A 70,339-nucleotide genomic window follows, 5' to 3' on the forward strand; every position below is an offset into this window, starting at 1 on the left:
ACATTTGAGAGCGCGTGCGTGGAAGTTGACGCTCACTTTCTTCAAACACGTACGTCATCCAAAATGCCCGAGTAGACGAGCTTTGTAGTGCCAAGATGCTCAGCGCGGTTATTTTATTACAAATACTCACACACACACACACATATAAAATCCTCTTTGGCGTAATTATGACTCACTATATCTTCGCAAGTATTTAGCATTTTCTTAAAGCGCCTTAAATAGTGTGGTTCTGCTTCGTAAAAAGTAAACAACACCAGTAACGACGTGTTATTAGAATAGACTCACCCCCTCCCCCCTGTCCTGCCATATAATGGTACAGTCTGTTGACGTCCTGCGCGGGAGCGGAAAACGTGCATCTGACTGTGGGGCGAAAGGAGTGTTGTGTTTTCCTGGTAAGAAATCGTGCTGCAATAACACTTTTCTGAAACATTATAATATAATATGCACCTTTATAGACGCCCGCACGAACTAGAGGTCGGTGAAGGGGGTTGTTGCACTGAATGGGTGTGTACACGTGTTACATGCCTGAGTAGATGCTATTGAATCAAGTGAATTGCATAGCAAACGTGTGTATTGACTTCATTTTGTCCTCTTTTTGCAGCTCGGCAATACGTCCAGCATGACTCGAGATTGGAACTCTGGCGATCTGATCTTTGCCAAGATGAAGGGCTATCCACACTGGCCTGCCAGGGTACGTCTGGATCTTAGGCAAATGTATTCGTGTGTAAAAAAACATTTGATTACAATTAAACTTCTCACTAAAAACTCACGCGCAAACACGTCCCAACCCATCCAATACGACTTTAGAGGCACACAGACAGCAGCTAAGCACACACACACACACACACACACACACACACACCTGAGAAACCAGAAACGTTCTCCGTTTGCTTTCCTGCGTGTTTCTTTGTGTCGCTCGTGGCAGTGAGTAACTTTAAGCTGTGATCCTCGTCCCTCTGCCAGATTGATGAAGTCCCAGACGGTGCTGTGAAGCCTTCCAATATCAAGTTCCCCATCTTCTTCTTTGGCACCCATGAAACGTCAGTAACCGACAGCCAACGACCTTTGTTTCCTTTTTAGTTTGATGGGCTCACAAAGGGAAAGTATTGCAGGAAATTTAAGGCAAACTTGAATCCATTGTTTATATGTATTGTATACTGTTATTGTCATTATAACACATTTTTTTAAATGATGTACTAAATTTGTGTTGCACACGATCCTCCGATACATGTGAACACTTCATCGTGGTTCTGATTCCTCACGGGCTTGGCAGGAAGTGGTGAATGAAGCCGTTTGTTTCATTAGTTCAAGTGTAATTCTGTTGTATTATTTTAGAGTTTTTAGATCGTATGCACTCCCATACAGTGAGTTCATAGCATTACAATTATTTAGAAAATAGTAAATGGCTGATTATACGTATACATGTTTCCCTATTGAGTTGTCACTGTGCTCTGTCGAAGGTGTTTCTCTAAATACATAAATGTCTGATGTGCTGCTGCTCCATCTGTACACAGTAAACACGCGCTACTGTACACGTTTAATGATTCCACCATTCTGGATTATCTTCTTTCAAACAGAGCATTTCTTGGCCCAAAAGATATCTTTCCGTACCAGCTCAACAAAGAGAAGTATGCCAAGCCCAACAAGAGGAAAGGCTTCAATGAAGGATTGTGGGAGGTTGAGAACAACCCAAACGTTGAGCTCACTGCACCCAAGGTACGTCTCCTCCATCTGTACCGCTTATTTATCCTCCAGATGTTGCCGTCAGCTTGGAGTGACTGAACCTCCGATCCTGATATACCCGAGTTTGACCGTTTTATTGCGAGCGCGCTTGTTTTTACTTTGATCACTCGTGTTGTAGCCCAGGGCCTTCAACATGTGTTATATGTTTATTACTTTTAGCTACCTGAGAGAAGTTGGGGTGAAATAATAAAAAAAAACTGGTTTGGCACTTCCAGTTATTGTGTTTTTGTGAATTGGTTTCATTTAATCAATTGTTTGTTTTTGTTTTGAAGCCGGTCATCTGTCAATCTTTCACTGAAAAGGGTTCGGACAGCAGCCCAGAGGGAGAAGAGGAATCGGACGACAAGGGGATGAAACCCAAAGTAAGCTGCTCTTCTTCTAATCTGTCATTCAACAGTAAATATATTTACACAGTGGCTCCACTGCATTGACGTGCTACTGGTGTGTTGCTGTGCTGTCAGCTTCGTTCTTCTTTTGCTGTTTTACCTCTTTCTCACAACGTGTGTCTGCTTCATACTGAGTTACATATCACTGCAGGCAATCGCTCACTTGATTACAAGTGTTCGTTGTGTGTTAATACGTTGTTAAAGGCTTGTGCGCTAAGAGTAGTGTGTGGAAGAGAAGGATACTCGCTAACTTTTCTCCCTTTCAAGACTTGTTTACACCACCACACTGCGTCCTATGCTGTGTCTTGGGTGCATTCAGGTTCCAGGAAGTGAGGCTGAGCAGGAGAATGAGAATGATGATGATGAGGAGGAGGAGGAGGAGGAGGAGGAGGAGGAAGGGTCTCTGATCTCTGAGCAGGGTCCTCAGAACCAGGATGTACGTACTTTGCATGCTGGGAAAGCGGCGCAGGTCGCCTCCCCCTCTCCCTGTGGGAAAGCATGCGACACTTGGTTGTTTGTTTCTGTTTGACTTCTTGTCGGCGGCCACAAACCTTAATGGGCGCTTGATGTTTTGATTCGAGTGCCTGGTCTGGGTTTTCTGTGTTAACGTCACTGAGGTGATTATTTCTGTCCGTCCCTGTGTTTCTTCTAAACATTATTTATGAATAACGTCCGGTAGGCACAGCTTTGTCTTGATCAAATTGATTTAGGTTTGGGACATGAACTCTTTGTGTGACGATGACAAAAAAATATTTGGGGGCGTGGGGTTTCTTCTTCTTCTGTTTTTATCTCTCCGAGACCACCCTGAAAACTTGTGTTATTGCTTTCCATCTCCAGCCTTTGCCTGTCCACACACTCACAAAGCTACTGTTTGCAGTTGGTGGTTGTTGTTTTATTTTTGCATGGCTTTCTGTGTGCTTTGGAGAAAGGTAAGTTGTGACTCGGTGTGTATTTTGCTCAGGATGAGACGGACTCTTTTTTCTTTTCTTTTTACATTTCCCCCTTTTGTCTCTGCAATATTTGATTATTTCTTAAGTCATAAGCAGTGTCTCACTTCCTAACAATATACACAAAACTCAAGTATGAATTATAAAAAGTGTGCCTTTTAGTTAATGCAATTTCCTAAACTAAAGCTCACAGCTGCAAAAAAATTAAATAAATTCTCAAAGTATTATTACATTTTTGTTAGTATATAGACGGTTAAGTATACAGATTTTTATTTTTTTTTGTCAAATAACTTCATACCCTGTATACTATAAATAGTATTATATATTATGTACCATGTTTGTGTGTTTGGTCACAGCCATTGTTAATGAAACACTGGCACATTTAATAATTCAGAGTGTAATATCACAGTTATACACTAGATGGTGCTATTGAACCAGACATTTAAATTCAGCTTGTTACGCTGGAAGGTAAGAACGCAGATCAAATCGTCCCAACAAGGACTGAATTTATGCAAAGCTGACTGCTTTAATTTGATCAGATGTTGAACCGAAGAGAACTATAAAGACAGAAGTCGAGATCGTAGTGTGATGACGTTAACAAAAGGTGTCTCATTTTAGGGCTCGGCACAGACAGAATCTACCGATGTTCCTAAACCCAAGAGAGGGAGAAAGAAAAAGGTTGGTAGTATGTATTTATGTGTTTACTTTCAGTGAGTATTCAAGCTATGAAAATGCATTTTATAAGATGGTATGTTATCTTTTTTTCAGAGTGATGTTGAGCAGGAGACTGAAAAACACGATGCTCCCGCTAGTCCCGTTAGTCCCTCAGGTAGGCCGTATTTGCACTGTATCTGATTTAGTTTCTACTGTAAGTAGAATTTTTATCATTCAGCTCTGCATTTGCATAAGCTGGATTTAGAATGTGTGTGTGCGTGTGTGTGTTTTTTGTGACCAGGTGCAGAAGGTCCTAAACGAAGAGGCAGGAAACCCAAAAGTGAGAAGTTACTTCTGCTCCAGCAGCAGCAGCAGCAGCAGCAGCAGCAGGACCAGCAAGGCTCAGGAAGTGAAATGTAACTACATGAAAATGAACATAAAACGTACACACACTGAAAAATGCTCACATACGTGTGTTTCTTGTACACCACCTTTGCTCGGGTGGCGGGCCTTGAATTATCTGATCCTACAAGGAAGAATGAATGCTTATATTCTTTAGTTTTGATCACAAGTTCGTCAAATTGGCGCTGTAGAGGGAGCTGACCCTTAGCCCGTAGCCTCTTATCAGACCTTTTCGCTCACATTTAGGGACACTGCCGAGTCAGAGAGAAAGAGAAAGAGGGCTGCGGAGGACAAGTCCAAGAGTGGAGACGAGGAGAAGAGAAAGAAGGAGGACAGCAAAGGAAAGGAAGCAGAGGTGAAGGAGCCTGAAGCCAAGAAGAAGAAGAAGGACGACAGCTCCTCGGGCTCTGACGATGAAGAGGCAGGCGTCAAGTCCAGCACGATTCCTCCTTTTTCAGAAATTTGTGTGAACAGTCGGTATGATGCTTTCATGCGCATGATTTTAATTTCTTTTAATCTCAGAAAAACAAAGGCAGAAAGAAACACCAAAACTCCGAGATGGACAAAGATGTGCGGCGACGGAAAGCCGATGAATTGAGAGAGTACGTATTCATACGAAGCCCAATATAGAAATAACAAAGTACAATTATCAGCTTATCATGTTGACTCTATTTATAACACTATTTAAGGCGTAAACGTAGCATTAGCAGAGACATGGATACATTTCTGACATGGTTTGGTTATTCTGTCTTGCAGGCCAAACAAAGATGATGGGAAGAAAAATGACGAGAGGACAGGAGTCAAGAAAAAGGGTTAGTGTTGTAGTTCAAACATCAAAATGCAATCCTGAAATAACAGATATTCAGATTACAGTCGTCTGTACAGCTGACAACCGGGGAAAAGGCTGAGCTTTATTCACAATACAAAGCTGTAGCCCAAAAACCCAAATTAAAAAAGCTGTTGCATTTCCCGAATCGTTCCTAAATCCACACTTACGTTGGATTAAGAACGTTTAGTTAAGCGAAACCATTTCCATCATAATGTTTTCTTTTCCACAGAAATGTCAACTGAGTTGAAGCTCCAGAGACTCCACAGTGAAATCAAGATTTCCCTGAAAATAGAGAATCCTGTAAGTCGGATCGTAAACACCTCGCGTCAACTTTCTCCGCAAATCAATGTTTTGTTCACATTCCCCTTCATGCACGACACTAACAAAACCGTCTTTGCATTTTGCTTCGGATTGCTTCATCCAAGTTGTCCGTCCATCTAAATGTACACTTGTAAATGCCTTCACGTCTAATTTTATGTTTTCGGCCCTCCCGCTCCCGCCTCACCAGGACGTGAAGAAGTGCTTGGAGGCATTAGACGACATCGGTGCCCTCCAAGTGACGACCCAGCACCTGCAGAAGCACAGTGAACTCATTGCCACCCTCAAGAAGGTACGCCGTCCACAATCCAGTTAAAGTACGACAGGTTTGAACAATCAAACCCACGCTAGTTGTTTCATCCGTCTTCTAGATCCGCAGATTCAAGGCCAGCCAGGACATCATGGACAAGGCCACCATGTTGTACAACAAGTTCAAGAGCATGTTTCTGGTTGGAGAAGGCGACTGTGTGCTCAGCCAGGTGCTCAACAAGTCTTTAGCTGAACAACGGCAGCACGAGGAGGCCAAGAAAGGAGCGCTGAAGAGAGTGGAACAAGCCAAGGAAAACAACTCGGGTACTTTTTTTTTTTTTTTTTTTTACTGTCACGCGGCAAGTACTTTTGGTGTACAAATACCATTTGTTGAGTAAGTTTAAGACCAAAGTAGAAATTTCAGACGCAATAGTTTTCTCCGTGAAGAAATGACTGCAGGCACATACGATACACTTAAGACCTCTTTATCACCTAACATAATGACACACTGATGTCAGATGTTCTGGATTTTATTTTTATGCCAATGCAACAAGCTATTAGTAATGATGCTTAAACTCGGTAATTTAAGGGACCTTTTCTATTTTACTGGAGCTGATTGTTTCTAGTTTTGGTCACATGGATGAATGGTTCAACAAAATAAGGGTGTTGCTGATGACTCGCATGAGAACGAGTAAAGAGTTTCATCACGTGAAGTATTTGTGAATCCTCGAGACTTCGGCTCCCTCTGTATGTGTTGTTCACTGCTGTTGCAGAGTATATATATAGATATATATATTTAGTATTTTTCTGGTCATAGTTTTGAGTTTTTTCTCTCAGTCCCTACAGCTATTTACCCAGTTGTTCATGTTTTCATTTTGTTTGACTATCAAACACGGTTCTTGCGAGGTTGTCAGAAATCGGAGAAAAGTTTTGAATAATTGAAGTAAACAGATTTTTTATTTATATATATATATATATATATATATCTCAAAACACTCTCTAATCCGAGTCTCGAGTACTTCTCTCAAACCTTCCTATTAAAAACACGTCTCTCACGCGTGCTGGGTATCATTATCTATGATGTTGATGATGCTCGTATGTAAAGAAAGAGGTTTTTCTTGTAGAGCTGGCAGCACATGGCAGTCGGTACAGTGAGCGATGGCTCGGTCAGGTGATGGACGTTATGTCATAATGCGTGTCTGCTGATTATTGGTTGTGTTACCAACTGAGTCAAATATGAAAATCCAACCAGACAACAGAGACATTGAAGCTTTTAGTTTCCTCTTTCCCTCCCAGGAGGACATCATAGGATCACTGTGGTTAACATTCTCAGTAGAAACCCATCCATGCTCTATTGACTCACTTTATCTGTGTACGTGCTACACTTCCACTTAAAATAAATCGTCTCTTTCTACAGCAAGGCATGCCAAATGGATGGAAAATCATGTTTATCTCTTAATGTCCGGAGCTCAGCGTGTGCCATCACATGCTCCTGCGAGTTCTCCTCTCTGCGGTGTTTTAGGTCTGGGGTGATGTTCTGTCTGACTGAGCCTTTGTGTCTCTCTCTCTCTCTGTGTGTGTGTGTGTGTGTTTGCGCCGCCTAAAGACAAGATGACAAATGGTGATATCCGCCCCGAAGAGAACAGGCAGGAAGCGGAGAGAGAGAGACCTCTTGAGGACCCCTCTGTGGGAGAAAATCACAGGTAGCTCACCCCACATGTGCACGCCGCGACATCGGTGCAGATCTATTTTGTGCCATCTCTGTTTTTATGCCTCTGCGCCTGCGACCGCATTGTAGTCCGTCCCATTCTGGTGAACGCGATATCTCAGGAACGCCTGAGGGGAAAAGTTCCACTTCGACTCACTGATGAACTGATTGCAAGTTGGAGGTCGACGTGTTTTTCATTCATCAATCTGCTAATCATGACAATTTTATACAAATGTCTAAAAGGATAAAATGATGGATATAAACTACAACTGTGAAGCTATAATTCCAGTTTTAATGTATGAAGAAACATACAAGAAAATAACAGTTACAGTATAAAAGCAAGAAGAAACAATATCTTTAAGTATAATGCTGGCTTTATGCTGTTTTTCTTATTGTTTGCAAATCCCATATTAGTCTGTCACTAAGTACAAGCCCAGCATAAATCTTTTTTTTAAAGATTTTAATTTAAACTTTTTCAAAGAGTCAGTCATTTTCTAAAACCGCTGGGTATTGTAGTCTTCAGCCAATGTTACTCAAACTGCAGTAAACAGTGCTTTTGTTAGGGACTATTTTAAGGTGTGGATTAATACACATCTGGTGCTCTAGTGAGTAGTGAAGTGTCAGGACACAATGTATGTGGCCATGTGGGATTGACTCAAGATAAACTACAGCAACCCATGTTCATTGAACTGAAAGTGTGGCTCATAATTCATATTTTTTTTGAAGCTGCTACACCACACTGCTGATACTTGTCTTAACCCGTTTCTTCATCTTCTGACCGTAGTGCCCCAAAAGCTCAGGAAGAGTCTGCTTGAGTGTCCTTCGTGCCCGTAGGAAAGAGAAGACGTTTGCTGCTTTGTTCAAACTGACCAACTGGCCTCTCCTGTCCAGCTCCTTTTGATGACTGATACTGATCACTGGTTTCCAGTTTACCGACCCCTCCACTCCCCAGATAGACTGACTGCCTTTTTACTTTGTGTAATATTTACCTTTTTAAGACACAACCTGTCACACACCTGTTGAATTTGAGTAATGACTGTGTAAAGAGTTAGAAATAGTAGATCTGCAGCACCTTGACCGTAGAGACATGATTAGTACCAACTGGTGGAGTGGATGGCTTTTCGTGTACTCAATCATTGCATACGCATTTAAATAGTTTGACATTAAGAGAATCTACAGTTCGATCTTAACTTCACTTAGTGTATTGAAGTACAGATGTTTAGTTGTAGTTAGAAGTGCCATTACTGTGCTCAATATCTGCTACGTTAACATTTTAAAGATTTCCAGTTTGCCAAAGTTTTCTCAAACATGTTCATGTGTCTTGTTTTAAAAGTTTAATTTTTAACGTAGATGTAAATAAGAGTATTTTTGTGCCTGTTTGTTTCAGCATCCAATAAAAAAAGTAGTGCATATAATAATCCTTTTTGTCTTTTTAATCTTATATTCTCAATGATTGCATGAAGATCATGTGGCAATCTTAAACATTGCTGTTCAGAGCAACTCAAAGATCTTCCTCCATTGATTCTCTATTGATGAAGTTTGTCTGTTTTATTGCTGTTAAGTTGCTATTTGCTACAAAGTTGCATTTGTTCCTTTAGGTTACTAGAAATGGATTTCCTCAAGCTTCTTGGGATGATCGGTTCACAAGTCTTCTGTATGTTTGTGCTATTCTCACAGGTTTGAAGTGAGTGGTAATCAATTGGAAAAAGGCAATGTCATATAAATGTGCTTCTATTCATATTTGAATCAAAATCTTTGTTTTGGTGCCAGGTTGCTATCAAACCATACCGAAACAGTATACAAGCTGAATATTTGACGGTTAAACAAAATTTAAGTAAGTTAACGTTAAACACATTTTCCAATAAATGTTACTGTGGATTTCAAACAGTCGGTAAAAATGTAAACCTTATCGTACAAAAACCTGTTTATTTTGAAACAAAATATACATTTCCCAAATGTCCAAACATTTCTCTTTGAGATAAACATTGCAGGCTATTACGCAGCATAAATAAGTGATCTGATCCAAAGAAAATAAATTAGTTGAATGCACCACGGTCCACATAGGGATAGGCCATGAAATCTCCCATCTTGTTGCCTTGAGCGTCGTAGTGCAGCATCCGGAAGCACTTGTCACAGAAGAGACACGGGTCACTCGCAGCAAACTGGTCGTTGGTTGTGAGCCACCTGGAAAGAGTCGGGGATGGTGAACTCGTGTTCACAGTTTGAGAATACCAGAGCACTATTTTATTTTTTTTACCCACCTTACGATGAAGACGTGGCACACGGCACACTTCTGGGTGGTGACCCTGTGCTTGTGTGTGAGAAGTGGGTACAGCTTCTTGTCCAGGCAGTCGTTGGCATGGGTCAGTCTGCAACGTGTACAAAAACAGGGAACATTTGCTTCGAGCCTGAGATGTGACACATGAAAACGGTAAATCACCTCGGGAGAATTACGATCTCTCGGAGCTAGAAAGTCTTGTGAGAGCAGTCGAATCCTGTCTGACAACGAAGGGCTTTATTTCAAAAGGTTGCAGTAATAAAAGACATTCAGAGAGCGTCGTGTTGCAGGCTGTGTGTCGACATACCAGACCACCATGTATAATTGTTGTGGTGGTGAAGTTTATTTAGGTTGAGGGCATGTTCTTTGGCTTGATCATGCCATTTCACAAACCAGCATGTGCTTCCAACGCAAAACAAGCAGCCAATTCATAGTGGCAGCAAGAAGGAAAAAAAGGACCTTTGACTGCAGCTGGCTGTCAGTGAAGAGGTTCATGAACTTTCTGAGCCTGACTACAAATACTTGTACAAGTGTCTAATTGTCTAGGCGTTACTCATATTGGCAGTATGGCAGCAGAAGTCAATTTTGACATTGTTGTGATGAGCAAGCAGCACAAGTTAATCAAGGTGCACAGAAGAACGCGTTAAGTTTGACTCGTGAACATTTTTACTGATGTCGATATTCCCATGAGACCGATGAGAGAGAGAGCGTGTCATCATCTGAAAATAAGAATAGTTATGTTTTCATTACATCAGAATGATGTGATGGCGTTTGAATCTACATACAGAGCAGGTCCCCCTTCACAGAGCCGGCCGCCATGTTTCTACAGTAGCCCAGAACGGACAAACCAAACAGTGGCTCTAGAAAAGACCCATTCGCGTTTTCGTGTCTGCCAACCGTAGTTCTGCTACACGTTTTGGCACAAGGGGAGAAGTTTCAGTTGGATGCAATTTGCAGCCTCACTGCTAGATTCCGCCAAATCCTACACACTACACCATCAAGACTAACTTCATCACCAAAATTGAAGAAAAAAAAACACATCAATTCCATAGCGTGGTGGAGACGAGGGCACAGAAACTGGGAAATATCGGGCGTCGGTTGGAGGGTTGTGTTTCTTAGGCTGTGTGTCCATATAGCGTTTTTCCTGCTATACATTTTAGACGACCACATAAACTCTCTCCACATTGTGATGGAATGCTCAGACTCAGCCTCCCTCTGCATGTAGGATTCCACTGCCTGGATTGTCATCGTGCAGCGTCTCAAACACTTCCTGCTCAAAATGCACCGAGACTTTTTCACAGTGTTGTTGGTTCCGCTATCCTGATCTGCGTGACGTTATTGCAAGAGGCATTCAGTAAATTATTTTAACAAATAGATGTTACTAATCATTTACAGATTTTAAATTGATTTGAAAAGATTCATAACATCCTACTTCCCATGTCTTAGCATTTGTAAGACTTCTGAACGATTGATTTGAGACATTTTAATACCAATTGAGGCCTTTTTATTTGTAGATGAACGTATTCAATGCCTTTTTAAGGATCCACGGGAATCGTGAAAAAATCCAGAAAGCACAGCACTGACCTGACGTCTGTGATGATGACGAGATGTTCGCAGTCTCCCTGATGACAGTACAGGTACGGGAAGCCCACCTTCACTTTCATATCCACAAATCTGGTGTCTTCCATCGTGGCTTGGCTGTAGGGTGGGAAGCTGTGGGCCTTTGCCCATTCAATGGTAGTCCTGGAGTCCAGAAGGGACATCACGAGGTTATCAAAGACAGGTCTGTTTATTTTAAAGTTACATAAAAATTTCCAGTATCTGGTATAATTTGAGCTGTTCATTCTGAGGATTTGTTGTTGTTTTATAATCACACCATTTCTCCAACAATGCTTTCCCTAGTGTGGATGGCAGTGCAATGTTCTGCCCCAGATATTACTGACCACTCCCTTTGATCTACTCATGAGCATGATTCATAATTTTAGTAAATGTGGCTGTAACTCCGGTAAACAAGGGGCCATGGCTTCAATAAAAAGAACTCTAAATCAAGATGTCCGTGTTCAATCAGAAGCTGATCGCATGAGCTGCAGTGTTAACAACAGCGCCACAGTGTTATTTACAAAGAACATATTTTTGTCGACGTCACTCATGCCCTGCAGGTAGACATCGTATTATTTGCACACGGGCTATTGACTAAAGCGCGGCAGGACCTTTTGATGAGGATTCACAGGTTCTAGAATCACTAAACGGAGAAGTTTAACAGAAAGACACATTCCTATTGCACGTTAAGGTCGCCACAAAACAATACAATTAAATGAATCAAATATTATGCTGTTACATACTGGCCCTATAATGTAGACACCAAAATACGATAATACTCCATTCACTGGAAATTGATTTTGGGAAGAAACTCTGCACTTTGGAGAGAGTCAGGCTAGCTCCAGTCTTTATGCTAAGCTAGCCAATCACTGTAACGCCTGCTTAAACCGCAAGTATGAGAGTAGGATCAATCTACTCCTCTCGGAAATAAAGTGATTCTCAAGATGAACCATTTCTTTAAAAAGGACCAGTGTGTTTAATTTAGTGGCATCTAGGAGTGAGGTTGCATTATCTTGGATTTCTTTATTGGATGATGACATTAGGCTCGTTTGAGATGAACTTTATTCTCATTAAACTGCGACTTTATTCAAGTAGTATTACAACTTTTCTCTCTCAAAATATCACGATTTAATCTTCGACATCTTGAGAAAACAATGTGCGGGCAGTTTTAAACATGAGCAGAAATCTTGCTGAAACAATATTAAAGTCCAGGGGTTTATAAATCAATAAGCTCATTGACACGAATAGGTGCCACATGCATATCTAAAAGAGGTTAAAGACACAAAAAGAAGACGGAAGAGAAAAATCACATTTCCACCATAAATTGGCGGAAAAACTTACATGCTGATGTCCTGACACTCGGGGTATCGCATGTCGTTGTAGAAAACTCCTTCGAAGAAAAAGAAAGCCGACTTGTAATGATCCTGAAATAGAAAACATGAAAGCAGATACGCTTACTGTAAAGTTCTTATACAGAGAGGTTCAGATCTTGCTTGTGATTTCAGGTGAACTGCACCACGTGCTCACTTTGCTGATGAACTCTGGAGCCATGTCCGGCGTGTTGCTGAACTCTCCGCACACTTGCAAGTCGCTGACACAGCAGATGGCATCCCTGAGCTCCGCCAAGCTGTGGGAGCCCGTCATCAGCAGAGTTATGTGGGGTCTGACGGCGCTAAACTGAGGGGGGTTGTGGGGGTGGAAGGAAAATATCAGTACCACGGAGAATAACAGTGTCATATTTGGAGGTGAGAGCGGGAAAAGCTCACTTTCTCAAAAGTAAGCGGGTAGTAGACGTTGATGGTTAGAATGACTTCTCCTTCAGGCACCAGGTCAACCACGGCCTCTGGTTTCCTACTGACAGTTAAACGCTCCTGTAAGACACAAAAGAGTTTATTACATGACGATGAGACGTGTCAGCGCGGTACAATATCTCGTCTCCTCCAGTGGACCAACCAGTTCATCCGCGTAGAGGTCATGTCTGTTCTTGACGACTTTTAGAGAAGCTCTGTGATCTTGTCTTTTTTTTCTTTGCCTGTTAAAAACAAAATCACAGCGCACCCCATTATTATGTATTTTGTAACTGCTCGTTGGTTTATCCGAGACACAATATAAAATAGTGACAGTTGAGGGAGAATCATACTCGAGTGTTCTCAGCGTTGAGTCCGAAGGAACAACTTCTGTGTCCGGCTGCTGATCCTCGGGATGGCAGCGAAGTGAATTGGGACTTGAAAGGAAAAACATAAAAGAACGTCATGTAAATGAAATACTGACAGTCGACACACAAACGTTAACTGTCTCATTGCTTCTGTCTTCTCTGTTAAAGGAGCAAAGCTATGGAAGGTCTACCAACTATATTGTTTTTAGTAGACGTACTAAATAGTTAAAAGAGAAACCGCAATGTTCTCACACCTAACACAATGGAAGCTCATTAGCATCAGCAAAAAAAAAAAGAAAAAGGTAACCAATAAAACAAAACAAAAAATCCACCCAAAAAATCAAAATAAAAAAAAAATCCACCCCCCCGAAAAAGAAAATGTTTGCTGGCGGAAAAAATAAAATAAAAAAACAGTTGCTGTTTATTGAAGGTCGCCACCTCAGCCACATTGGTTTAATTATTTATACTCCAGAGCTGCTTCTTGCTTAAAATTCTATTGAAGGGTGCGTTTGCTCAGTGCAATCCATGTGAAACATCAAGCAATTTAGGTATTTCATCTGTTGTAAAGCCACGTTTAAAGAAGTCTTCAATGTACTCACAACCCATGCATATGTCAAATGTAGGGTAACCTATGAAGAGCTGCTTCTATGACTCATTATTTCGACTTTCTATCTCATTATTTCGACTTTCTATAGCAACTGGGAGCATCTGGTCAGTGTTATGGTTACAGATGGATGCACCAAAATGCTGGTGGAAAAAAAAAGTTAAAAAAATACAAATAAATTAGAAATATTCTTTTTACTTTTTTTCCGCCAGCAAAAATATTTTTTGGTTTTTGGGTGGATTTTATTTTATATATATATATAACACCTCTGTAGACACACCTGTATTTTGTATGTCTGTGTCCTCTTTCAACTATTTTCTAAGTTCGCAACAAGCATGAAACAAAGTGCAGCTGGTCCTGAGTAAGTTACCATTCTAATTTATATTTGATACATTTATTTGATGTCCACATCAAATAAACCCATTACTCTGAAATGGAACATTGTGCGTACATGTTTAAACATTGTGCTTTTGTTTTTGATACTTTTAATATGTGGGTCATTTTACAAAAAACGGTGTAAGTGCTGTCACTTACTTTTGCAGACAGTAAATTCCTTTAAGTTAACTAAATAATTATACATATTCAATAATTAAAGACTGTCTTTGCAATGATAAAACAAAATGTATTCATCTAATGTACAATGTTTAATTTTGGCAATGTTTTTAAAATCCTAAAGTCTAGGAATTGTCTTGTCACTTTTGTGATACATGAAAGTGGAGCCTTTACTTTTTATTCAAAACCTTTTTTTTCATGAATTAAATCTCATTCACATTGAACATTACATAATAAATAGAACATTGAAATAGCTTATTATTATCACCAATATCAAATAAATACCAGTCACACAGAATTACGTCATTGGTGTTACTGCAACACAAAACACTCTTATTTTGAAATACTACACTGACCATGTGAGGTTGTGCCTGGATCAAGAGGTCCTTGGGAGGAAGTGCAGTGGGAAAAGGCCTTTCATAAGTCAGATGTCTTACTTCATTTGCTTAAAATATCATGATATATGTGAGAATTTTGAGCGAAGCTTTTAAGTCTGTCATTTGTGTTACTCATGTATTGGCCGTAGGGGTAAGAGGCTGAACTTTATAACTGGTTATATTGAACAGTTTAATGATTTTGATTTGCCTGAAAACATGTGGTCTGACACATGGCAGCCATTTTGTTAGAATTGTAGGTTTTTTCCTCTATATTGTCATTGGATTTACAGTCACTGGTGTTACTCCTCCTCCTCCAGGTAACACCAGTGACATTCCTGTATAAATGAGCCACGTAAAAGCTGCAAAAAGACATGAAAAATAAAAAGACATTAAGCTCAATATGTTGTGGAATCATTAAGTTTAGATGTCAGTTGATGTTGTGCAACACATTTTTGGTATGTAAGGCGAAATACATTTCAGCAGATCTGTACTACCTAGAGTCCACCGTCTCTGTAGAATGACCCATACGTTGATGGTAATACTGTGGTATTTGTACGTGTACAGAGACAGGAAAAGGGAAGAGCCGCTGGTAGAAACATGTTCATGAGACACAACACGTGCTCTCTTTTTGTAGACTGTCGCTAAATGTGGGCTAATGAGGCTCACCGTGGAGCTTACGTTGGTGTGACTACCTGCAGATGGACTTGAGGTCGCTCAGAGTCTCCGCACTGATCCCCATCTCTGCGGTGAAGTCAGCGTCAAACGTGTCCTCGTCTTCCTGCTGATAGGAGTAGTTACTCGGATTCAGTCTGTTCAGCCACGCGTTTCTGAAAGAACCGATGTGAAATATTTTGGTGTTAATGTCAGTGTATTCGTATTCTGGGATGTTTGTGTTCGGGTCTGTCGATGGATCCGTCGCCGCCATTTTTTCCTTGAATGACTAGATTGTGAGCGTTGAGGATTATGGGTAATGTAGTTTTTACGAGAAGCGGCATCAGAGCAGTGTGGAGGCTTCAAAAATAAAAACTAATTAAAAAAAGAAGAGAATTAAATACATTTCCTTTGGCCCTTCTTGTGCTAATTTTACACAATACACTTCTATACTCACTCAGAACAAGAGCAGCAAGTAATTAGAATTAAATATATTATAATATGACTTTAAAGTCACAACCACGTGCACATCCTATTAATTGTTTGAGTGATATAAATATCCTCCATTTGCTGGTGCAAACTTGTTAAAACTCATTCAGATCCTTTTTATGGCATTCAATAAAAGTAATCACATCATAAAGAAGCTTCATAGACACGCAAGAGTGCAGAGCAGCTACGGAAACAACCAAACCACCGGAATTAAATAGTTAGACAGGGACATCACATGCACGCAAATAACCAGAAATGTTAACCAAATCTACGTAAAACACCCCTTGTGCTGTCTGAATGAAGTTAACCCAGTATGCAAATAGAGCAGCTCGAGGAATTTATCCCAGAAGGCATCTGGTCATTTGTGATGGTAACGCCTTTCCTCTGCCTCCGCTCTCAGTTGTTCCTACAAGTGGTGTAAAGTAACTTTTTAGTGACGAACTTAAGTAGCTGCATTTATTTATCTTAAATGCAGTTTTGACAAACTTACTTGATTATTTCCATTTACTGATTACTTTTTTATTCTACTCCACTTCGCTTCAAAGGAAAATATTGTACCTTCACACCAGTACATTTATCTGACAGCTGAAATTAGTTAGTCTTCAGATTACAGATACTTTCTTACAAAATAGGAGCTAATAAAATACAATTAATTAATGAACACACACACAAATGCTGTCAGTTGGGACCCATTGTTACATTTTAGATGTGAAAAAAGAAGTGAGATTTATTTTTTTGAAGTTTTAAATAAAAACAGACAGCGAGCTCATCTCGTTGTTGTTTGAGAAATGTCTTCCATTTTCAATTCAACGTGATTATTTTTAAACCTAACAATCCAAAAGGCTATTTAACAACAATCATTTCACATATCCAGTTCATCAACAAAAAAAACTGTGCACTCTTGACGCACAATTTGGTTTCTTATGTGCACCATCGTTTGATCATTGAACTAGAGTATCTCATAAAATATGGATTAAAAATAGTCGTTATTAATTAAGATCATAAAGGGACTGTCAACTTCCGACAGATTTGTGGGCTGGTCTTGCATATCTAGGCCAGTCCTGACTATATAAATATCGCAGGAGGCCAAATTATCGCTTTATGTGCAAGTGAAGAGAGGGCTTTCATCGCAGAGGGAAAAAAGACACCCGACGTTTATCGTAACTTCTTCTTATCTGACTTAAATTCCAGCATCAAATGGAGACGAAAAAACACAATTCACTGCAACAGGTAAATTACATTGTAATGCAACGTATACGAGTGTTTAATGACCAGAGTTTGTTTACTTTTATTTATTTATTATAAAGCTGTTTTTGTCAAGACAGGTGAGGAGGGAAGTTGAGTTGTCAAAAGTTATTATTCCTTTAATGCATCATGTTCAAAGGGTCTGAAGGGAGCATGTTGACTGACATATCACATTTTACTGTAATAAATATAATAAACGCAAAATGACCTGTTGATTAAACGTCTCTCTCATCACACTGTTTCAATTTAAAAACGGATTTAAAATTTGAATTTTCTTTTTTTCAGGTGGACCTGAACCAAATCAGTGAGGATTCAACGTAAGTGAAATTATGCTTTTATTGAATACGTTTTACAGGATTGTGTGATTGTTTTTCTAAGATTGGCACATGTTGAAAATAATTATCCTATAGAAAATATAATTTATCCTTGCAAATGGGTTTGCTATTTAATTAAATCTATTTGTTGTAATGCCCAACTCACAACCACTAGATGTCACTATATAGCTTATAGCTTAACTTAGTGATACTTTATCATTTATTCATTCTTCAAACTGTGCATACATATACTTTAAACCCCTTTGTTCCACACACTCAAATTGCCAACATGATATACATAACGCATCTTATCTCGCAAGACTACGAGTAAAGCCTGAAGTTTACCAAAGTGCCACTTGTCCGGGCTCCCAGATACTTATGCAAGACTTGTTTTCAGACGTATGTCTGTTGAGATTTAGAAGCCTAAATTAATTTGTCATTCTTTCATTTAGATCACCTGAAATGGATTTAGAGGCCACACTGAAGGAATGCTCCAATGCCCTCAACCTTTTTCTGAACAACAGGTTTTCTGATGCTTTGGCTCTCTTAAAACCCCGGTTAGTCGCTGACTCTTAAACTACAGTCTCCAGCTGACTCTGCATCTTTGTGTACAGCTGTTACACACTGCTGGTTGCACGATAAAATGTAGTCATAGGCATTTGATTACTTTTTAAATTATTCTAATTTCACACTTAGAATATGTTTTTAGTAATCACTGCATTTGTCCCCTTCAGGAAGAGTCAGAGCATGTACCACGCAATGGGCTACAGCAGCATTTTGGTGATGCAGGCAGGCATGACCTTTGACCCAAAGGACATGAATGCTGCCATGGCGTCACTGGGTGAATCCCTGCAGACATGCCAAAGGTACGGCTGAACACTTTCATAAAAGTTTAGGATTTAAGTTGAACGGTGGGTACAAAATGTGGTGCATTTCTGAGTAAAAAAAGTAGTCATATAGGGAAGAATTCATTCATCACCTTGTCTTAAAAGTGTTGAGACACCGTCCTGCTGAAATTGTCTTTATTCATTTGTCACCATACTGTGTATCCTTAACTTAGATTTCGGAAGAAAACTGGAATAATGGAGACTTTAACCAGCCTGTGGAATAGGCAACCAGCTGACAACCTGACAGAAGGTGAGTGATACGCTTACATACTCATTGGATCTGTGATCAGGAGGTGAAATGAGCCATGTTTAAGTACTCTTTTAGTGTTTTTATTAGAAATAAATAAAACGTAATTGTATACATGGGGTGTGGAGGGTAATTGTAGCAGTAGCGGGTGGGGGGGAAATTCAAAACGTGGAGGATGTGGAGTTTAGAGACAATGAGAATCTAAACATTTAAGAAGGATAAGAATCTGTTTAGTGCAATTTATAAACAAAAAGACAATGTGTATTGCGTTTTTAACATTTTTGCAGGTGTGGAAAGTTGTTTTCACCCATCATGTGACGTTTGATTCTTGTTAACAGAGGAGATGCATGCAGAGCTGTGCTATGCTGAAGTTCTGCTGCAGAAAGCATCTCTCACATTCCTGGATGAGACTATAATCGCCTTCATCAAAGGAGGGATGAGAATCCGAAACAGTTATCAGATTTTCAAGTAAGAAGCGTGAAGGCCGGGGGGGGCGGGGTTGTTGGGGGCGGGGTTGTTGGGGGCATAATGCCATAACCAGACATTGTAGAAAAGGAAAATAATGTATATCATCATATTTGAGTATATTTTTTAATTATATTTTGTCTCCCAAACCAGGGATTGCCAGGCCTTGGCCAATGTCACAACAGACATGGAAAAACAGAAGAGCACCTACATACATTTTACGGGCGGTGTCAACATGGGCATTGGATCCTTTAATCTGGTGAGTCATGCAGTAGAACAAAGTGTTTTTGCCACATTTTATAGCTACATCTTTGCTAAACGAACAAAGTGTTGTTGTTAAGTTGTATCAAGCCTAACCAACATTGAACCTATTTTTTTTGGTAGATGTTGTCTCTGCTCCCATCCAAAGTCCTCAGACTGATGGAGTTTTTGGGCTTCTCAGGAGACCGGGTAAGTACCCTCAGTCCTTTCCTTTTTTCTTTTTTTTTTCTCCAGCAAAATATACAGATAGTGTCATTTGCCAATTTTCTTACAGGAAGCGGGTTTGTTACAGTTAAGGGAGGGAGCAGCCGGCAACAGCCTGCGCTCCATCCTCAGCACCCTGACGCTGCTGATGTTTCATCTCTACATTACTGTGATTCTGGGTAATTTTCTTCCAGGAATAAGCAGCATTCTGTCATTATATTATGATTTGTGATGGTCAGAAAGTTCTTATTCTACTCATGTTCTTTCCCCAGGTACTGGTGAAGCAAACCTCACTGAGGCTGAAGCTCTGCTGGAGCCCTACATTGAAAAGTTCCCCAATGTGAGCAGTGATTATTGCTGATTCTAACTCATGGCAGATGTCACTACTGTCATTCAAGGGAAATGGCATCATTTTTATTTAATTTGTCTGTGTGTCGTCCACAGGGAGCTCTCATTCTTTTCTACACTGCAAGAATTGCTTTGCTCAAAGGAAACTTCACTTTTGTGAGTACTGGTAATAACTGGTCTAACAGTTAAACAGTTAAATGCAGCTCATGTTGTTGTTGTTGAAGAAAACTGAAAGCCCATGTGTCTGGGTCTTTCTGCAGGCCCAGGAAAAGTTCCTGGCGTGTATTGCAGCACAGGAAGAGTGGCGTCAGATTCACCACCTGTGTTACTGGGAGCTGATGTGGGCTTACTCATTCGAACAAAACTGGAGGGAGGCGCATCGCTACGCTGACCTGCTCTGCAAAGAGAGCAAGTGGTCCCAGGTGATGAATACAACTTATTCTCCCTTTTGACCCGGTGCAAAACTGCTCATGTATTGACATTGTATTTATCTCTTGCTATAAGCTGATTGCTCTTCTCTTGCAGGCCACCTATAAATTCCAGAAAGCTGCCATCTTGAGCATGCTGCCAGAGGAAGAAGTGACTGAACTTGGAGAAAATGTGACAGAGTTATACAGGTGTGTGATAGAGACAACTATTATTTCTGTATAGGATTCTGTTATACGTTCTGTAATAGTTATCGTAACTGTGAAACATGGTTTTGGTGGTTTTGTTTGTAGGCAGGTGGAGGGTCTCAGACTGAGGATTGCTGGGAAGTCGATCCCAACAGAGAAGTTTGCAGCAAGCAAGGCACAGCGATACTCTTCTTCTGCGCCTGTGAAACTAGTCGTGCCTGCTTTGGTGAGGATGCATGTGCACTCCTACTTTCAGTGACTCAAAACTAAAACTGAGAACTGGATTGACAACGCGTCTTTTCCCACAGGAAATGATGTACGTGTGGAATGGTTTCACAGTGGTGGGCAAAAGACCAGAGTTGACTAAAAGCATCTTGACCACCTTAGAGAAAGCAGAGGAGCAGCTCAAAGATGATCCAAGTGAGGGGAACAGCAGAACTTTAAACCACATAAACCACACTAATAGATTTCAACGGGACACTAATAGCATTTTATCTCATGTGTAGACCCATCGGTGTATCACCTGGATGACCAGTGTGTTGTTCAGCTGCTGAAGGGCCTGTGTCTAAGACAGCTGGGGCATCTGGTCCAGGCTGAGCTCTGCTTCAATCAAGTCATTTCCAGGTGAGGCCATCTTAATGTCATTGCGACACACTCTCTCAGGAAAAATAGGTTGGAAAATAAACTGAAATATAGTCACAAATCATACTCAACACACTGACCACTGGTGTTACTCTTTTGTCTCTTACTTGCTGATTCTCATTTGCTTCACTTTCGATAGACTAACGTGTTCATTTTTCTGTCCGTTTCACTTCATGAAAGGAGTTTTATTAATCTTCCTTTACTGTCCTCTGGCTTCAGTTTGCATCTGAACAGACTCCATAATGATGTGTATGTAAATCCTACATAAGTAACGTCTTGTCAGGATGTATTTCAGTTCCATGATTTGAATTGCATTAGCTGTATTTTGTATTTATTCATATATACCTTGTCTGTCTTGAAGAACATGGTGCATACAATATTCGACCTCTCAGTGTGGTTTTGAGACTTCACAACTAAAATGTGGCCACTGTTGAATAGACCCACTGAACTGACTTTATAATTTTCTTTCGGGCAGTGAAAAGGACATCAAGCACGACAACTATCTGGTGCCATTTACCATGTATGAGCTCGGCCTGTTGCACAAGCAGAAAGGTGACATCAACACAGCCATCACAATGATGGAAAATGTCAAGTAAGTGTTTTTAAACTCCTCCACAGTCGTGGGTTACAGTTAGTTCTATGTGTGCATTTATAAAAACGCATCTGGATGTTGTTTTCCCTTAAAGTCAGAATGGCAATTCCCCAAATGCCTTGACGAAATATGTCTGCCCAATAAAGTGAGATTTCATACTGCCATATTATACAAAAAAAGCTTATGAGTGATCTTATTTGCAGGACGAACTACAAAGACTACAACATGGAGTCGAGGTTACACTTCCGCATCCACGCATCACTCAACACCATGGGCTCTTTCGCCGCCAAACTTCCCCCTTCACGCACGCCAGCTTAAGAGACTCAACAAAAAAACATAGACCAACACACGTCTGACTCAAAGTCTCAACCCTGGGTGCTGCCCTCAGCTCTGTGACTCTGTGACATTAAATGCGTCAGTATTTTATGAATGTTGATGTTTTGGTACAATATGTTACAATAATCGTCTTGTAAATAACAGTTCAGTCTTTTTTTCTGTGCAGTATGAATAAGTCTGCTGTTAAGTTAGCCAAATAAAACGTATGAATTCAATTATGTCCTATATTTAATGCTGGCACAAAATGTAAGACACATACCAAATGTTGATACATTTGATCACTGAACTCTGAATAAATACATTGCCAAATACAAAATTCACTGTGTGTGTGTTTGTACGTGTGTATAAGGTGAAATGTGCTGGTAACTGCATGTTATATTTGCCATAGCACCCTGGAAAATTGTGTCATTCTGATCACCTCTACTGTATTTTGAGTGATGGTGGACATCTTTTATATGATTTTCGTCCTGCCCAGTGTCCATTACATTCCATTACAGTCATTTAGCAGACGCTTTTATCCAAAGCGACTCACAATTCAGATTCTATCACATACACCGTAGACACAGCTACGGGATCAATTTTGGGGTCTTGCTCAAGGACACATCGACATGCGACTAGCGGAGCCGGGGATCGAACCGCTCTGATTGAAGGATGGCCCTGCTCTCCACTTAGCCACAGTCGCCCACCACATCACTGTATCGGCTTGCTCGTGAGAATATTTAAGTAGGCAATCAGGCATATATGCAGTGGTTGGCTGCTATGGAGGTTTTGCCAGTTTCACTTGTTAGTTCATAGTACTTTAGATTTTGAGTACATTTAAATTATACTTCTGTGTGTTTACTTAAGGATTTTGAATGAATAACTTAAATTAAATAATGTAAGACTAACTATTTGGCCTTTGGAGATATTGGCCATTTAAAATATTTAAAAAACGTATTTGTGATTACATTATTACCTCTTATTCTAATATTTCTGTCTCTTGCATAATCTGTTACTATCATACCAATTTTGATTCAACAAGTGTTTTCCTAGTAATTGTAATAGTTCTGTTGTTCCACAAGGTGGAGTCATGCGGAGTCAAATTATGAGTAATCATCATCTTCCAGTATTACAGTATTAGTCTATGAAATGCTGATCTACAAAGACAATTTTGTAATTTCAAAATAACATTTTAGCAAAATTCCAAACCTACAATAAAAAGAAAACATGTTTGAGGATGTGAAACCATATTTAAAAAAAATGTTTTAACACTTCTACCATTGATTAAAATGTTTTCATCCTCCCTCATTACATTATTTGACCAGTTGTTATGAAGATAATGTGGCATGTAACGTTACATCTGGACTCCGCTGTCAGTGCACCACGTGGTGAGTGAGGCGATCAGCTGACTCGGTCGGAGGAGGAAGAGGGATGAAGATGGAAGGGAACAGAGACGAAGCTGAAAAATGTATTAATATAGCGACGAAAGCCCTCACAGCCGGAGATAAAGAGAAAGCGTCCAAGTATCTCCTCAAAGCAGAGAAGCTGTACCCGACGGACAGAGCCAAAGGTAGGGCTGCTGGTGAACCGGTCAAAGGCTAACCTAGCGAAGGAACAACTACACTGACAACCACCGAGTGTTAGCTAGCATAGCTGACGTTTGTTAACGTCTGAAGCTCACAACAACTCACTCCTGTACTATTGTTCAACGCGCGTGTGCGTGACTAGTCAACGTTAGTCAAGAATAAACGGTTTATTTCAGACAGGACATAAAGCAACACATATCCGAGTTAGCGTTAGCTAACGAAGTTGTGGGCCTAGCATTGGGTTAGCTAAACTAGCCACCGCTTCGCTATAGCGGACCTCTCGGTTAATGTGGATTATATATGGTGACGGTACGTGGATAGGTGTTAGCCTGTAACGTTAGCAGCTATCAGTGGAGCAATGGTAGCGAGTCGTGTAACACCGATCCACGACCAAGCCGTCGTGGGCTCAGTGGTTGAACGTTAATGCTAGCTGTCATTCATTGCAACATCTTGAAGACTAGCTGACCTTTTAGAGCATTTGTGTTAAATGTTAGCTGTCAGTTCACATACACTTCAAGCGATAGACTCTGGCCTAACCTACGTTAACCTAACAGTATTACTGCTGTGTGCGTAAAGGCCGTGGGTTCGTTTGGGATGTCGATGAACAAGCAAGTGGAGACTGGAGAGGGAGGATGGAGTCACGGTTACGACTGCAGGCTGGCCAGCCCGACTGCCAATCCTTTAATTGAATGATTGAGTCTAGGCTCATCCGGGACACACACGCACACACGCACACGCACACGCGCACACGCACACGCGCACACACACACACACACACACACACACACACACACACACACACACACACACACACACACACACACCTGTCTGTGAGAGGAAACAGGTGTTAGGATAAGTCTGGATGGGGCTGACAGAAGTCTACGTTAGATCTAAAAAGGCTCTTTTATATGCAGTATTGTGCGTGTCAGTTGTTAAATTGTAACTTGGTCAGTTAAAAGTAACTAATGTCTTTGTTTGCACTATGATGTGCCTGCACCCTCAGGTGTGTGTGTTTTTAAAGCAGCAATAACAGTACAGGATGTGCAAAGGAGAATGTGTAATGACGAGGCTTTAGAAAATGTGCCAAAGATGATGTGGAAGGAGCTGAAATATATATATTATATAGAAAAGGTATATGTGTATTGAAAGGAGTAAGGGGACTGTGTGGGCTCCCTAGAGTTCACAATCCTGATCGCTTGGGGGAAAGAAGCTCTTTCCGTGTGTTTTGTGTAAGTGACCAGGGAGTGTGTTTCCTAATGTTGCAATCCAGGGCATCCCATACGAAGGGTTGATAGAAGAAGACAGACCAAGACGGCACCTGTACACCAGCATTCCTCACGTGGAGGGGGGTTGTACCCGTATCACAGTTCATGTTCATATTTGCCCTGCTCTCTTTGAGTTATCTGGCATCAGTAGGATGGTTATCAACTGGCTCCGTGAACCCAGCATTTTCCAGTCGGCTGTGAAGGTGTTTCACGTTAAAGAGGGACGGTTGTAACAGGCTGTCAATATAATAACGTATCACAATATGGCACCAGGAGGAGTGTATTTGGTCAAATAGATAATTACATTACATTACAGTCATTTAGCAGACTCTTTTATCCAAAGCGACTTACAATAAGTGGATTCAACATCGGTATTCAAGAGAACTACTAGTCACCAGAAGTCATAAGTGCATATCCTTTGCTAAACAAGTAACTAAGAACATAAACCAGAGCAAACGTACAGTGCAGAAACAAACGCATGCAATAAGTGCAACGAGCTAACACGAATACAATAAGTGCAACGAACTAATACGTTTACAATAAGTGCAACAAACTAATACGAATACAATAAGTGCTAAGTGGAAGGCTCAGGGTGGTACTTCTTGAAGAGGTGAGTTTTCAGCCTGCGCCGAAAGATGGGCAGTGACTCCGCTGTCATGACGTCAGTGGGAAGTTCATTCCACCACTGTGGGGCCAGGACAGAAAACAGCCCTGACCGGGTCGATCGGCTGCAGGGACCTCTGAGCGACGGGGGAACCAATAATCAGACTAAATGTATTAAACTATTGATCGGTGTGGGCAAATAAGGATGTTGCCGCTGCAAAAACATACGAGTCGGCATGACCAAAGCATGCTGAGTAATATGCAAAGAAATACGGTGAATAAGACTTTGTCTTTGTCAACATGTGAAGTAGTCTAGAGTGCTCTGGGAAGGGGATCATGGTTGTGTGCTTGTTGTGTTACACGTGACTGCATAGTGATGATTAATGCATTAATGAGCATTAGAACAGTTAAAAGCATTTGAGAAAGAGACATGATTGAGCTGCTCTACTGTTGCTGTACTGTCTTTGAGAACGTGTTTTGTCTCACCGACCATATTATCTTCATGGATGGCAAACTTGACCCTTAAGTGCCTTTCACTCAGGACGTGGTTTGCGCTGCGCTCAGCGCTCACGCTTTGCTCAATGCAGCAAAAAAAGCCGCCGTGGAGCTGCACCAAGCCATTGGAAATAATGGGTTGCAGATGTGCCGTCGTCGCATTCTGTGTGAAAGGCCCGACGACTGAAAGGACACTGCAAATTGTGTAAATGTGTGAATATAAAGGCTGAAAGATAAGAACAGTGGAATCAAGGTCCTTATGAAACACTGTGAATAAAATACAGCATTCTTTATGAATTGGAAGTCTCATCACTGCCTGCCATTACGGCACAGTGGGCATATTTTGTATTAATACAATCGTCATCCTAATCTGGTTATAAATGAGCTGCTGACGCTGTAATGCCAGGTTTCGTCCACACTTGTCCTGCATTGTCCTATATCATGTTGCAACACATGCTGATAATGCACAATCCTTTCTCTATAACACATAACAGTGTTAATTAAATGAGAAACCATCTTCATGCCCTTTAGTTCACTGCACCCCAATAGGTGGCTGGAACTGGTCCACAATGTTAACTTTAACACGACTCTTCCTCTTGGTTTTGATGTACTTGCAAGTTATGTATTCTCCATCCATGTACTTGAAAGGCTTCTTCATTCGGTGACTGAAGCCAGTGCCTCCTTGTACTGTCCCAACTTAGTTTTCCCTTCCTGAAGAGATGCCTTTTCATTCACTGACTAATCTTTAAAGTAAGAGCTATTGAACAGTCTGATTGGGCATCTGACAGAGAACTGTATTTTTACCTACTTGAGCTACTTGAACATTTTTCAACTGTAAGTAACTAGTGCTTTGTGTTTTTGTGTGTGTAAAGCTGTGCGGTGTATATATGTGATATAATTTACAGTGTTGCATCTTGACACCAAATGGGAAATGCTTGGAGACTCATAAGATACCGACGGTAATAATTTGTCATTTAATAATCGTAAGCCTCTTCTGGTCTTCTTTAGCTTTGTTGGACGCATTAACAAAGAATGGGAGCTCAGCGGGTAACGGTGCATATCGTAGGAGACCAGCAGAAGGCACCGGCGCACACCCAGGCGGGGAAGGCCAAGAGTCTGGAGGAGGTGGCGACTCTAAAGGCTTCAACAAAGAGCAGGTGGAAGGTGTGCAAAGGTGAGAACTTAAGGCTTCACTGGCTCTTCTCTTTCATGCTGTGTTTCTTTGCACACTAAGTGGTACTGCAATCCGTCCTACATGTGGCCCAGCGACAGCAGCACTGTTTCCATCATACTTGATTAGCCCTTTCATCTGTGGCTGCAGGAGGACACGGTAGTCTCTCACTGCAGTGTTGTGCACACACGGCTAATTGTCATGGGAACCTCGTCGGCTCGGTGTCTCGCACATGAGGGGGAAGTGAGAGACGTTTAGCGCCAGGTGACCGCCAACGGCCTATCGTTTTAGACCACGAGGACTACAGAGAGCCTGTGGCCTCAATCATATCCAAGAAAGTTGCAAATAGCAACTTGAGTGCATTTAGAGGATACACGTGCTGCTTGTCATTATGTAATCCTGCCAGTGTATTGCACTTGAACATATGTAAGCATTCTATTCCCTCGTGTTTTTTTAGACAAAATCCTTTGGGGAAGCTTCAGTGGGTTAAAAATTGCATCATGTCTTCTAAGAAAAATAACCCCAGTTTACTTTAAAAATGTCTCCCATGTGACCTCATTAGTGATCCTACTCCAGTCATGATAACTTAATATTATCGACTTATGTCGTGATTATGTGAGCATATCATTAACATTTGATAAAATTCTGTTTTACAGCAGATTGTAATCCTAAACTAACAAAATTACTTATTGTATTTGGTTGTATGTTGTGAAGAGTTATGTCTGATGTATAACAGTGGAATAATTGAACATCAGTTTAATTATTTAATTGTCTTTTAAGCTTGAGGACAAAGAACATTTTCCTCATCTGTCAGAAAAGATCCACTGAATTGTTTTCAGCTGCTCCACTTTCAAAGTCCGCTTTATTGTCAATTTCTCATGTACCGAACATACAGAGGAGTTGAAAAAACGTTTCTCTCCAGTCCAACATATAAAGTGAATATATAAAACTGTCCCTTTCCTCCAGAATCAAGCGGTGTAAGGACTACTATGAAGTGCTGGGTGTCACTAAAGAAGTCAGCGAGGATGAGCTGAAGAAAGCCTACAGGAAACTAGCACTCAAGTTCCATCCAGACAAAAACCACGCACCTGGAGCAACAGAGGCCTTTAAAAGTAAATCATTACTATTTACCGATCTTAGAAAAACACAGTTTGAAATGATGTACGTCCATAATTTCTTCCCCTCCTTGATACATCCTTTGGGTCCTCCTCCAGAGATTGGTAATTCATACGCAGTGCTGAGCAACCCAGACAAAAGACGGCAGTATGACCTGACGGGAGGAGAGGAGCCGACCAGCCCGGGTCACTCGCACGGAGGAGGCTTTGACTTCCACAGGGGCTTCGAGGCCGACATCACTCCTGAGGACCTCTTCAACATGTTCTTTGGAGGTGGCTTCCCTTCCTGTAAGTGAGCCAATACAATTGATTCATTTCATTAATGTAGAACAGCATGAACATATGGTTTTGAATACTGATCTTTGTGTGTAGGTGTAATTGGTGACATGGTCCATATTCTTTCTGCCCGACCTCAGTCATAATATCTTTTGTCTACAGCAAGTGCACACACCTTCACCAACAGCAGAACAAGCTATAGCAATCAGACGGACAACCGGCAAGAGAGAACAGAAGAAAGGGCAGATGTATGTACATGGGTTCAGATTTCGTCCCTTTATATATATATATAAAAAAAAGTGTATTAAACATTTGATATACGTTTTTATAATTTGAAATAATGTGCACATACAGAAACTGCATGCTGTCCCAGTACATTAGTGTGTGTGTTGTTGAAACTGAAGGACTCATTGAACTGTGTTTGTCTCCAGGGTGGTTTCTCAATGTTTATCCAGCTGATGCCCATCGTGGTCCTGATTTTAGTGTCAATACTGAGCCAGATGATGGTTTCCCCTCCACCCTACAGCCTCTACTCTAGACCGTACGTACACACACACATACACACACACACATTTTCTGTTTTTCATCGCTGAGGCAAACTTGCTTGTTAATAATTAATAACAACCTTATGTCACATTCACTTCCCATCAGTAGAACATATTACAACATGTAATGTCATAACATTTGACAACTAGAAAGTATCCGCCTTTATACCTTTTTTTTTTAAAACATGTACTATGAAAAGTTGACTGGTGTCACAGTAAACCTGGTCCTATAAAACCCCTTCAGGGTGCAACATATGTGGGGAACAAATGTCACAACAACTTGCATCTCCTCCAGGTCCACGGGTCAGACTGTAAGACGGCAGACAGAAAACCTGCACGTCGACTACTTCGTCGCTCGAGATTTCAAGTCGGAGTTTAAGGGCTCGGCGCTGCAGCAGATTGAGAAAAGCGTGGAGGACGATTATGTATCTAATGTCAGAAATAACTGTTGGAAGGAGAGACAGACAAGTGAGTAACCAATACACCCTCAGAACTAGCTTACTGAATTCAATGGTAGTTTCTACCATTTTTTTTTCTCACGTTGTTTTTTTCTGCGTGTCTCATCCAGAAACAGACCTGCTGTACGCTGCTAAGGTCTACAGGGACGACAGAATGCGCAAGAAGGCAGAACTTATGACCATGGACAACTGCAGGGAGCTGGACAGACTAAACAACCTATTCAGAGGAGGATGAGATGAATGCTTTTAGACCGTGTACATGTAAATTAATAGATGTGTATGTTCATGTTTTTTTAAGAAAGAGTCTTTACACTAGAAGCAAAAACTTACTGAAATGATTTAGCTCTATTGTTGAAGTTTTGAAATGTCCCTCTCCTTATAACCCCCCCCCCCCCCCCCCCCCCCCCACACACACACACACACACACACACACACACACACACACACACACACACACACACACACACACACACACACACACACACACCACCTTCCTCACTCCAGCCTGACCCCAGCAGGAACCGCCTTGTTACCAATCTACACTCACTGTAGAAAGCCCCAGACCTGTTTTTTCTTTTTTTTTTTACTCTGCTTTTCTCGTAATTTCCTGGAAACAAGATGGACAAGGACACTTGATTGTAAAGGCATGTGCTCTGAGTAGTGAGAACCCAAACAAATCACGGTTTTAAGATCAACAAACAGCTTTTGGCATCATCTGCTTGACATAAATATAATCTGAGAGACTTTTTAGGTTTGTTTGGAGGTGCTTGTCCTCCAGCCAAATTCATTTTCGTGAAGAACACACGAACAAATGAAGAAAAGAGAATAACACAGTGCTACTTCTAGCTTCCCACTCACCCCCGGGTGTGGATGGAGGTCAATGGATCCCGAGGAGATGCCTGTGATTTTGCTACTAGAGAACATTTTATGTCGTCATCTTCAAAATGTGAAGTTGGTTTGGACTAAACCTGGAAGGACATTGAAACTGTTATTCATAAATGGTTGTACATTTTAATTTTTGAATGTTTGAAATTTATGCAGTTATTTAAGAAACTATGGAAGAAAGTGATTTTCTTCAATGCTCGCCTAATCATTTAAATAAAGTAAAATTATTAACATTGACTGGATGTATATGTGTCTCTGATTCAAATGCCAAAGTGTCAAATGGACACTTTCTCACTTAGTTTTATTTGCCAAAGTTTAGTCAGTTGTGACATCTCTGCCGCTACAGTGGAGGTGAATGGAAAATGTGAAACAGACTATTTATTTTGTACAGTCTTGAGTAACGAGACATCGGTGACACGTCGCATGGTGGTGGAATGTGACACAAGTACATTTGCACAAGTGTCATTTTGTGATTATATATAGAGAATAGACTGGGGACCTCCGTATGTGTGTCCCTTGTAATACACTTCTATAGTCTTGTGAAAGACCCAACACGAGAAATGTATTAAGACGTACTAATCCCAAAACTCTTAAAACAATGGACTTTACATTGACGAGAGATATGGGCTAATTTGAAAGTGCATTTCAGAGCATACACACACATCACATAAGAGAAGTGTTTCACTCTTTGTGAATGTACATAACTTAACAGGAAATGTATGTGGACCCACATATCTAGTATACATGGGCGACTTTAATAGAGCATTAATTTGCTCCTTAGTCAGCTGTTACATTTACATGTCAGCAGTAGGCCCATAAATATAATCTGATTGTTATTAGACCGACTTAAAAAAAGTATCTGCATGCATATGCTGCACGTGCTGTGGATACCGATGTGTGCTACGTGGAACTGAGTAAACTACTGATTTCGCAGTTCTATTAGAATCGTTAAAACCACTAAACGTGACGTGGCCACTTGTGACATCATCGCCATTGGTTTATCAGTCGTCACGTGACAGCGCCAAACCCGGAAACGACATCCACAGCTGCGGCAGGTGGGCGCTTTACCTGCTAGGTGCCAGTTAAGAAACTCAAAACAACCAGAAGTGAAACTTGAGATGTTATCCAGACAACAGTTTGAGGAATAAACCGGCCTTAAATCAAACCTATGCGCCGGGAAACGCTGGTTTCTGGCTCGGACGTTAAGCGGACGATGCACTACCACAGCCACATCTGTGTGTTTCTCTTGAGTTTGTACCATTGTGGATGTCTCACAGGTGTGTCCGCGTGCAAACAGGAGCCAGAGACTCCAGACTGGAGGATGACTCTGAAAACAATCCGTAACGGAATACACAAGATTGACACCTACCTGAATGCAGCACTGGACTTGTTTGGTGGCGATGACGGGTTGTGTCATTATAAGTGTACTGATGGTAAGCCAGCTTCTTTATTTCTTATTAATTATTCAACCCTGAGCTTTCCCGCTATGTCAAGTTAAAAAAAGAAAGAACTATGAATACTAGGCGATAATTAATGTGAGTTTATGCAACACTTGGGAGCCAGGAGACACACATTATTGCACAGTAAGCCATTTGATTATGGTGTACTGATGTGGTTATCTCTGACAAGCAAGATAACTGACAGAACAAGACACATCTCCACCTTTGCTCCTCTCTCACAGGTTACAAGCCGACACCTCGTCCTGGATACAAGAAACCACCACCCAACGGATGTGGCTCCCCCCTGTTTGGATTCCAGGTAGTCTGACAGAGAGTTATGGAGGTTCCTTACTGGCTTTGGACAAGCAAACGTATCGTGTTATTCCTGATGTTCCAGATGTTTTTATATTGCAAACAAATCAGGTCTATGTCAGAAATAAACAACTTTATTTATAACAACCAAATTTCAGGGGTTCTTGTATAAAATGACCATTAGTGTTGTGCGCTAACAAAAAAAAATATTAATCAATATGTTGTTATTGGATTTTCTACAAGATACTAAATAGTGAACAAATATACTTTATTTTACTCGTCTTTTTCACATATTTAAGGAATGGTTGTGTGAACGTGTAATGTTCTTACTTTCATATTTCACTGAACCATTATCACATCTTTTGAATTGAGGTAAATGCAAGCCTCCTACTGGCAGCAACATTTGAATGTAATTCTAGAATACATTATAAAGAGAGACAAACGTGTTTTATTTATTCTTTTGCAGTTTGACATTGGCATCCCGTCCATGACCAAATGTTGTAACCAACATGACCGCTGCTACGACACCTGCGGCCGAGAGAAGCACGACTGCGACGAGCAGTTCCAGGACTGTCTGGAGACCATCTGCAGGAATGTGCAAAGAACTCTGGGATTGGCCCAGAGTGTCCAAGGTAAGAGGCTGAGCCGATGGACTTGTCTCATTTCTAGATGTTGTGCACGCTTCACTTGCATTCAGAGTTGAATTGTAATGATGTTGCTGATTAAACGTGAGTATTAACATGTCGCAGTAGGAAAAGCACGGGTGTGTAAGTAATACAATAATGATGTCTGAATTTTTGTTTTCTAAGGAAAGTGATGGACAAACCGTTTGCACAAAATGTTGGGAAGAAGCTATGCTTCAGTGGTAGACATTTGCAACATTTTAAATTCATTATCTGCTGTAGTTCAATGATAAATAGGGAAGTTACAGAGCTGGTGCAAGTTAAGTGAGTAAGTGTACAATTGTAAAACACAGCATGTCCAGCAGAGGGTAAGATAGTTACTGTGAGTCTTGACTCATCACTACAACATCACGCTCGCCCTGTCGGTCATTCATTACTACATTTGAATCGGTCTGATCTTGACTATGGTTATGAAAATGTCTTAAATTCTATATTTTAGGATTGACATTAAATTCTAATCAAACCTGTCTTCCTAACTTCCTCTCTATGCTGCCTGTGAGTGAATAAGATATTGCTGTGTCATTTTATTTTCAAAACAAAAGTAAATGTATCTTTAGTCTACAATAAAGTCTGTATTTGATCAGTAATGTCTGCTGTATTTAAATACACACAAACATGTCTGACTCACTTGCACTGAGGTGTTAGCAGGTACCTGTTATTAAACTAGCTCACCTGTTGTCACTTGTTGTGTGTTAGCTCATGATCTTCTTTTTACTTTTTTTTTCTGTCCTTCTTGGCAGCTTGTGAGTCAGCAGTGACTCTGCTGTTTGACGCCGTTATGCACATGGGATGTAAGCCGTACCTGGACAGCCAGAGAGAGTCTTGTGTGTGTCTGTATGAAGTGAAGAAGGAACTGTGACATCGCCACAGGACCAAGACTGTGGAACGGACTGATTCAAAGCGCAGCACTGACAGAAGGAGCCCAGCAATAAACTTTGCTCAGGGATGGAGCTTCTTTGGCCCGCACTGACTTGTGTCCATCGTCTCCCTTTCATTGGGGTTTTGAAATGTAGACTATTAGATAAAGTGAATGTGAAAATACCTAGTGAACATGTAATATCTATATCTATGCAGTTTATTTTGTTAATACGGTGTAATGTGTTTGTCATTTGATGGACTGGAGACAGCGTGGTCAGAGTTTCCCTGGCTCTTTGATGTTTGGGTAGCAGCCAACACTGTATTTATGGGATAGAAAATTCCTAATAATTCCCAAAGGTTTGTGGTATTAAAATAAATTAAAACAATGTATTTTGGCACTTATTATGGGTAAAACAGAGTGGTGTAAATTGAGCTGTTCTTACAAGGAAGTTCCTGTGGAGACCAGCAACAGCTTTTTTACTCTACACAACAAACTAAATTAACAGTTTCAGACCTTTCTCTTTATTTCCCCTGTAATACACCAACTGTATTTAGTTCCAGGTCAACTTTCAATAAATTATTTAACATATAATACTGTTAAATATACCATTACCGCACAGTTCCCCCTCCCATAACCCAAACAGGAGCATGTGATGAATAAGAAGTCTGTCCCTTCAGAAAAGGTGTCAAATGTTTTTCTGTATCACATGATGGGGATTGCACCAATGTGACAACACTGGATTAAATTGGTGTCATAAATATGAAGAAACATGCTTCTATTGAGAATTCTGTGTGTCACTTATCATCATAGTCATTATTGTAGAAACTGTGTTTTGTAAGCAGAATCCAGAGTGGAGTCGACTCCCATTGATACCTCATCAAAGAGAAAATACACATTATTTTAATAATGTGAGATAATTCTATTTAACAGTCTGGATTATAAATGTAGCCCTCGTAATTTCTTTGGCTGCTCTAACCCTAATTTCATTTATGATCTGAATCTGACTTCATGACGTATTTAATCCCTGTATCTAAACGTTTGATTAGTCACCTTTGCGGTGTGGTGTACACGTAAACTCTGGTTTGTTGAACTTTGACTGACGGGCGTGAGAGCCAATCGCATTCTCCGGTTGTCACTTTCAACCAATGGGATTTAAAAAGGGGAGGGGCTATATATCCTGGCTCATCGGTGTTGCTTTTGACGAAGCGATTCATTTTTCTGCAGTGCCAGTTGGAGCGGAGTCAAACCAGGGACCATGTCGAACACGACAGAAGACAGATGTAAAGGTAACACATTTACACAAACTGTTGTCATTAACAGTAGACATGAGCTGTAGGCATTTTAAAAGTTACAAAAGTAAATACAACGACTTTTCTTGTTCGATGTAGAACGCTCAGTATCATGATTGAAGCTCGCTTTACTACTTTCTATGGTCCATCATAAGAGTTGTCACGCCTTTAGTGCCGGTCACACTGTTAAGAACAACAGGTTTTTATGTCAGGAAAACATTGTGAATGTCGGGACTTAATTGCCCTTTCTCTCGCCTTCCCAGGAAGTGTTGCTAAACACTTCAGAGCAGCAGCAGCAGCACCAGACAGGGCGGGTGAGTGTTTATTCACACACTTGTACTGTTTGTTTTTGTCAAGCTTGTGCACTATTATATAAGTTTCTTGTGAATTTTCTTTGCTCCTTCCGAAGCAAAAGTGAAACAAACGAGGTTTTATTACCAGTGAGGCGGAAGTGCAGTTAACTTAATGAGGGTGAGATTAATCATCAACTCAAACTGCCTCGATTATTACTACATATCACGGTGACCGGATATCATTGCCCCACATATCCTGACACCCTTTGTCATTTAGAAACGGATCTGTTGTTTTTTTTGTCCACCAAACACTGCTCCACCCTTTATGAAGGTAGGATTGTATTGCAACACTGTTGTATTAGACTGCAGCAGATAACATAGCTAGATAGTCACATACTACCTTCCAAGTGCTGCCTGTAGCGCACACACAGTGTGACCCACATATCTGTAGGGTGGGGTATGGAGGTGTCACTTTTGACCTCTGTTCTTTTAGCCATCTTTCTTCACCTGTCACCCAGCTATTGAGGGCCACGAGGACTCTAAGCTGATGAAACAATGGCTGCTTGACCCCCATACCGCCAGCAGTGCAGCAATGCATGCACCTGTAGTTGCGCTGCTGAACAAAGAAGCCTGAAAAGCAGCAAAGTATTTGTGATATCTAAAAAAAAAAAAGTTGCTTTTCAGTGCAATGTTGTGTAGTGATTACAGTATATTCTACATTGTTGTGTGGGTATTCATGTGTGTGTTGTGTTTTATAGCACCCACGGAGAACGTAACGGAGACTGATGCCTTCATCAGAAGGTAAACGGTTTCTTCTTGTTAGTTCCTATGGCACTATACTATATGCTGCTGCAGTCCTGTACATTTCCCCACAGCGGGAATAATAAAGGATTATCTTATTTTATCTTAAGTCATCAGCTGGAAATTGACACCAGTATGTTGTCTTTGTTTCTGGGAAACAGGTCTTTAGCGCTGGACCCGGCAGAGGAGTACAAGATGGACAACAAAAAACGAGGCCTCGCGCTCGTCTTTAACCAGGAGCGCTTCTTCTGGCGCCTTGGGTTAAATGACAGGCACGGAACCAACGCCGACCGCTACAACTTGGAGAAAAGGTATCGCTACGCAGACAGCTGCTAGAGAAAGAAATGTTGTATTCCGCAACTGTGTGCTTAAGAACTTGTCCGTACTTGTTGAGCGACTGTAAGACTTTCCTTCGCCTCTCTTTTTAGACTGAAGGACCTGAACTTTGAAGTGAGGGCTTATGACAACTTCAAACAGGTGGAAGTTTTAGATAAAATCAGTGAAGGTAAGCACATGCCCGATCACTTAATTACTAATTCATACCTGCTTCCTTGTTGTCCTTTTTTAATATGCAAACTTCAGATCCAACATGTGGCATCCTGTTGCGTTTTACTTGTTCAGTAGCGAGTTTAACAAATACCTGATGTCCCACCAGCCGCCGAGGAAAACCACTCAGACGCCGACTGCTTTCTGCTGGTCTTCCTGAGCCACGGCGAGAACGATCACGTGTACACCTACGACGGCAAGATCAGCATTCAGCACATCACGTCGCTGTTCAAAGGAGACAAGTGCAAGAGCCTCGTAGGAAAGCCAAAGATCTTTATACTGCAGGTACGTGCACAAGAAACCCAGTCGAGTCCGGCAGAATGTGGTTTAGTTTTAGTTTGAAAATCCGAGGTTCTGTGAGAGTGAAGGGGGACTGTGTATGTCATTAGGCGTGCCGCGGAGACAAGCACGACGATCCAGTGACTGCCTGTGACGCCGTGGACAACGAGGTGAAGACGAATGAAGTGGTGGTGGACGCCAGCGCTGTGCACACCCTCCCTGCCGGGGCTGATTTCATCATGTGCTACTCTGTGGCTGAAGGTGAGCCCGTGGGAATGTCTAGAGCTCCTGATCGGCTCTATGGCGGCACGATGGGAAGATCCACACTTCGTTTCATTGTTTTGAGGGTGTCGGTGTTGAACAGTAGTCATAGAAACTAGAATGAATTATTTAAGACATTTATACAGGGTCCTGAGAGCTCAGGGCACTTTGCAAATCCTAATCTTTCTTTACAACACACGTGCAGCGTTTAGGAAAAGAACAGGAATGTGCTGCAGGTAGCAAAGACGAACAACAGAAGGTGTTTCAAAGGGACACAGAAAAAGCTGCGACACGGTTGTTGCTTCCGTGGTTTGTGACTCATGAAGTTAAGAAAAAAAGGCTAAACTGTAGTTATGATATTTTAGTTTATTTTAACATAGTGATCGCATGAGTTAGATACTATTGCAGATCTCTGTTGTTAAGCGTTGCCAATTTAAATAATCTGACGAAATACATACAATCTGTTTTGAAAGTTATTTCCAAAATATTGCAAATTGTTTAGTAATTCATTTTATAAAACAAGTCAACATAAGTTGCCGTTTGACGACATTTATAAACGTATACATTCCCTTTCCGTCGGCAGTTACGTAATTGTTAACGGATAAACAAATAAAACTAAATGACTCAGCGGTTTCATTTAAAATGTCACGTCAGCAGAATATCCCTTGTCTAACTTGCTTGTCCCGAGACTTGAAAGTAACTATTAACGCTTTAGCCAAAACATTAGCCCGTTTCACGATTTGTTGTATTTTGTCAGATTAATCATTTTGTCAGGATCAATCAATTCATAAACCACAAACCAGCCATGTGCATCACTTCTTACTTTCCGTTGTTGTTCGTGCCAATGTTTGCTTTGCAACTCTATTTTGGGGCGTTTTCTCGATTTGCAGCATTTTTCTAAATATACATGTGTCGTTAAATTGGTGACGATGTTTTCTTAGTGTGCTTGTGTTTCGTTTATTTGCGTACATTTTGTTAACGTGTGTTGAGCTCTCAGGGCCACCATACATCACTTTGAATGTCCTTTTTTTTCTTTTTGCTGATTAGTAATTAACCATCATGTCCCATCACCTGTGTCGTTTGTTATTAAGGCTACTACTCCCACCGGGAGACCATCAACGGCTCCTGGTATATCCAGGATCTGTGTGAGCTGCTTCAAAAGTACGGGGACTCCCTTGAATTCACAGAATTGCTGACGCTGGTCAACAGGAAGGTGTCGACGAGGAGTGTTGGGAACAGTAATGACCGCAACGCCATCGGGAAGAAGCAAGTGCCTTGCTTTGCTTCCATGCTCACCAAGAAACTTTACTTCCGGCAAAAAAAGTAACCGTTTCAGACCTCAGTCAAAACAGTGTCTCCTGGGAGATTTGACATAATTTCACTGTTTTAAAAAAAAAAAATCTATTTTTCATGTGAACACTATTATTCACACGTGCGTTGAACAATCAGCTAATTGGTAGTATTTACAGTGGAATCAGTAGTTGTAAAATAACACGAACAACTTCTATTCACATGTGCTGAAGCGAACAAGACTATTCACGCCACTTCTGAAACCTCACGTCATTCCAAATAGTGTTTTCTTTCATCATGTTAAGTTTCTTCTGAAGAAACCAGACCATGATGTGTGGTCTTGTTGTATTGGACTGCATTATGTTTTAAGTTGTTCCTGTTATTTTGTCCAACCCATGTAGATCAGGACACATTTTTTTTTTTTTTTGCACTCAAGAAATTGCTTTTCAACTGCAGAATTACTATGAACCACTATCTGTGTTCTTTTCCTCAGCCTTTTGTCACATTTGCGCTTGCTTTAATCTGGTTTAAACTGCTTCGGTACCACACCAACGTTGCCTTAACCTACAGCTACACTTAGTTTTTCCTAAAAAGCAGAGAAGGTAGAAGCTGACATTCCCGGCGGCCTTGGACAGGGATTCTTTCCTCAGAGTCTGAGGACGCTGGAAATGTCAGATGAGTTTGTCTCGACTGTAAAGTCAGCTGCAGGAATGTCTACATGCGCAGACAACTACTTCCAAATGTTCTGTATCTTGGGAGGCAGGTGACACAACAGCATGACAACCAGGTCACTCATGATTTTGTTCACATCAGGGTTTAATACTTCATCACCTCTCTATAAGCACCAATGAACAGGTACCATCTCTCATATCCAGGCACCACGTTTTGTCTTCAAGCTCGCTCCATCAAAAAGGGAATTCATGTTTGTGCCGTTCTTTGTGTTGTAGCAATTTACAGTACTACATTTAATAATGCGTATTTGCACCCAACATGGCAACAATCACCTGTGTGTAAAGTACCTCAGGGAGGAGAAGTGTTTTTAAAGCTGTACTGTGGACCTGAAACGCTTGCATCACATGACCTATGACTCAGGAAAACCCAACGCTACCAGCATTCATTGGTCCTGGATTGTTGTTGTGACTGTGTATTCAAATCTCTTATGACATTTCAGCTACTGTTTTGCTCCCCCATTGAGTGAAAACATTTTATAAAACTTTCAGTCTTTTTGTGGCAAACCGTGTATTCATGTGATATCTTTATTTCCACCTGTGCCCTGAAGTCTCCATCCATTAAAAGAACTTAAGAGTTACGACGTGTCGTCTAGCAGCGAGTACATCCACAACAACACAGATCAGACAGGACATGCTCACAATGTTTGGGAATACTTTATATTTCATTCGTCTGAAGTGTTTGTAATTTTCTCAAAGACATAATTGGCATCATTATCTAGACTAAACAAAACACAGAATGACATGGATTTCCAGTAGAAAGGCACCATTATCAAAACAAAGCAGAAAATTATTTTGTACTCTGGAGTGTTACGGTCTAAGTGACCGTTATTCATCATGGCTTTGTTCACGGCTTAGGCTGGAGCTGTTCAAGTGGAAGCTGAAATTCAGTCGGATATCTCAGACGTCTCAGGTCCTCCTCCACCTGACGCACAGAAAACACAGACACACAGACCACTCGTCACTAATGGCTGAGTCAGCGGGATTCCCACAAGGCAGTGGATTATCCTTTTTATAGTTTCTGGAAACAATGAATGCTTAAGAGTACAATTTTCATTTCATTAGAACATCCTGATGTTTCCCCATCAATCTCAGCTGTACTTTGTGTTTAGTGCTAACTCGCAAATGTTGCCATGCTAAGATGCTAAACTATGGCGACTAACATCAGCACGTTAGTATTGTCATTTAGCTCAAAGCACTAGCCTCAAGGAGCTGCTAGCATATGTGCACATGTTCTTCCTACATTTGTATGTGTCCAAAATGTGCTGGTGAGGGAGGTGACTCTAAAGTGTCTGCGTCTGCAGGATTGCAAAGAGTGAACCAATCGACCAACCTCAGCCATCTCATCCTTCAGTTCATTGTATTTTTCGACGTTGAAGTTGTTCCGGCTGGCCGCCTTATAAAAGTAGCGCAGGAACTGTCGGTCTTTAGCGTCTGGGTATAAGTAATCCTGAAGGGGACAAATATGTTATTAATGTGACGAGGAAAAACATATCTGCACACATAAGCATGATTTTGTATAAAAGAGCTTCATGTCTGAATAACTATGTTAAAAGGATTAGAGTTAGATATGGCAGTGATGTCAATATTTTAACTGTGTTAAATATGAATATATAACAATTAGGCATTTAGCTCGGCATAAAGACTGGAAGCGGGGAAATAGTTAGCCTGGTTCTGTCTGTAGATATCAACAATGTGTGGTGTTAGGGTTTGCTGTTAGGTGCTGAAACACGGATGTATAAAAGAGAACTGGATACCGCGTTGGGGGCGGGGCCCTGTTCATACCTATGGCAGTTGCTCAGTAGCACATGAAGACAAAAATGTTGCACTTCCAGATCCATGGGCCCATAGAGCAACAGTGCAATGGTGTTTCCTTTCCTACATTGTCTGGTGCTGGTCTGCGGATCTCCACACCTTCAGACAGAACCAGGCTAGTGGTTTTCAGTCTCTATGCTAAGCTAACTGCTGGTTTCCTATTTAATGGATGGACATAAGAGTCTTATTGAGACTTGCCTGTTTGGTAAGGACGTAATAGGTGAATACTCCGATGCTGGTGGCGTAGGTGATGAAGTAAGTGACCGGCTCCATGACGTCCCATGAATAGACCCACCATGTGAGCCAGGTCAGAGCGCCACCCTGCACAGATAACAAGGCCATGCCGATCCAGATGACCCTGGAGCTCCGGAAATCTGCTGTCTGGGACAGATGTGCCTTCATCTGTCATGGTCAGGCAATAATACAAGAAAGGGATGGGTTACCAGCCAACAAAACCCAATAGGACAGTCATCTGTTCCTTTCAAAACGGCAAGAAAAAGAGTCGTGAAGGGGATGTAATGAGGGAGAACGAGCGGTTCGGTGGCATACAGATGTTGAGACACATCTACTAACCTGCTCCAGAGGGGACAGCTCCTGTTTGAGGTTGTCCAGTCTCTCCAGCAGCTGCCTCTCCTTCAGCAGGTGGTGTTCAGGCAGGTGGAGCGCCGTGTGCAGCAGATGCACGACATGCTTCATGTCCTTCAGCTCCAAGGCATGCTCATTGGCACTCACTGCAGAAGAAGGCACGATAAGGAGAAAATGAGTCATGCCTGGAGACATAAGCGCTGCTATTTATCAGCAGGCCTCAGTGTTAATTGCAGAGAAGACAACATGAGGACCATTTATGACCGGACAGAAATGTGTTGTACCCTTTTCCGGAGCGCAGACATTATGAACGGCATCATTGATGACGAGCTGGAAGTCCTTGTCCAACAGGGCGTCTATCAGCGTGGTGTTTGATATCGGCTCTCCATCTGTCAGAGGAGGGCAATCGTTTAGTACTTTTATTGCCATCTTATAACTTTATATTCACATGGCTCAGTAAAGAAATGTTTTCCAACAGGCTGCCCATTTAAGCTCAATAAAAACAGGAAAAAGAGATAAAAAATGTAAAAAAACAACAATGAAATGCTAAACAGATCACCCTGCATACACGACATCAGAGGTCTGAAGATCCCAGAGGGTGTGCCAGGGTTCATCTGCTCCGAGGTTGTCAAAATTACATTTTCACACGTCGTACTCAAACTATAATAACCCCCTTACTCGATCATTTATTCAAAAGTCAATTCAATTTTTTCCTCACATAAATAGTTTTAGTAGGCTTGGAGGGAATAGGCTGGGAACCACTGCACTACATAAAGCTCATAAAAAGGAGGCAGTCAATCATTTACAGCCCACACAAAGTTACTCGTCACGGCTGAACCAAAGGTCCTCTCAAAGGAATGACATATATGGGAAAAATAAGGAGGACGGCCAATGTTGCATAATGTAATATCTGTGCACCTTAGTTCCAACATGCCCTATTTCCTGAAATGATACATAATCTCTACACGTCACCCTGCCTCAGGTAGTGATTGCAGGACACCTTTCAGCAGCTTCTGGAGAATGTGAGTCACACCCCTTACTTAAAATGCACTGCAGGGGCGTTGCATTATGGACCAACAGGGACAGTTCAAATACAGGGCTTCCTTGTAACTGCCATTTACAGTTGGCTGTATATCACCTATTGCAGTGGATAAAGGGAAGAGTCATAAAACAAATGTTTCTGTTGAAGATAACTCTTATTTTTTTTTGGGTGAAATACTGGCTACTTTTACCTCTTTATGTCTCTAAAAATCCTTTCAATGAAACCACCTCAGATGAAAAATCCCTCGCTGGTTGAGCTGCTCATGAGTGACACTAACATGAACATTTTGTCGGTGGAGAACATTAGTGAATGGTTTGTGCAAACTGCAAACATTGTGTCAAACCACTTTCATTCTCAACACAGAACCTGCCAAACCACCTGACTGACTAAAGCCGTAAGAATGTGACCGGGCGGGTGCATAGCTAAGCTAAGCTAACACGTGCGGAGGCCTACCCTTGGAGAAAACTGAAGTTGTGGCTCCGGGGTCTTCTCGATGCAGATCTGCCACCAGGTCTCCTACGCTCATGAGCATGGGCCGGAGGAAGAACAGACACTTCTCTTGCCTGGAGGGCAAGGGGACCTCCAGAACCAAACGGCCATATTTGTACCTCAAAGACACGTCTGCAACACAACGAGGAGGAAATCATCTTTATACCATATGTCTTGTGCACAGATCATCAAGTCAAGCGCCCCCCCCCCCCCCCCAGCAGGAAAGGATGTAGTAACTGTGTATTACCACTGGAGGGTGCGAGGGTACTGTAGAAAAGAGCGTGGCAGTCTCCAAGTACAGACGGCCTTTTTTGAACCTGAAAAAGAAAAGAAGGAAATAAATAAATAAAGACAAAACACAACAGTGACAGAAAGAACACAAAGAGCATTAGAAGCTTGTTCAGATTGTTCTCCGTCTTTAAACGTTTGAGCACAGACAACAATCGGAACAAGCTGCCCCGGTAAACTCAAATCAAAGAGTGAAACGGATCCAGAGCGGCGTGACATGAAGGATCTGAACAAAGATCCACTCCAAAAGGTACGAATTTCTTCAATAACTAGGCGTCTTTGAACCTCTTCGACACTCCCTTTCTAGACGGTGTGTAATCTATCCGACGAGCCCAGAGTACAGATTCTACTGATTAAAGCAGCTCTTCATTAAAGGCTGCAGCCCTTAATGTTTAATGAAATGCCGGTCTGTTTCTCAATAACAAAGTACAACTGTATTGTGGAACTGCTCCAGATACTAGAGAGGGCCTCCATAGGGTACTGCTCATTATTCTCCACCACCACTCTACCACTCTGTACTTGACATTACTGGGGTGTAGTCTTTAAGTTTACATGTAAACATGTATTTCTTTTAATGTTTAACGTCTCTGGGACGTGCTACAAAGCAGTCACAAAGAACTTCACAGTAGACAATCAGCTGAATATCTAATAGAAAGATTCCTCTGCAGCGTTTCCTATTCAGCCGAGAGTCAGACGGGTCCAGCTGACATCTAGCGATGTGGCAGCCACTCTCTCCCATCCCCTTTTGTCCTTCAGCTGGGAATTTGTTCGATCAATATCCCATTAAAGAGGAGCGGCCCATTTTCATGGACTGACACAGCAGCCAGGCCTTGAGGCACAGTGATTGAGTGGAGGACAGATGTGCAGAAGTGCCTCACACTCCACTGGTTAGGAAACGGGACTTTAACAGGAAAACAACATTCACAGACAGAAATGAGTAATTGTGTTCATGACCAGAGGCTTGTGTGCGTGCGAACATGAACCACAAAGACAACAACCCATTCGGGGCTATAGTGGCAGAAAGCCAGGAGGCGAAACAGAGAGAAATGTAGGCACGCTTGAAACGGTTCTTGTTATCTGGAGATTACGAACTCATTTCCAGCGTTCGTTAGCTTGGTACTGACGCTGTGCACCACACTGTGAAGGACAACATGCTTTTATAAATACTCTGTCCCAAAAAGAGCTAAACCAAGTGATCCCAATGGGACACAATTCAAGCCGTTCAGCTTGTGTGAGATCTCCAGATGTTATTGTACAGTTGAAAGCTGTCACAAAGCTTCACCACCTACGCATCTGCACACCAGCTCCCGATGGACCATGGGAAAACTTATTTTTAGGGGATATATACATATTAATTCTTACGTACCAGTGAAATAAGCCTGCTGGCATCAAAAATCGTAACAGTTGACTTGAAAGAAGCACAAGGTTAAACAAGTGTTAATAGCTTTTCTCATAGTTGAAATACTGTTTTAAGTGGTGATACATTCAGCGCAGGACAGATGCATTAAATCTATCTATGTGTAGTTTTATATTTTGACAACGGTAATTTTCTGGAAAATCAGAAATAATTCATGGGAAGTTTCTGGCTTCCCATAAGCTAATTTGCTAATTAAATATCTGAAAGGCCAGGTGCTTCATCGCGCTGATGCATAAATCACGAGAAACACAAATCCATACTGTCCATTAAGCAGTCCCACTTATGGATTTGCAACATTGGCCTCTTGTGGTTGCCCGACCTGGGGTCGTTTTTTTCTGACTTTACACAAATTCTAGCTTTTTCTTATCAATTACTATCTAGCAATCGGTCGAACGGCCACTGCCTTAGTACACTTAAATCCTATAAAATCTTTCTAATACAACAATCTGAGGAAGAAATATTGCTCTTAGGTCAAACTGCTCACCTCCACATGGAGGCCATTACGTGTAATGTGGGTTTGCAAGTAGACACGGTTTTGTTTTAGGGCGGCACGAGCCAAAAGAATTTAAAATCAATGGCCCGAACCTAACCAGAGAAATTAAAAGGGATAGCTACCACAGAATAAATGGTATAGATGAATCTAAGAGTCTAAGTTATTCTGCGACTCCTCACAGTTAACCTCAGACAGCAACGCACATTGCCAGTATGTTAAACAGCCTGGAACCGCGTCTTATAAGCCTCCCCGACTACCTTCTGCAGCCATAGCGCCTCATTAACCTGAGTGGTGCAGGCGCTGACTGCCAACACATACAGTGGGTGCACCAGAATAAAATGCATATTCCTCGTCACTCTGGTTAGCAAACACTTCACGTCAAAAGTAGTTTATTTTGAGCAACAACTGTGCTCACATTGCTGATCTGTAAACAGTGGAGCTGGAGCTATATGCCTAAAGGGCAAGGCTGGACTGTTTATCTCTTTACTGCATGTGTGTGTGTGTGTGTGTGTGTGTGTAGGTGTGTGTGTGTGTGTGAGATCATATGGAGTCAATTCAATGGCTGACTGAGTCCAGGAAGTTTGTATGCTATGTGCACACGGACCAATCCCATTCTAAATCAACAGAACGTGGGCACGGTGGCAGATAATGCAGCTTGAGAGCCATGTGATGAATAGCAGTCCCTTTCTACAGCCATGCCGCTGGCCCGGTGTTATTACTTTCTGCAGCACATAGCGCTACAACGACATTACAACAACAATTTGGAATGTGTATTTATAGCACAGATGACCCCGAGAGTTAGGGTTTTTCTGTATCAGACTATTAGTGGACGTGCCCCCCCCTGGCCTCATTACAGCTAATGACAGAGACACAAGGAGCAAGTGCAATAAGGTTTTTTATGTTCCTCGTGGGGACAATTTGACTGCTAAATGCCGAGAACTCACAGGCAGACAATATAGAGTCTTTTTTTTATTATTCAAGACAGCACAGCAGTGCTTTGAGCGAAACGCTAACATTAGCACGCTAGCATGTTAACAATTGGTTAACATATTGATGTTTAGTAGACACTAATAACACTAATGCTAATTAGCATTAAACACAACATATAGCACAGCTGAATATCATTCATTTTGCAGGTATTTGGTCATGAACCAAAGTACTAGACAAATTCAAATCTCTGCTTCTCCTGACGTTGCACAGAGAAGCACACACACACACACACACACACACACACACACACACACACACACTTATGAAGTGACAGTGATATTGACACTATTACACAACTTACATTTCTGTGAATTTAAGCTACATTGAGGTCATACACATTTTGCTGTGATTCTTTCTTTTTGTATGCGGATTAGTTTATAATTTCTACTTGTTTCGACATGTAGAATGTGTGGAAGACGGCGATTATAAGCACTAGAATGCAAGAAGTGTCAGCTAGTGTGTGGGAGGGGTAAATAGGTTAAAGTTGTAAATTTGGTTACAGCCATGCAAAGAGGCAGACACACCCATAGGTTAACTAAACACATGACAAAGGGTTGAAGACTGTACTGCCTGAACAAGCCTGTACAAACACGAGGAAAAGGCGATCACACCCATGTCATGTCACAAGACACAGCCTGCAGAAAGGAATGGGAGACGCCACACGTCACCACCGTCTCCTCAATTTAACACTTGGACGCTTGTCAAAACAAAAACAGCCTTCCCATTTACACAGCTAATCAATATTCAGAATGCAGGGCAGTCGCTGTTTATCCATTGTCCTTTCACGCAGTTCGGGAGTCAATTTGCTGCTGCGGGGGAACAATCCCGCACACCTGCTCCTCATCTGAAAACAATTTCCTCCGACGATTCTTTCTGAAAACAATCAGCTCGAAGGTATATTTACCCCTTGAGCTGTGCGTTTGTTATGTGTGCCACACCAAAAGGGAGAGAGGGGCAGCGACGAGAGGAGACAAACCGTCATCTCCCTCCTCTGCAGTGAAGCGGGCCGGGGGCTTCTGCTCGAGCAACGATCAGGGTTATCATGGTGACAAGCAGCCCTCATTTCCCCTGCAGTCCCCCAGCAGGTCACTCCATTCTGAACCCTGTCACAAATGGCCTGATGCATCAAATACATCTCCTCCCACTCTCATTAAGGGAAAGGAACGCCACTTTTCCACACACACACACACACATGTGATTATATTTGGCGGGCATGGCTTGAAGCAGGTGGAAAGGAAAATGTGTGAGGGTGATAAATGGAAGGCTAGCGAGTAGAGAAAGTGAATTACTCCCTGATGCCAGAAGAACAGCAGCACTGTACCGTGACAATGATTTGCATTGAAGCATTTGTCTTCTGCTCTCCAGTGATGCAGTGAGTTACGGGGGGAGGAAATGCAGCGGGATGAAGATAACAGCGGTACAGAGGGCAGGAAGAGGAGAGAGAGTTTCATGCCAATATGACAAATACAATGTTGGGTGAACTCAAACGATTAAACATACTCTAAAAATAGGTACTCCAATTGACAAATTTCATTTATTCAACTCGTGCTGGGATTGTGAAGATGGCCTTTAGTCAAGCAAGTTCCTTACAGCTTTCCAAATAGCTATTCTAACATGACAAGAGGTTAATTGTCTGTGAGATCTTGTCATGCGTCGTCACTGAAACTAGAAGGAGTTCGGACTTTCATTGATCTAGATCATTATTTTTACGAGTAGGACTTTTGCTGTTACGGTGGTCTGGCTCACTGCATGTAGACGGTGGGTATCAGCCGCTGCAGCACTCTCTTCTCTAATTAGTAAGAGTGCTGTCACTGCATCCTGTGCGTCCCGCCGGCCCAAGACATGGGCTTGGTTTAAAGACGTACAAACAGGCCCCATGCCAGAACGATAATGTGTGGAGCCAGACCTTTCTCTGGTTCTGGGGAGATCTGGTCTGTCTACGCGTTGACTACTCTTACAGCCAATCGCTACTCAGCCCCAAACACTCAAGCACAGCCGAGCTTAACACAAAGAAGGAGCTGAACGCAGACAAGAAGGGGGACAAATACGGGGACACTGACTTAGACTCCGTGTGGTAGATGCTAAGATTTAAAAAGGATGCTAAAATAACAATTTAAAACAACAACGACCTCCTGTCGTGAATTAAAATTCAAAGCTGCCACAAAAATGAGTTGAATCACATTTCCCCTTTGGTCTCACGTGGCTGAGTAATGCATCATCACAGGGTCACGCAGGGACAAGAAGTGAACTCCGTTCATTACTAGTTTCACTTGTGTTGTTTCACCGATAAGATTCTCACATACGTCTACCATGGACCGTTACCAAGACCGACCAAAACATTAAGTGACATATTTATGTTTTATTTTAACCACCAAGATGATACACAGATTTTTATTGTCGATGCGCATTCCTACAAGGAATAATTAATGACTTGGCTCCAGCAGATTGCAAGTTTCAGCTTTAAAGCCTGTGCCAAACAAAATGCACAGGAAACACTTTCAGCCTTTATAATATACTAATATATATATATATATATATATATATATATATATATATATATATATATATATATATATATATATATATATATATATATATATATATATTATTACAGTTTCTTAGTGTCATTTGGAGTTTTGAAAAAGACTGAAAACTCCAACCCCATTCACACCTGGTGTTACCTTGAGATCTGTATCTAGATGGCTGAGTTACTCCGAAAGAGGACATACTGCATTTACATCTGTTCTAAATAAGTGTTCATGTTCTCTCAAGAGTGCCAGGTCAAGGGAAGCAATGCTGCATTCACCCTACTTATTTTTCATTTGCAGAGGAGAGGGGCTTATCCATAGCTTTTTGCCAGTCCTGCTTGAGACAGAGGACGCTTGATTTATGCTTTCCGCATCCGCATGAGTGACGTCCCGCCATCAGGCACGGCCCCGTGGGTTTTTTTTTGTTCGGCATGAGTTGGCCTCTCTGTGCACATCCAACAATTTCTAACCACACGGACGCAGACGGGCAAAGAAAAGGGAGAAACTTGACGAGCTTCGAGACCGTTTGCGAAAAGTATAAGGCTTTAGGTGACCTTTTACCTTGTTGGGCATATCTGATTACACTGAGAGCCAAGTGTCAAAATAAAAAAATATATATTAATTGAGGGATAAAAAAAACAAAGACAAAAACACAGAAAACATGAATACACGGTAAAACTCCAAATCAAATGCCAGATTGTATTTATTCAACTCATGCTGGGAATGTGAAACTGGCCTTAAAAATGTCCGATTCCAAATGTGTTGATCCGATTACACTGTGAGCCAGACCACCTCCAGGTGTGTTATATCCGAAAGCATTCCAACTGGTTCTGCATGCAACAGGCCTACACTTTACATTAACATGCATTTTCCCTCATACATCTTTTTAATCATGTTTTTACTGGACAGCAGATAGAAGAGAAGCAGACGGGAAACATGGGGGGAGAAAGCGGTATGACATGCAACAAAAGTCCCCGGATGGAATATAGGGTATGCTCAACTTTAACACTAATTCTCTCATTACAGCTCTGTTGAAGGAATTTTCCATACTGAGCAACATTGGTCCCAAGATCATGAAGACGTTGATTTACAGAGTGAAACACAAGTCTGAAAGAGACACTTCTGTGGATGCTGCCCTCGTAAGGAACAGCCTCTATGCCGGCCTGGCATTACACTGAGAAGCAGGCAGTCAGGCTTGCTGAAATGAAACCTCCATCTTCCATTATAATCCCATCTAGACGATGAAATGTGCAAGACAGCAGATGGAGCCAGATGTCAGACCAAAAAATGGCAGCGACAAAGGTTTCTGTGGTATAGATATTTGTCTCTCTATCCGGCATACATGCACTTATTATTTCAGATTTAAATGTATATGTGAAGGAATGACCATAACACAATGCTGCAGTGTTAGCACTTCATGCTTAAAAGGAGTTGTAGTTCGGGAAATATGTTGGTTTGCAATCACACCTGCTACTGCTAGTCACCTACACATCCAGGAGGCACAAACATGGCAGCCCACTGTGAAAACAGGAATGTTAGCATCACATGTGACTGTCTGCCTTGATGACATTTCCAAAGTGGTAATCCGTTGCTGAGTGCACTAGAAAAACAAAAGCAGGTGTTGTTTGAGGCTTTATCTCCTGCATACTAGTGGATGATGTCTCATTTTACAATCCTTTAAATAAAATCAGACGTAAAAGGACACTTTCCCCGACTGCGGTATCACAAGAGCAGCCGAAAGCACATACTCAACAGATTTAGCAAACACCTGTTTATTCACGACTAAAGGAGATCCATTTTAAGTTGCTTATCCAACACGTCTGGCGACACTGATCCCTTCAACATAAAAGTAGTGACTTTAAAACATATTTCTTTCAAACACTTGTTTGGAACACGCTGAGCACACACCGTTGAGTTGGAGGAGTTCTGTTTTTGTTTAAATGTCTACGCTCTGTGCGTCTTTGCCCTTAGAGGTCTAAATTGGGTTTGCTGGTCCATGGGTGGCCGGAGCAAGACAGTCTGCTGTTTGAAAAAAAGGGGAAATGGGAAAACTGCTGCTGCCATTATATATATGATGCAGTCTAAAAATAGAAAGCATCTTGGTCACCCTTGCATTGAGGAGTGACTCATGGCAGCTTGCGCATCCAACAGGAATAATGTAATTCTCTTCAATCTCTCAAACTGTAAGCTAATATTCACTCAGCGTGGAGACTATCTTGGCATTTAGCAACACGGCGTGCCCCGCTCGTCCTGCACAGATACGGGGCGTCCGCTCAGGAGCGCACGACTTAGCTGACCTCTGCACATTTTTTTTGCAATGGATGACAAAAATGGGTCATACATTTAAGATTTAACTGGCCAATGTAACAGGTCATTAATAACAGGAGTAAGTAGAACCACAGAGACCTCTTGGTTATGCTCCTGGTGCAATGTGGGGTTTCATTTTCTGCAGCACCACTACTCTCTCTCTTTCTCTCTAACTGTGCATTCAAATGATTCATACAGGAAGACATTTATGCTCCATCTTTGACAATTGCTTGGACATGATGTCCAGTGTTGAAAAATAAATGCAGACAAGCCTAATGCACAACTCTAGCATTATGCTAAGACGATATTGATCTCTATGCTGAGCATACTGTCAGCTGCAGAGTACAGCAGTGTTAATGGTGTCTCTTGGGATAGTGAAGGGCAAAGCAAGTCTCTACTTAAAGTTTAGAAGTGTATAAATAACAGCCTAATCATGGTCTCTTTCTCCGTTATCAGCTTCCTTAGAGGGGTAATTGAATGAGCACTGCTTTAGTGAGGGGGTACTGTGATTGGTCAGGCGGTCAGGTTCCTAAACCCCTGTAGAGGAAGATAATGCTCATGAATAATTGATTTGTTATTTAAAATAGAAAACAGATCATGACTGACAGACAGGGGGCAGATAGTGAGAGAGTTGCCTGTCTCCACAGTTGAAATACCTCCATTAGCGCTGTGTGAAAATGGATCACATTCAAACACAATAGCAACCAACATCTTTTATTTTAGTTATAGGTTTACATCAGATTTTAGACAGGTGGAGAGGTTGTAACAGAAGAAAAAAAAAAAGAAATCCGTCTTTGACCAATGCCCTCAAATGACTGACGTTAGCTATTCACATCGACACATTGTAGCAAAGTACACCGCGTTGTGTTCGGAAAGCAGGAAACCAGTACATCAAACGTGTGCGTGTGTGCGCGCGTGTGTGCGCGGTGGTGTAAGTACTCAACGTCGGTGTAAGGGTTGCTTTACCTGGTGAAGAAATGGAAGCGGGCGGGTAGTTTTGAGACCGCAGCGAAGAGGCTGAATACTTCCCAAAAGTCTCGACGTAACTTTGCCGACCATCCGCACCGAAGCCATCGTCAGCCGTGAAAACGTGTTAGCGGTGCTGTTGGGGCATTCCGGTCAGAGATACTCCCTCAACGTGAGCCTCGCTAGTCCCGGTGTCCCGGCTGGAAAACGGGTTGTTGTCGCTGTAAACGTACACAGATGAGCTGAGACGACCGCTACGGGACAGAGGGAGGAACAGCCCCGCCTGAGCTGCATACTATTTCCTCCTTGCAGCATACACGCATAAATACCACGTTTTAAACTAGAAACTGGAGAACGGAAAAGCACAGCTGTTCTCACGTCTGTATCCAAAACACAAAATACGAGGGAACCAAAGTCAAACAACGAGCGGATTTTGATTTTTTAGTAAATTTCTCTTTTGTTTTTTCTTTTGAAGAGAGACGCAAAGCAAGACAGGTGACCCGGAAGTACGAATATTTCAAAATAAAAGTCAATGCAATAGAATGACCGTATGCGAACAATTCTTATTTACAGTTCATGATGCAAACACACACCAGGGTAACATTAGAAGCAAAATAAATGAATGAATATAAATAAATACATCTGGGCCGATGGGGGTATGTTAGCAACAGTAGTGGACTACAGGTGATGTAATACTCATATCCATGTATACAGCAAGAATACACTTTTCGATTAATCAGTGCATTGTTTAATGCAATACAGTTCGTAATATAGTTTAATCAAAGTCATGTTTGTGTTCACAGAGTTGCTGCTGTTGGCACTGATATTTATTTTTCCACCTTATTCTGTTCCTTGAGTGAAGGCAGAGCACAGCCTGTAAAAGGAGACGCAGAGTGTTTACCATTTCTACCAGGAGATAGCAGTATAATATCATTTAACCATAGATTTAGTGATATTTACCTGTGTTTTTGTTAATTGTCTAGGTTATTGATACAGATGTATTTTTTTATGCTGTTTATTTCATCTGATATTTGTCTGAGAAGTAAACTCTCCTTATTCGACAGTTAGCGTGGATGTGAGAGGAAAACAATTCAGAAATTAGCAACAGAAATGAGGCTCCACAGTCACATGAGTGCATCTGGAGACAGCTGGTTCCGTCTCTGACCTCTACATGCAGCGTCATGACGTAATGCGTTCCATAGGTCCCCCTGGTGAGGTCTCACAGATTGAGCTGTATCGGGTTCCTGCCATCATCCAGGCTCATAGGCATAAAGCAGATGGACGGGTACACTCGTGTCCTGCTTTGATAATTGCTCATCCTGAAACGCCACCGATCATTTGTATCATCTAACACCTAAACGTTTTTTCAAAGATTGGAAGAAAGCATGAATCTGGTGACTGCAAGGAAGAAACCCTACATATGCGTCACACATTTGTTTATTCTGACACCAAGACATGGAAGCCGTCTGTATCTGTATCTGCCTACCCTACCTCAACTTCAAAGCTGAATTCCTCCTTGAGATTTGTGATGGTCTTAACGAGAAAAGGAAGCCTGATGTCTTCTTGGGGTCTGCGGGACACGTTATGTAGTTGGTACTGCAGGGAGTAGATGAAATAGAAAGACAAGGGAGATGAAGGAGGGTGAAGAGTAAAGAGTAAAGAGGTTGACCTCAGCTGAAGAATCAGTTAAACATAAACTCACCTGACGTTTATCCCCCCCACATCCAACACCAGTGAGCGGATGTCATCGTCCATGATTCTTCACCTGTGAACACACAGAAATATCATGAGGTTTATATGGAGAAATGTATTGATTTGAAATGTTACAGACATGTTCAGCTCAATGTGCTCTACAAAAAAGTCTGCCTGACTAGATTTGAACCCATACATACACCATGCTCTAGCTGGTGCACTGCTGGCCTACAACCGCTCAGACCCGGAGCTGCTCATCAAAGCCGTCAGTGCCAAGGACCCGCTGCTACATATCCAGGGAGCAGCTCAAACACCACGTGAGGAGGGTCACACTTGGGGCTCAGCAGACATTTCGGCTCATCCACCTGACCATTGTGGAGCTGAAAGGTCCCGCTGGGCTGGATGAGAGCGGAGTCAGCCTCTTCAAAACACCTGGTATAAAAGACCACATACAAAAATAGTTGCGTAAACTGCTCTTCCTGTTCTTTAAGTATTCTTAGCATCATCATCATAGACAGAGCTGATATTGTTGTAAAGTATTTAATTTGAGGTTTTTAAGAGGAGACTTAAAAAATGCATGGTACAGTTTGTGTACAGTACAGTATGTGTGTTTGATCTGCAGTGTGACATCAGCAGTGTCCAGCATAGGAGCAGCAGGGATCCCAGCTACAGGAGTCATGACCACTTCTTTTGTTTTGACAGCGGCTGGTTTACCTGCAAAGGAAGCCTCCATTCTATAGAGTGGCTCCTGTAAGTTGAATCTGTAGTTCAGATGATGAATGGCTTTCTACAGCTGCCTTTTCTGACTGGTTTGGGTTAGCTATTCACACATTTGTTCTTAAGTTTGAGTGTAAACTTCTTCCTAACCTCTATTATCAAGTTTCAAACTAGTGATTTACCAAATTGGGTTACTCCTTTTAAACCTAAGAGACATTTGAGCTAGTAGGTTAAGGTTGCAAGGAAACACGTGGAGCCCCATCCAATAAAGATTATTCAGAAGTGTAAACTTGAAGTCAGTGTAGCATCACAAAGTGTAACATAACGTTTTGTAATTTGAGGTATATTGTGTAATTGTTTTTCAAAATAATTTAAACAGTTAAAATCATTAACAGGATTTCAATGATCACGTCAGATAAGTATTACTTCTTTTTTAATTAATTTATTATGTATTCATACTAAATGAATATATGTATATATATATATATATATATATATATATATATATATATATATTAGCACGCTAACATAGGTTTTGTCTGTTTGTTCAGTCAGCTACACAACAGCTACTTAAAATGTTAGAAGTGCAAAGAGTTAAAATAAAGAAACTAAATCTGTGTAAAGCAGCATATATCCTCCGCTGTCATAGTCTGATGTTGTCTGCGGCTTTCAGAGACCACTGCAACACGGTTATCGATGTCATGGGAGTCTGCATTGGTGTGGTAATGTTTCACCAATTCAAACAAGTCCAACTCAGAGATTTCACTTCTCAGTTTTAGTTAGTTAAAGTGTTTTTTGTATCACTAAATATTTCACTGATAAATATGTACAACTTCCTGTATGTTTGTGATTGTGTATCTAAATTAAGTGTTTCTGTGAACCATTCATTTTAATTGAAAAGCATACTGGCTTGTGTTCATTGGCATAGCGCCTCTGTGCATGCATCATTCCTCATCAGTCTGATTGATGACTTGAGTTTTGACCCAAACCAAACCCTTCCCTGATGGACTCATTAGTTCATCGCCTCCAAACTGATTGAACCTTCACCTTTGTGGTCAGTAGTAACCACGAGTAATTTGCTCATGGCTCTCAATCCACATAATGACCGGCCATCATATGGTGGACAAAATGCCATGTCTGGAAAATCACTGCATTCGTTTCTGGTGACTGCAGTTTGCCCATAAATATTTAAGCATTTTACAGAGAAGCTGTGCAGTCGGCATGCTGAGCCTGGACAGTAGGATCTGTATAATTGAGCTCAACAGACAGCGTGATATCTGATTGTCTTTTCACCCATTGATCTTCAAGCCCAACAACACTAGACAACTGCTTTAAGCACACTCTGTGTCTACTTTGGAGAACATTTGTGTAATTTTTCATCACACTGAACCTACAATATTTTACAATACGATCAGCTTTTTTCTAACTGCATCTGTGTTTCTGTTAATCCCCAGTAGCGCCCTTAAAGAGCACGTTTCCTCAAACATGCTGATGCAAATTGAGACACTTCTGCTCTCTCTGAACCTCCCAGACTAACAAAATGCCTCTTCGACTCAAACAGATACAAAGGAGAGGAGGTATTATTCATAAAAAGATGGTCATCTCTCAGACTGGCTTTCTGCTTCACTGTATCCTGTTTGATTGGTTAAAGTCATCGATATTCCGAGAGAGAAGATGGATGACAGAAAGGCCTGGAGGCAATCAATATGGTTTTGGCGAGACGGTTGTTTTTTTCCCCCTTTTGAAACGAACCTTTTTTTTAAACTGACATTATTTCATTATTTCCACAGAATTTACTGCAGAAAGAAAGTGTTACTTCATCGGCATACACATTAAATGTAACTAAACAACAGTGCATTATATGAGTATTCATGAGTGTCAGTCATCGTGTGCAAAACCTTTGCACCAGTTACTGTTCTTTATTCTGGTCAGCTATTATCCGTCACCCGCTGCTAGATTTATCCTCTCATATTGGCCACAAACTGAGTAAGACCACATTCAGCTCTCCTGTTTAATGAAGTCGTTTTTGGGAAGTGCACCGTGTTTCTTTTTCGAAGGATTTGGCAAGTGTGCTTTAGGCCTTCGAGAGAAGCTGCACTTTAATAGCCAAATCTGAGATTAGTCTGCAAGTTAGTTATCGAATATCATCGTGATGTATGCAGTAATTCTATTTTTGTGATGACAGACCGCTTTGAATCTAAATTATCACCACAACTGGTGTTACTGTAGACTTTCATAGGTTCTCCTTCAAGAATCAAAGACACTGAAATACCTTTTGTTCTACTGGTCTATATTACAGGTTGGACGGCTCTTGGAGAATGTGCACAGCTACACTGTGGCTGGGATTGACAGACATAACAGCAGACTCGGCTTGATGGGTGAGTTTGTACTTTGTCATCTTTTGAGGGGGGTCTATCTTTGTTCAACGGACAAAGGCTGCCCCCTTGTGCACTTGGAGTGGCATTGCAAAACCATAATGCACAATGAATATGTCGGAGACATTCGCTCTGCTATAGAGGCATTGAACACATACAAAGAAGAAACAGTATTCACTTCTACATTGCAAAAATGTTTATATAAGCTTGTTGAGGTCTTGCTGTTTAAATCATTGAAAATGATCAAAATAAGAGCATTACAGTACTTTTTATAAGGCTACATTTAGCACCATCTTGTGGTATCAAACCGTCTCTGAATATGTTCAACTTCAGTAACAGTTTGAAAAATATGTAACAATGTCTGTAATACCCGGTAAGCTAAGTGAATGCCTGTGGAAAACAGTATGGTTTTACTGACATTACACACATGCACTGCTCAAACTATATTGCATCTTCAGGAGAATTAACAGTTTCAAAGGTGGATATATTCCAAAGTAATTTAATTTACAGTTTATTAATAATGTTTAAAAAAAGATATCTTAACGTTTTCACAAAAGTTTGCTGCAGTTCTTTCTGCATATCACATCAAACCCAAACCCCTGTGTTGAGAGACTTTTCCACACACAGAGGCAGGCTTGGAGACAAGTTAACTCTGCATTTTTAATATCTGCAGACTGAATATCAAAGGCTTGTGGAAAATTATAGATGAACCATGACAAGTCAAATCCATTTGAGTTAATGAGACGAAAAGACACTGAGATGGAGAGAATGCTTGAAAACTACTGTACAATCTTCTTATGTACCGATACTTTCACTCAGAGTGTACTGTACTCCACCTACAGAATGTCACTCAGTGGGTCGTGTGTTCAAAGTTACCCTATCAGATGTCTCTGTAACATTACAGGACCTCTTCTGTGCTATTTGGATACTCGCCATCAACTTTTTACATTTTCTTTTTTGGAAATCTCCCTTAGAAGTTTTATTTTCCTGCAACATTAAATCTAAGAATACTAACTTCCAAACATGTTTATTTATTATGCCATCAATTAAAACCCTTGACGACACACATGTGATCTCAATTTGACTAATTATAACTTTCAATTAGCTGCACTAAAAATGTAGGTTTGTCCAATTAAGGGGAGTTCATACTATCTCAATTGTGTCTTTTATATTTGTAATTAATTAAGATATTTTGTATAGGTCTGTTTTCACTTTGACATTAAAAGTTTTGTCAAAAAAGGCCACATTACATCCCCCTTTATTCATTGTTGTATATCAATAAATCATGAAAACATCTAAGAGAGTGAACACGTTTTAAAGGGCAACTACCTTGCTCACTCATACATAATAGTACGTTTTTTTTGTGGCCATACGATATGTGATTAATATCCAAGATAGTTGTAGATTGTGTATTGTGAGTGTGTTGGCTAAACAGAGGCAGTAGAAAGTGGAGGGCTGTCAGAGTCAGAGGGAGGGGCTGTTGTTTGAAGTGTGAAACCGAGGTAATTGTGTCTGACGGGCGGCGATAATGATGAGGCGCAGATCAGATCAGCTGCAGATCCCCTGCGTCCAACCCCCCACTGCTCGCCTTCACTTTTCCCTTCTCTCCTAATTGACCGGGCTGTGTCTCCCCCGAGCCCCTTTGTTATTATTTATTAATAATTCATCACTAAATAATTCACACCCTTAGACCCGCAGTGCTAATTGAGCCGGGTGGGGTGGCAGCGCTGGTGGGTGTGTGACTGTGTGTATGAGGGTAGACGGGGGATGGCGTAAAAAGTAAGGAGGAAATGGGAAGCGGCCCTTCCTGAACTTGTAGGGCAACAAAAAAAAGTTGTTTTGTTGTTCACAGGGAAGCTTCACAGTTGTACGTGGTTTGTGTGTGTGTGCGAGTGAGATCCGAGAGAGGGGAACGAATCAGTGGACTTCATTATGATCGGAATTAAGGGCTGAAAAGCACTCGCATCTTGATCATCACATAGTTCACTGATAATATTAAGGTTCTCATTCTTCGTTTTGCAAATGATATGAAGAGAGGGAAATAAATATTTTTAATTTTCTTTTAATTAAACCAACTTTTTATGGTAGTGAGAAAACTTAGGCTGCACTGATAGCTGAAAGTTAGTTGATTAATCAATCTTTTCAATTGACAGAAAAGTTATCGGTTACTATTTTTTGATGATTGTCATTTTTCAAGCTCAGATGTGAGAAGTTACTGTACTTCGCTCTGATTTACTTTTTGGGTTTTGGACAATTGGTTCTCTCTCTCTCTCTCTCTCTCTCATGTGGGTTCACATGTGCCTCACACATGTTAACATATCAGTGCAAGTAATACAACAATACCTTACAGTTTAAATTAACAGACGTTCGGTGAGGAAATTAAGCTAAGTCAATGGACCACAATGGACTAACGTTCAACAATAAAATGAGTTTGATCTGGCGTTAATGTTGCTTCTGGTATAACACACACACACACACGTAACGTTAGCTCAACTGTTCATCGTCTTGAACACATGTTGGGGATTTCAGGTCCGCTCTCCATTTTGATAATCGTCCCGTTTGCGGTCCTACGGTTCAATAAGAGCACAAGTAAACACAAGTTAGGTCACTAACGTTACATCTTAATACTGTAATTGGTGATTAACTTTATTTATGTTACCTTAACTTGCTATGTTGTTAGCTAGCTAACCTTTCTAAGGCCAATTTAGCTCGAGCTAGCTAATGTTACAGAGCTAGCTCCGCCAATATTAGCAGCCTGAACGAAACAGACCAAGTGAAACATTATCTGAGATGTTAACAGTTCAATAATCATGAAGACAAAACTGGAGACTTTGAATTTCGGATGATAAGCGTAACGTTACCTCGACTCCTCGGTTGATCTCCACATGGCTGTGAAGGATGAACTGAAGCCGTTGTGTCCAAAGTCACGTTCATGAGCAGTCGGTCACGTCTTGTCACTCAAAAATGACTAGAAGGCAGTTTGAATAATAAAATATCGTCATAACGGGCACATTAACCTACAATAGGCAGTACGGTGCAGATGGATTGAGATTTACTGAACGCTTATAGAGAAGCGTATTTCCACCACCTCACAGAAAATACTGTATTATACTGTTAATTACAGTAGTATGTTATTGTTAATTGACGGCATTAACTGTTAATTAATTGCATTAACTGTTAATTTACAAGGGATGAACATTTAACGGCATGTTAGTTATTATGAAGTACTGTAAAATACGGTTGAAAATCCAACATAAATTTACAGCAATTCGTTAAAGTGATATCATCCCTGAATCACTGTATGCCCTGGCAGCTCCGTGCAGCTCCTTCAGCGACCGGTTGATTCACCCCCGGTGTGTGAGCGGTACCGTAGCTCCTTCCTGCCGCTGTCAGGATGCATAACCAGCTCTGCTCCCAGTGGACCACCAAACGCAACACTAAAAATGTATGCAATATAAATACACAGTGCAATAAAGATTATTCTGTCTGTATATATAATATTTTTAGTTATAGTTACATTTTAGTTATTGTGAATAACTTTTTATTACTCATACTTGTTTTTACCATGCCTCTTGTCTGCACTATCCACTATACTGCTGTAAATGTCCCCACTGCGGGACTAATACAGGATTATCTTATTTTATATTAATATTGACCACTATTTCATTCAAAAAGGAGTTCATCGAATGCATATATGATCTGGATCATGGAGCGACAGCCAGATCTGACGTTTGAGAAAAATGTGTGTGAGGATGAGGAGGAAATTTGGTCTGCACAGACCTGGTGGAGAGGTGCGGGAACGAAACCTATTTCAATACCTCTCACCATTGCACTCACATCACAGGTAGACTTGGCACTAAAGGGCAGAGCACTAGCAAGGATGAAGGACTGCGAGCCACCAGTGTCACGTAGCACTGTCACTGGGCGCTGGTCCTCTGCCTCTCCTGTGAGCGACACAAATCCTTTCAAGATGAACTGTTTAAAACACTCAGGCACTTTTGGAGCGGCGACCTGGCCAACGGGAGTCACCGACACAAAAAAATAAAACACGGTTCCTCAGCCTTAGGACCCAACTGAGAAACATTTCCATGTGACACATGTGCCACCATTTTTCTGCAAATACTCACTGCTGAGAATCTCACCTCGAAAGAACATTTCTATGCGTGAAAGCAAATTCAAGGTCTTGGAGCGCATTATGTCAGAGGCAATAGTAGAACAACAACCTCTAATACGACCAGCAACATGGATTTACGTCGGGGAGATCAACAGTGACTAATCTCTTCGAGGCACTCGACATGTGGACGGAGGCACTAAGCTAAAGTTTACCAGTAAATATCATATTCCTGGATTATGCCGAGGCCTTCGACACGGTCCCGCACGAACGCCTACTTGCACAGCTATCCTCTTTCGGTATGCGAGATAATATATATATATATATATATATATATATATATTCTGCTATGGATCAGGAACTTCCTGACAAAGAGAAGACAACAAGTAACAGTAAAAGCTCTCAAACTAGACTGAAGTAGCTAGTGGTGTCCCACAGGGTTCTGTCCTGGGCCCGCTACTGTTCACCCTCTTTGTCAGTGACATTCCCAGTTTCTAACTGAAGACGAGCCAGGCGCACCTTTAACCCAGCATCAAACCTCGAGCCAGGAGTCGACCCCGAAGAAAAGGGTTCAAACTGGGTCAATGTATGCGGCTTCGCTTCCGTAGTGAAATGCTACTCGGTCGCCTGACACCCTGGAGGTGGTGAAGGAGATGCCACTATCGCAGCCTCTAAGCCAGGAGACTCTTCCGGTTCCGGTAACCTGAGAAAAACCCTTACTACACAAACTATTAAGAATAACTACACAAACTATTAAGAATAACTGCTTTGAGTTCCCCTTTTGACAGTGAACTCGAAACATGGACACTATAATGCATTGCTATATCCCGCAAATCACTCTTCTTTCACTTCTTGAACTGAGTGAGAGAAGGATTAGCCACAAATTCCTCCATATCAAAAGCTGCCATACTAACCCGGTGAAGAAAAAACACAGTAGCACTAGCTCACCGCTAACGTTACCGTTAAATCACGCCGCCGAGTTAGCTCACAAGCTACAAACTACTGACACACAAGTACACTCACAAGTGACCAATGCGATAAATGTTGACACCGAATGCCACACACAACCAGTAAACATTAGTGTTTACTGCAGTGTCAGCAAAAACAACTTCCTCAGATCCTGCCCGATCAAAACTTTACCTATCTATCTTCTGGAGCGTTCCAGGCTCGAGGCGACTTGAAAGGCAAACATCAGCAGCCGAAACCCTGAAACGCCTACCTCCGTCGGGGACTTATCCCCACCCAGGGATACTCCGAAAACAAGAAAGGCAAAACAACAACAGAGTGCCCGAAGGAAATACTGATAAGCTCAGCTGGACACTCACCTGTCTAGTCTGAGGAAGCTGTGGGATATTATGCTTAACAGAGACAGACATCAAGATTTACCACGAAAACCACCAATTACCCAAATCAACTCTTTCGGATCCCGGACGAGCCCCCAATTGTTACGTTCCCCTTTTTAGGTCTAAGGGATGAGGGGGGTACCAATGTGAAACACCCGGGGAAAGAGAGACTGAGCAACGGATGAGTGTAACAAAAGAATATTTATTAACAAAAAAGGTGAAGTGCTCACAAGGCAGCAACTGAACACTACTTACTTTCAACCAGCAAGCGACACTAATTAATAGTAGCAATAATCAGTAAAATGTCACTTTAACTGACCTATTAATTAATTGCATTAAAAGTTATAGGTGTGGCATGTGGTGGTGCCTGAAAACCATGTTGAGTCAGTCTTAACAGTGTTGAATTCAGCAGCAGGGCCATCCAGTAGGGGTCAGCATCCGATCAGCAGAATACCCCACACACACACACACACAGTGGAGCTGCTTCATGTGTTTCGTAGGGCTGCGGTTAATTTGGAATCGCATGCTTTGTGTGTCTTCAATTATTCATGCAACCTTTCATTAACACCCTTAAACAAATACAAATTGCACAGAAGCATAGAGGGAATCACGGCAGTCACACTGTGCCAAGAATGTTTTCTTAAGAAAATGCCTGCTCGCTGATTTGTAAACCGGCTTACTGTATATTGTTGAATTGTTTGAATCACACACACCCTCGCCAAAACCCACCGGCCGGCTCTGTAGCTTTCTCCTCACTAACTAGTTTAGAGATTAGAACAAATGAAATATGGAAAGGTTACATTTGAGACTTTTTGTTGGCTCTGGCTGAATAGCTCATCACACTGGATCAAGTGCTTGAACATTTTAAGATGAATTTAGAATTGAAAATGTTGACTGTTTCATGACTGCAAAATCATTCTCTCTGTCTCCCCCCACCACCCCCTTACCCCCCCTCTCTCTCTCTCTCTTCTATTCAGTCTTCCTCAAACTCAAACACTGGCACTGTGTCGAGTCGCATGGGCATTGCTCGTCTTCAGAGCCTTGCCTAGTTGATAAATCTCTTTTAAGCAGAGCAATATATCAGAAAATCAAAGCAACTCTGAACCCAGTCTTTTAAAAGTTTAGATTTTTTTTTGTTGGGGGAAATATCTGCGTTTGGGGGGGAAAACAAGTTTGTAAAAAAAAAAAAAAAGAACCTCTCCCTAGTTTGTGTTTCTTTGGGGAATGGTTCATCTGAAGCTGTCGACAAGGTCCATACAAGTCTCCTGCTACCACGGAGCATACAGACTTGTCTTTCATGCCGCGGTGGTTTGGGACCAGAGAGGAAGGGCCAGCAGAGAGGAATCTGTCGAGCTGAGCTCAGTGTATACGCTGCATGTATTTTTCTACACTGTAAAAAAATATACCTTGAGAAAACTTAAATTATCAAGGCAACTTGATGCAAGAGATTTTTTAAGTTTTCTCAACTTTTGACTGCGGTAGTTGACTTAACTAAGATTTAATTAAGTTTAGACAAAAGTTCTGCCAACTTAGATTTTCTTGTTCACAGAATTATGATATTCCTTTGAGGCTAACAATAAAATCATTGTTTCAGTGCCATGTATTTCTACCTTCAACAAACACAGATATACTAGTTGAATAAACATAATTTTTGCTTCAGTGAGATAGATATGTTCCTAGATAACTCAATGAAAAGGTATGTTGCTGTAATTGTATTAAAGGAATTCTCAATAAATACAATAATAAATAAAATAAAAGGGCACACAGCTCGAAGTTGGCTAAAACCTTGTTTATTTCTCCTTGTTAAAAAGATTTTGAACATGAGTTAAAAGTACTCAATGAGGTCAGTCTGGCCTTAAGTAACCATGAATTTCTATTTCACAGGCAAAGGGACTTGTAGACTTAAAATATCTGCATGTGCAAGCATGTCCATTCACTTAACTTATACCTGAGTACCAACAATGAATAGTTAAAACATTGGATATGTCCCTACTGTGAACTGGCAACTGACATTTCTACAAATTCTGTGAATCTCTATTCCAGAGGTGAAGGTGACTTACATGGTTAAACATGAGAACGAACAACAATGCACTCAAACAGGAGAAAAACAAAGCTTTAGGTCCTGTTTGGCTTCCCCATTAACATTTAGAGCAAAAGCTTTGTTTTCAGAGACCGTATGCTTTCGAGAGACGAGCTCGAAAAAAATAGTCTGAATCGCTTGAAAGGTACACCTCATCTCCTTTGGATAATCAATGTTCATGGCATACAGTGGGCCAAAGAGGTATGCAAAAGCAGTAGAGAGGTCTGGTAGGTCATGAAGCACGATGGTCCCGTCTTGCTAACTGCTACATCTCGCACATTTGGTGATATGGCAGCATCATCATCTTCAATGATGGCGAGGATGGCGACAGACACACCTCTGAGCACTCTTCCTTCATGGTCAGTGTCCTGAGGAAAAGCAACACATGCATGATTGAGTGCTAAGGGAAGTTTAAAGACAAAATACATTTCTACTCATTCTAACTTTATCTTTGGTACCATCCTACTGAGTCTTGCCATTTGGCTTGTGGACGTTTTAAAAAGAAATGTTGAAATTGTGACTCAACAGCACGGCTGCTATCACCCACTAATGGGACGGTATAGGATTTTATCGTGGATTGCGATTAAAACACTCACAATAAGTTGATTGTGAAGCTGTCTAGCTTGTTATCATGGTGGAGGAGTGAAAAATAGAGCCTTTAGTGAGGATGCTGTTTTTGAATCATTTGAATTTTTCTAATGGCAGCACATAATCACACCTGTTGTCCTGTTGTCTTGTTTGACTGTTTTTAAAGCATACAGTATAAATTATCACCGACCTCTGTGTTTCAACTTTATTCCAACTCATTACCTGACATATAAAACATGTCAACATTCATTTCTGCAACATTTAACTCTCCTGTTACCTTCAAATGTACTAACACCTGTTATCCTGGGGTCAATTTGACCACAGCAATTTGAACCTCCAGAAAATTATTATAATTAAAATTACCCAAGTTTATGTGTCAGGTACTTAGTTTTTTGTTGACTACCTAAATATCCCAAACCCGTATACATCCAGAATCCCTGTTACGGGACTATGGAGAAATATGCAGATCACCATAAAATCTCACTGATTGAGATATTTTTGGGGAGTTTTAATGGCTTTACATATCACTTTACATATCAACATGTTGAGTTCGTGTTTACCCAGTTGTCCCCATTAAATTAGGAAAAGTCATTAAGTATTAAGCAAAAAAAATGATGTCTCATTTATTTAGAGACGTTTAACGTCTAATGGGGTCAAAATTGAAGACTTATAAGTTCTACCGACCCACACAGCTACAAAATACTCCGGTTCTAACTCGATCAACTAAGAATAATATCACACATTTTATGAAACATATAACTAATGCTCCATCTCTCTCTGTCTTCACCCGCTTTACCTCCGTCTTCTCTCTCTCTTTCTCCGCTTCCCGCTCTCCGGTCATTAGTCCCGCCCCTCTAGGAACCCGATAGGTTAACAAAAAGTCTCCTCTGATTCTCCTGATTGGCTGGCAACACATTGACACCTGACCAACCAATACGGTAAGGCACGAGAGGTTCAAGGGCAACTCACACTGTAGGACACTTAACTACTTTTCCAAACTATATTTCTCTGCCTATGAACACAAATGCAAATGTATTGTTTTAGTGACATTTCAAAGAACACATGTAAACAAATTAGCAGGGCGCTACACTGACAATAATGACGTTTTTTACAGCTTCATGCTAGGATAGGTTTAAAGAAGACATGCAATCCTGCTTTAGTCTTTTAATCCTGTTTTTAGTTTGACAGCAGCTTTTTTTTTACAAATTTGCTCCCAAGTAGCCATTAATCCCGAAATTTGTAAAAAAAAAAACTGCTGTCGAACTGAAAACAATGAGTGTCATGGTCAAATTTAGTTGGAGGGGTCTGTAGTTGAGTGGTAGGACGGGGTATAGTAGAGTTTCCCAATAATTAACAGCAGATCCTGTATTTATTCAGTTAAAGTCAATGTAGTATAATCGCTCCTTCTTAATTACACACACTGCAATAAGCATTATAAGACAATAAATGAGGACAGTGCAGGCAATCTCTCCTTGACTTCTCATAGGCTTCCCCTCTACTACCTCCCTCTGTCTTAGGGAACATGTAAGCTCCATCTTGTGCCGGATCAATGTGATGTTCTTCTTCTTCTTCTTCATTTCGTCCAAAAAAATCTGCCCGTCCTAATAAAGTTTCAGGTGCTTTCGTGACAGATATATAAACAAAAGCGTTTGTATAGGCTGTGTTATAAAGATATTCTATGGGTTCTATAACAGAAAATTGTTCCTTGAAATATAAATTCCTTTGGTAATCTGTATAGGGAACCTTTCTCTGATGTTGTTAAAAGCCGTGGATTAGTTTGAACTATAGCATTAGAATTTTCTTGCAAAACAGAATCATTTAATTCAGTTCTATGATTTGAAAGAATCTCTTTGACACTGTTAAGAGTCTGGATGTTAGGAAAAAGACAGCAAATTATGCAAATCCTCTACAATCTTTTGTGTTGCAGCTCTAGAAACATGTAACACTGTTTACATATTTAGAAAGAGCGAGGCCAATTTGTGCCGAAGTGTCTCACTATCCACGTCTTCCACAATCAATTCAACCTCGTCTGGTCTCACACTGTTCTGTGATGATGTTCCTGCTTCACTGTCAGATTGTTCACCATAATTTGCTTCATCTATGGTGTTGGCTCTTGCTATTGTTTGAAAATCCTTAAAAGTTGCAGTTATTATGTTTTCTACTTCTGTGAGAACTGAAGGTTGGGCAAGTGTTTGTTTTAAAGGCACACCTGAGAATGGGACATCGTACAGTTTCTCGATTCTTTAATTAAATGATGTCCAAGATGGTTCCAAAACGTTTTTTCACTGCAGATCTCTTTTTTTAATTCCAATAACAGAAATCCAAGTGCTATTTCACTTTGGGCCCAGGATTATTGGAAGTTGAACAGTCCAATGCTGGATACAAATATTAAGAGTGGGTGGTGACTGCGGATCCCGAGGTTAATACATGAGGCTGACTACAAAAGTATGTTTGCCCAACTAGAGTGGAATGCTGCTTTAAAGCACTTCTCTTGTCGTCAAAAACAATGTTCCTGCTGTTGCTGCTTTTCACTGACAGCTTCGTATTAACAGGGTTTTCTATTAAAGTCACCTTTAACACCTTTACGTCAGTGTGTTTAGTCGGGTAAACAGTATTCGATACCACAGCGGGAAAGACTGGCCTGTGTTAAACAAATACAATTCAAGTGTCCACTATAGCGCTGGCGTATTGCATCCGTTTTGAAATGACTTGTGTGGCCAGACAAGTTTTTGTTAGTTGCATTTGGCAAAGCTTTGTTTCCGAGTCAGATTCATTTGTAAACATTTATGAAATCAACGATTACTAGTTATCTTTTTTACAGTGTAGACATCGGCGTAGACTTAATCTAAGAGTACATCAAAGCATCCCAGCATCCCATGCTCCTCTTCTTCAGCTAAATCCTTCTCTGGTCCTTATTACCAAAGTGCTCATAAATGCCTTTGGGGAGTTGGGAAGAGGGAAAAACACAAACAAAAAACAAACATGTTTGCTTTTATCTTTCAAATAACTATTTATGCTGGTACAAATGAGCATTCTGAGAGGGGGTGATGTTGTATCATAGTGGGTGAAGATGTAAAGATGCATGCTGACTGAAAAGAACAAAAGAAAGGCCGTGTAAAACAGAGTAAACTGTCTTTGTGACGTTTGCCAGACTGTCATCCTCGCTGGTTGATTCGAAAATGAACCTTTTCGATTCAGCAAGTGGTTTTAAAAGAGTGCCAGCGAACATGAGATTAACAAATGGCTCGCACCAGCCTGTTTTTAATTTATTTTTGATGGCTCTGATCTGAGTATATAAGTAGAGGAACTGGTTGTATACTCCAGTGGGCCGCTGGGTCGGGGGCCGGGGAGTAAACATGCTCTCAGCGGCACAGGAGTCTTTCCATCAGGATAGAGAGTGCAGCCCCATGGAGATCCTAGAGAGTTCTGAAGCCAGAGATGGTGAATAATAGAACAAAGTGAGGATGAGTCTTCTGAGGTTCCACTGCTCTTCAACATATCCCTCCATCGCAGGGAGAACGGGCATGTGCATGTGAGAGAGAAAGACGCAGAGAGCACTGATAGTTGCAACTTCTCCGTCCAGCCTCCTGACATGGTTTTTTTTCTTTTGTAGTAAAACACACCACTACATCACCAAAACTTTGTTTCGAAAACAATATTGTAAGCCGACACTATGACAGCTTCACATAATGACAAAGTCTGCGTTCACATGACAGCATCCAAACCTAATCCCACGGGTCTGTGGGGCCCTTTTCTCTCTTTTCGCTTATGAAAAATTCACCACAGCCCCCTCCACGCCTCTCTTCTGTGCGTCTCCAACACCGAGAACTGACATGCGGTAAACGTAGAAATATTCAAAGGCAAGCCGGGTGCTGCCTGTCTCCCACAGGGGTCTCCTTTTTTTTTTACCCCCTCGCAACTGCTGAGAAATCAAAACTCTTTGGACGTCACACGGGCCGATTGAAGTTCAATGCCTGCTCTGGAGCGGTCCCTTGCCCGACGATGGCAGGCGTCATTAGAGCTGTCAGTCAGGCCCTGGCAACGGGGCAGCGCCGTAGGGCACCCTCAGGGCCCAATCAATGTTGGGGTCCCCAGGAAAGGGCCATCAAACGACCCTGTAAGACGATGCTGTAACCCTGCATCGTCGAGCTTCAAGCTCATCCCCCATTCATCACATGATTAATATCTCTTTCGGCTCTATATGTTTGAGCTCTGATGCAAAGCTGCGGTCTTGTATTTTTAATAGACTTCCCATTGGCTCGGGTATGGAAATGTGCACCCTGGAAGTCTATACAGGAGCCGTCTTATTGAAACTCTAATAATGAAGGAGAATGAAACTTCTCTCACAAACGGCTCCCCAGTAGTGGCAGCGGGAAACAGGAGCCAGTTGTTATTTTATTGCATCATTTCAGCCTGCCTTTTCCCAATGTGTTGCAATTACAATGAGTCACGTGATGCAATGAAAATAAATGAGCCAGTGGGTGCTTCTCCGTCCAACAATCTCAAATCCTGGAACAATGAGATATCCACGAAATCACGGCACACAATTCAAATACAGGAGCAAACAAAACCTAAACAAAACAAAGCAACCTTCTTTGAAGAACGAAAAATTCAGACTGCCTAAGTTCCTTTCAACAATATACAGAGTGCAATATTCTCAGTACCAGTATGTTATTCAGAGCGTCCTTCAAAATATTTGGAGAGAAGGACGGGAGATGAAACAGGGGTAGAACAATGGGACTGTGGCTGTGTTATGGCGTTCGTGCACCTCGCCCCGCCAGCCCTTTGTAGTGTGTGTTGTGTAGCGTCCGCGTCCCCAGTCGGTCCCCCGCTTGTTCTGAGTCCAGGTGGGGTCTCAGGCACCCCACCCCCCTTATCTGCCTATCTCGCACACACCTGCTCCATCACTCTCTCACACACACACACACACACACACACACCAATCCAAATCTGACATTGGCCATAAAATGATTTACCCCTCCATAATGTTAATAACACTGTGAAATATTCTGTTTGATCGTTTTGGTTAAATTCAGTGACGTAAAAGAAGGTATTTTGAGTCTCTTGGTAACCTACAAATTGAGCTGTATACTAATATAAACACATTATATATATATATTAATTAAATCATATATTATTGATTACAAACAAGATCACTGCTGTCAACGGCTGTGCACAGATGAAGGATAAAGGATGTTGCTAATTTATTCAGACTCTCTTCTCGTGGACATGGGTAAAATATTCTCTCTGGTCTGTAAC

General features: G+C 41.3%; 7 protein-coding genes across 9 annotated transcripts; 5 read left to right on the plus strand and 2 right to left on the minus strand.

The window, feature by feature from the left end:
- The first annotated feature begins 358 nt into the window (after positions 1-358).
- psip1a (PC4 and SFRS1 interacting protein 1a) lies at positions 359-8,648 on the plus strand. 3 transcript variants are annotated; one of them, XM_079159043.1, is made up of 17 exons: positions 359-392; positions 602-691; positions 964-1,040; positions 1,578-1,716; positions 2,016-2,105; positions 2,449-2,565; positions 3,695-3,754; positions 3,845-3,905; positions 4,032-4,146; positions 4,379-4,553; positions 4,655-4,734; positions 4,889-4,944; positions 5,191-5,261; positions 5,470-5,571; positions 5,651-5,852; positions 7,135-7,231; positions 8,021-8,648. In XM_079159043.1, the coding sequence occupies exons 2-17, from the start codon at positions 620-622 to the stop codon at positions 8,049-8,051; spliced, it is 1,545 nt and encodes a 514-aa protein (XP_079015169.1). In that variant the 5' UTR covers positions 359-392; positions 602-619; the 3' UTR covers positions 8,052-8,648. The 3 variants fall into 3 exon arrangements, with proteins under 3 accessions (XP_079015169.1, XP_079015168.1, XP_079015170.1); XM_079159042.1 differs by having other exon boundaries at positions 381-504; XM_079159044.1 differs by lacking the exon at positions 2,449-2,565 and having other exon boundaries at positions 381-504.
- Positions 8,649-9,199: 551 nt separating this feature from the next.
- Positions 9,200-15,726, minus strand: snapc3 (small nuclear RNA activating complex, polypeptide 3; the record flags this gene model as incomplete). Its single annotated transcript, XM_079158733.1, has 9 exons — positions 9,200-9,420; positions 9,498-9,605; positions 11,099-11,257; positions 12,455-12,537; positions 12,641-12,790; positions 12,880-12,984; positions 13,067-13,145; positions 13,254-13,337; positions 15,494-15,726. The coding sequence occupies 9 exons, from the start codon at positions 15,724-15,726 to the stop codon at positions 9,273-9,275; spliced, it is 1,149 nt and encodes a 382-aa protein (XP_079014859.1). The 3' UTR covers positions 9,200-9,272.
- A 528-nt stretch (positions 15,727-16,254) lies between these two features.
- LOC306696380 (tetratricopeptide repeat protein 39B-like) lies at positions 16,255-22,311 on the plus strand (the record flags this gene model as incomplete). The annotated part of the gene is made up of 18 exons (XM_079159981.1): positions 16,255-16,311; positions 17,472-17,503; positions 17,953-18,057; positions 18,235-18,366; positions 18,561-18,637; positions 18,973-19,102; positions 19,253-19,358; positions 19,484-19,549; positions 19,635-19,743; positions 19,837-19,904; positions 20,009-20,068; positions 20,173-20,334; positions 20,438-20,529; positions 20,632-20,752; positions 20,835-20,946; positions 21,033-21,150; positions 21,644-21,760; positions 21,964-22,311. The coding sequence occupies 18 exons, from the start codon at positions 16,255-16,257 to the stop codon at positions 22,076-22,078; spliced, it is 1,779 nt and encodes a 592-aa protein (XP_079016107.1). The 3' UTR covers positions 22,079-22,311.
- Positions 22,312-23,499: 1,188 nt separating this feature from the next.
- On the plus strand, positions 23,500-30,705 carry dnajb14 (DnaJ heat shock protein family (Hsp40) member B14). The gene is made up of 8 exons (XM_079159785.1): positions 23,500-23,645; positions 27,033-27,198; positions 28,162-28,307; positions 28,410-28,598; positions 28,749-28,834; positions 29,018-29,127; positions 29,427-29,599; positions 29,700-30,705. Exons 1-8 carry the CDS (start codon positions 23,507-23,509, stop codon positions 29,822-29,824), a joined length of 1,134 nt encoding a protein of 377 aa, XP_079015911.1. The 5' UTR covers positions 23,500-23,506; the 3' UTR covers positions 29,825-30,705.
- Positions 30,706-31,507: 802 nt separating this feature from the next.
- On the plus strand, positions 31,508-34,500 carry pla2g12a (phospholipase A2, group XIIA). Its single transcript, XM_079160420.1, has 4 exons — positions 31,508-31,907; positions 32,156-32,232; positions 32,692-32,857; positions 33,649-34,500. The coding sequence occupies exons 1-4, from the start codon at positions 31,643-31,645 to the stop codon at positions 33,765-33,767; spliced, it is 627 nt and encodes a 208-aa protein (XP_079016546.1). The 5' UTR covers positions 31,508-31,642; the 3' UTR covers positions 33,768-34,500.
- Positions 34,501-34,986: 486 nt separating this feature from the next.
- LOC306696736 (caspase-6-like) lies at positions 34,987-39,766 on the plus strand. The gene is made up of 8 exons (XM_079160419.1): positions 34,987-35,053; positions 35,320-35,370; positions 36,108-36,150; positions 36,312-36,461; positions 36,579-36,655; positions 36,806-36,981; positions 37,086-37,236; positions 38,328-39,766. Exons 1-8 carry the CDS (start codon positions 35,023-35,025, stop codon positions 38,561-38,563), a joined length of 915 nt encoding a protein of 304 aa, XP_079016545.1. The 5' UTR covers positions 34,987-35,022; the 3' UTR covers positions 38,564-39,766.
- Positions 39,767-39,895: 129 nt separating this feature from the next.
- On the minus strand, positions 39,896-52,664 carry LOC306696735 (calcium uniporter regulatory subunit MCUb, mitochondrial-like). Its single transcript, XM_079160418.1, has 8 exons — positions 52,175-52,664; positions 43,433-43,502; positions 43,150-43,317; positions 41,939-42,043; positions 41,643-41,800; positions 41,268-41,471; positions 40,588-40,704; positions 39,896-40,179 (listed from the first exon to the last, which is right to left on the minus strand). Exons 1-8 carry the CDS (start codon positions 52,280-52,282, stop codon positions 40,102-40,104), a joined length of 1,008 nt encoding a protein of 335 aa, XP_079016544.1. The 5' UTR covers positions 52,283-52,664; the 3' UTR covers positions 39,896-40,101.
- Between the last annotated feature and the right edge of the window lie 17,675 nt (positions 52,665-70,339).

Source organism: Pholis gunnellus (genome assembly GCF_910591455.1).
Source record: "Pholis gunnellus genome assembly, chromosome: 5".
Taxonomy (NCBI): Eukaryota; Metazoa; Chordata; class Actinopteri; order Perciformes; family Pholidae; genus Pholis; species Pholis gunnellus.

Coding starts and splice junctions, on each gene's coding strand:
- psip1a (XM_079159042.1), top strand. CDS start 442: ATGCACCTTTATAGACGCCCGCACGAACTAGAGGTCGGTGAAGGGGGT. Junction 2,106..2,448: donor ACAAGGGGATGAAACCCAAA/GTAAGCTGCTCT, acceptor GGGTGCATTCAG/GTTCCAGGAAGTGAGGCTGA. Junction 5,853..7,134: donor AGCCAAGGAAAACAACTCGG/GTACTTTTTTTT, acceptor CGCCGCCTAAAG/ACAAGATGACAAATGGTGAT.
- dnajb14 (XM_079159785.1), top strand. CDS start 23,507: ATGAAGATGGAAGGGAACAGAGACGAAGCTGAAAAATGTATTAATATA. Junction 27,199..28,161: donor CAGGTGGAAGGTGTGCAAAG/GTGAGAACTTAA, acceptor CCTTTCCTCCAG/AATCAAGCGGTGTAAGGACT. Junction 28,308..28,409: donor AGCAACAGAGGCCTTTAAAA/GTAAATCATTAC, acceptor GTCCTCCTCCAG/AGATTGGTAATTCATACGCA.
- pla2g12a (XM_079160420.1), top strand. CDS start 31,643: ATGCGCCGGGAAACGCTGGTTTCTGGCTCGGACGTTAAGCGGACGATG. Junction 31,908..32,155: donor TCATTATAAGTGTACTGATG/GTAAGCCAGCTT, acceptor CCTCTCTCACAG/GTTACAAGCCGACACCTCGT. Junction 32,858..33,648: donor ATTGGCCCAGAGTGTCCAAG/GTAAGAGGCTGA, acceptor CCTTCTTGGCAG/CTTGTGAGTCAGCAGTGACT.
- LOC306696736 (XM_079160419.1), top strand. CDS start 35,023: ATGTCGAACACGACAGAAGACAGATGTAAAG. Junction 35,054..35,319: donor GACAGAAGACAGATGTAAAG/GTAACACATTTA, acceptor TCGCCTTCCCAG/GAAGTGTTGCTAAACACTTC. Junction 37,237..38,327: donor GTGCTACTCTGTGGCTGAAG/GTGAGCCCGTGG, acceptor TTTGTTATTAAG/GCTACTACTCCCACCGGGAG.
- LOC306696735 (XM_079160418.1), bottom strand. CDS start 52,282: ATGGCTTCGGTGCGGATGGTCGGCAAAGTTACGTCGAGACTTTTGGGA. Junction 43,503..52,174: donor CGCTTCCATTTCTTCACCAG/GTAAAGCAACCC, acceptor TTTCTTTTTCAG/GTTCAAAAAAGGCCGTCTGT. Junction 41,801..41,938: donor TGTCTGCGCTCCGGAAAAGG/GTACAACACATT, acceptor CTTCTTCTGCAG/TGAGTGCCAATGAGCATGCC.